Source organism: Aquarana catesbeiana, linkage group LG03 (assembly GCF_042186555.1).
Source record: "Aquarana catesbeiana isolate 2022-GZ linkage group LG03, ASM4218655v1, whole genome shotgun sequence".
NCBI classification, from domain to species: domain Eukaryota; kingdom Metazoa; phylum Chordata; class Amphibia; order Anura; family Ranidae; genus Aquarana; species Aquarana catesbeiana.
In genome coordinates, this window is record NC_133326.1 from 72236234 (window position 1) to 72308322 (window position 72089).

The following is a 72089-nucleotide window of genomic DNA, read 5'->3' on the forward strand; positions in this document are numbered from 1 at the left end:
CTAAAGAAACTCCGAGGGCAATTTGTCAGATGTCAGCAGGAGCAGGAAGTGGCTGCTGAAAGGATGCAGTAGATCGGGGTGCGCCCAGACTTTTCCTGAACTGACCAGGGAGGATTGCAGAAGTCGAGATAGGCGGGTGAGGCCTGGCACTTCTAACATCCGAATTCCAAGGTGTTTTTCAGAGAGGCACCTGTCGGTTAATTAAGGGAAAAGGATAGAACTACTTTTAAAGGAACCAAAGATTTAGATGTAGCTCATCTTTCCTGAAGATACAGACTGTAAATATTGTACATTCTTTTCTGACATGCAGCAAGGAGAAGAATAAAGCTTATTGTTCAAATGTTACTGGACTGTCTGCTGAGGTTATTCATGTGGGGGAGGAGAACGGAACGCCACTAACAGAAAGGTATGAACTAACAGCAGCTCCCAAGGGAGTAGTGCGCTACATTTTGTTTATTATATGTTAAGCTATTTTAGTCCGAGAGGTGCAAGGTTTGTTTGGTTTATGTGTTTTCCTATTTTTTGATACTTTATGGATTAATTTGACATACTATTTGTTTGTATGTTTAATAATAATAAAAATAAAAATAAAAAAATATTTGATTGAAAAAAAAAGCCTCATGGTCAGCCTATTACTTCTTATGCCCCGTACACACGGTCGGATTTTCCGATGGACAATGTCCGATCGGAGCGTGTTGTTGGAAATTCCGACCGTGTGTGGGCGCCATCAGACATTTTCCATCGGATTTTCCGACACACAAAGTTGGACAGCAGGAGATAAAATTTTCCGACAACAAAATCCGATCGCGTCAATTCCGACCGTGTGTGGCCTGTTCCGACGCACAAAGTGCCACGCATGCTCAGAAGAAATTCCGACACGGGATAGCTCGTTCTGGTAAACTTAGCGTTCGTAATGGATAAAGCACTTTCGTCACGCTGCAATGTTCAAAATGGTTTAATACAGCGCACTCTCTTCTTCTTTATAATGTGACAAGAATTAAGTCGTTTTGATGCTCATATTCACACACACTTCTCACAAAGTTTTTTCGTTACTATTTATCGGGATTCCCTCAATATATTTTGATTTCTCACATCTGACAACATATTTTTTTTTTTTTGTTTTTTTACTTTAATGTAGAATCTTTTTTTGTGTTTCTCTTTTTATTTTATTTTTTTTGGTGATTTTGATTTGTACTCCCGAAAATGTTTGTGTGTTTTTTGTGACAAGTTCCCACAACACCATTGATATGTTGTTCTATTTAATCTGTAGGAGATTGTTTGGTGTTGTTGTCCCTTGTTAATTTCACATTGTACTTTAGAAATGTACCTGAATCGTCACCAACAAACTGTCCTTTTTGGATGAAAACACACACAGGAGAGTAGAATTTACCGAAAAATATTTTATTAAGGGGTCACAACTATAAACAAAGAGGGAGGCAACGCTGGAGAAACTGCAGAAGTGGGCGAAGCCTTGGACCCCCGGGGCAGACATCAATTATTTAAAAGCAAAATTGGTGGCCTGAGGAGTCCTTATCTAAGGGAGGGCAGTCTGGTCCAGAAGTCCCAGAGATCCGGAAAGCAGCAGATGACATCTGTGTCCCCAGGCTGTGGTCATACGAGAGACTGCATCTTCTGTCAGACCAGACTGAACCCAGGGTCATCACTCTTTGGTCTTCCTTCCACGCTTCCTTACAGGCTTTGGCTGTGGTGGTGGAGTTGTGGCAGCAGGAGGAGGAGGAGGAGGAGGAGGATCGTCCCTCTCCATGACATCCGTCTTGTGTGTCAGTTCCCCACTCTCCCCCTTACGTAGGACTTTATAAATCAGGTCCTCAGAAATCTTGCGTTGGCCCTCCTGCATGCCCTGCAATTTGGTGGCAGCCATGCAGGCAAAGGCCTCTTCAGGACTGGGGAAGGCTCTGAGGGATGCCGAAGCCTCCTGGATCAGCCTGTACGCTGAATCCTGCACAGGACTGGGAGTGGCCTTCCTGGCCCTTTTATATGGCAGGCGGAGGGGAGGGACCTGAGACTCAGTCAGGCTGCGACTGGTCCCTGGCTTCTCTTGGCTGACACTTAGCCCCGCCTCCTCCTGGCTGCCACTAATCCCCGCCTCCTCCTGGCTGACACTAATAATCCCCGCCTCCTCCTGACTGCCACATTCCACAGCCTCCTCCTGGCTGAGGTCTTCCTGTGTATGAAAAAGGGACATAGTTTTAGTATTGTTTTCATCAATCACACACAATTTTCACCTCCTGACTGCTGCAAATTCAATGTTAACAAATATAACAGACTATCCTTCTGAGCCCAGCATTTTGCATTCTTGTCCCAATTTTGGGTGTCCACTACTGTCTATTGATATGTAAAACACTTTTTTCAAGCAGCAATTAGTGTTCAATAATAACATCTAGTAAACATCATTTATTTATTGACCAGAAATCTGTAGAAGAATGCTATACCTGACTCAAGCTGGGCTCCTCCACTTCTTCCTGGCTGGAAGGCCCAGGTTGGACATCGGAAGCCTCAGCTGGTATGGAAGGAAGAGTGGAAGGAAGAGTGGAGAGGGATTCCCTGACTTCAGTGTGGTCTGACAGAAATCGCAGTCTCTCATAGTACCACAGCCTGGGGACATAAACGTCATCTGCTGCAGCTCCGGATCTCTGGGAATCTGTGACCTTCTTGCGCTCCCTAAGATAAGTGCTCCTCAGGCCACCAATTTTAGCTTTCAAATAAGGGATGGTTGCTGTGGGGACCACCGGCTTCACCAACTCCAGCAGTTTCTCCAGCGCTGTCTGCCTCTTCTGTTTGTGGTTATAGTGGGGGTGTCTCACCTGCCACAGACAGGGCAGCTCTCTGTACTTGTCAATAAACATGGGCAGGAAATTGTGGTCGTTGAACCCATCCATTTTCTCTGCAAGACACAACACAAGACAAACCCTAATGTCAGGCCAAACTCCCCTAATCTTGTTACAATATAGGCTTCCATTTCGAAGCAGTATAGGCCCAAGTTTAGATCCTACCTTCGTTAGCACGATCGGCGTCTCCGATGCTCCTTCCTCCGCTCACAGATTGCATGTAAGACGCGCGCGTTACGATTTATACACACTGCGCATGCGTATAACTCCGCCCACCCCTGACATTCTTTCTATTCTATTCCCCGCCCCTTTTCGTTCGGCGCAGTGGAGGAAGAGCACATGGCGGATAGACAGCAGGATCGTGCTAAGTACAGCAACGAGGAGGAGGGGGAGGAAAGGCCAGAGCCTGAAACGTCCCGATCCAGAAGGAGATTAAAGGACTCAAATATGTCCTTTGGGGAGATGTTGGAGATGGTGGACATCCTGAAGAAGGCCGACTATGATGGAAAGTATGGGCCTTACCCCAACCCCAATGTCAGAAAGGCCAAGATCATGGCGAAAGTGGTCAGGAGTCTGCACCGGAAATTCGGGGTACGACGATCGAAAGATCAGCTCAGGAAGCGGTGGTCGGACCTGAAATTACGAGAACATGAGCAGTACAGAAAGATCCGGAGAGTGCTGCAAAAAAGTAAGTAGTTGTGCTGTGTTCCTATTGTTCTTGTGTTTATTACGTTCGTGCTGCTCCATGTGCTTTTAGGAACTGTTGTACAGTTTAAAATGGCAACTTTCATGTTCATGGGCACATTATTCGTTCAGATCACACATTTTTTTTTCGGACTATAAAATACCATTGTTTAGCCCATATGCATTTGGCCACCATTTTGAGGCCCTATACTTGTCTTCAAAGAATTGGGTTGTGTAGATGGCTTTGTTACTAGAATGAAATGCAAACTAGATTGTGTGTAAGGAGAGGACACTGAGCAGCTGTTTTCACATCTGGACACTGGAGTACTAGTGTGGGACACAAGAACACCATTTTTATTAGGGGGGCCACACAGGTGCTCCAGTGTATACTATAGGGGGGGATACATCTGTGAAGCTTGTACCAAACAGGTAAAGTATTGCAGCTTGACAAAGGACACTAAAAAAGCTACATCTTGGAACTCTGCTAAAATAGATAATTGTACCCCACTTCCAAGCAATGTTTCATCTTTATAGTTCTGCCATCAAATATCTGTGTGCTAATTATACCATTTTTGTTTTACATAGGGGAGAAAAGACTCGGAGGACACCCCTCATCCGAGGAGAACAGAGCCCCCCCCCCCTCTGGAAGAAGGGGAAATCCCACCAACACAAGATGAGCAGGAGGAAGAAGACGTGGTGGAAGTAGTCACCACAACAGGTGAGTGTCTGCGACCACAGGCTCAGATAAGAGATAGATGGCGGCATTTTTTTTAGACCTAATTTATTTTGTGTTTCCTCTCTTTTTAGGTGATCGTGAGGTTGTGGATCCAGATCCTTTCACATCCGAAAGTGCCCAGATCCTGATCGGGGAGATCATGGGTGTAATTTACAATTGGAAAACATCAAGCAAAACATCAATGATGTTATTCCCAAATATAAAAACATCATTGATGTTTTGGGGCGAGTTTAAAGCCCCTCCAAATCACTTTCTTCTTTTGTCTGCTACAATGTGCTAAATGTTTTTGTGATTTTGCACAAAGCCAAATTTGGAGGATGCACACAATGTGTCATCATGTGCTATCTGCCATCACGGGAGATCAATGGACGCGTTTTTTTGGGGGTGCAACCCCTTCCTCAATTATAAAGTAGCGGTGAGGAAGGGCTTTCTCCCCCAAAACACGTCCCTTGATCCCCCCTGATGGCAGATAGCACATGTTGACATTGGGAAATTTGTGTGCATCTTCCAAATTTGGCTTTTCCAGGGGTGATTTCCCCCCATCTGAATGCAATATCAAACACAGTTCCTAAATACTCATGTCTGATATTGCCTTCAAGTTCTACCAAATGTGAACTTTGTAAGATCCAGATTTGTGTCTTTCTTGTGGGTTTTACACAGGCCTGTTTTCTATAAAATGCACATTTTGATTTTGGATAATGACACCACAAAAATTGTTATACAACAAACATGTTGGTTTGTCAGAAAAACCTTTGGTAAATGCACATGTGATTGTGCAGGTATTAAAAAGATTGCTCATCAAGAATGTGTGGATTATTGTCTCAACGCTACAACACTTTTGGGGTGATGTAATTGTTGTTTGATGAGAAAATGGGGGTAATTTCCTAAGGGGAAATCCACTTTGCACTACAAGTGCAGTTTCAGTGCAGTTGCAAGTGTACTTGTAGTGAAAAGTGTCTTTGCATTTAGTAAATAACAGCCAACAGTGCTTTGTATAAGGTTACACAATCACGACATTTTCTGCACTCCACACATTTCTGTCAGGGTCAGATAAAACAAACACAAGCAGTAAATGTCCACAAAGAAGAGCCTGGGGGGAGATGCTGTCGAGAACTTGAGGTCCTGCAGGCTTCTCCCTGTGGCCAAATACCGCAGGGTAGCGACCAACCTCTGCTCTGGAGTGATGGCTTGCCTCGTGCAGGTATCCTGCCTGCTAATATAGGGGGTCAGCGAAGCCAACAAACGGTGAAACACGGGGTCCGTCATCCTGAGAAAGTTCCTGAAATCATCAGGATTATTCTCACGGATCTCACGGAGCAAAGGCATATGAGAGAACTGGTCACGCTGAAGCAACCAATTCTTGGTCCATGAACTCCTCCCCACCCTGTTCATGGACTGGACTTGTGTCAAGGTCAGGACCCCAACACCAAGCCCCCGCACAGCACGAACTGTACGAGGAGTAAGGATACGAAACATGGCTAGAAAACGGTCGGCTGCTCAGAACGAAGTAACAGAACGCACTGAAGAACAGCAAGGCCTGTGAAGAGCGACCTGAAAAACAGCAACGAGCGGACAAGATCGCACAGAAAACTCCGATACGAACTGACTGCACGCACTGAAGCGCAAATACAAACCCACAAGCACAAACTGAACGGCAGAAAACGATCTGAAAGCCACGAGTCTGAAAAAGCACGAATCGTCTCTCACCAAACTTTTACTAACACGAGATTAGCAAAAGGAGCCCAAAGGGTGCCGCGCTTGGTTCTGAACCGGCCTTTTCTAGTCTCATCGTACGTGGTGTACGTGACCGCGTGGTTGTCGATCGGAAATTCCGACAACTTTGTGCGACCGTGTGTAGGCAAAACAAGTTTGAGCCAACATCCGTCGGAAAAAATCCTAGGATTTTGTTGTTGGAATGTCCGAACAAAGTCCGACCGTGTGTACAGGGCATTAATGTCTGAAAGCAATCATAAAAAGCCATGACACATACTGTTGGAGTTTGTTAAGCTAATCAATATTATTGCACATTTCATAATTTGCTGTCAATAGCAATTCATTTGTATAATGGGTTTGAATTTAAAGTAGATCTAAACCTAATCACTAAGATGTCATGCAGGCCTTAACTTGTTTAGGTAATTTCAAAAGTTGTTTTTAATCTTTTTAAATATGCAGTTTATTCAAGCACTTTCTTGTAGGTATCAACTGTTTCCCAATTGCTCATGTGTTGTCACCCTATTACACATGCTCCTAATGAAGACTGCAAGTGGCGGTGCTATTAAACACTGTGCAAGCATGGTACACCTTTGCCATTACTAAGAAAATGGGTCAGAGCTATGACATACAATTGCAGCCTCACTGTGCCCATCATCGCAGTCTCACTGTGCCCATCATTGCAGCCTCTCTGTGCCCATAAAATGCAGCTTTACGGTGCCCATGAATGCAGCCTCACTGTGCCCATCAGTGCACTTTCACTGTGCCCATCATCGCAGCCTCACTCTTCCATCATCGCAACATCACTGTTCCCATCAAACACAGCTTTATGGTGCCCATCAATGCAGCCTCACTGTGCGCATGAATGCAGCCTCACTGTGCCCATCAGTGCACTCTCACTGTGCCTATCATCGCAGCTTCACTGTGCCCCTCATCACAGCCTCACTGTGCCCATCAAATGCAGCTTTACAATGCCCATGAATACAGCCTCACTGTGCCCATCAATACGGCTTTACGGTGTCCATAATTGCAGCCTCACTGCCCATGAATGCAGCCTCCCCATTGCCTGCCCTGGATCACAAACACAGCGGGAGCGCTGTGTGTCACGAAGCTGGGTCTGTGTGCGTTGTCGGTGGCGCTGTAACAAGGTCCCGTCCCCCTAGACCGCCTCATGTGATAGTAGATTGAATTAGTGTTCTGCCTATCACACGAGACGGTCTAAGGGGGCGGGACCTTGTTACAGTGCCGCCGACAACACACACAGACCCAGCCCCATGACACACCGCACTCCAGCTGGATGTGACAAACAAGAGGAGGAGGGGAGCGCTGCAGCCAGCCACAGATCAAAGTGGCCCCAGGGCAGGCGGCCTACCAGGAAATTTCCTGGTATCCCGGTAGGCCAGTCCGGCCTTGCATACAACCAACACTGGGGTGCATGCATGTAGCCAGAAAGTAGCTTGAAGGGGTCAGAGAAAAGTAGCAACACTGAGGGAGGAAAATATATATATATATATATATATATATATATATATATATATTGTAGCGGGTGCCTCTGAAACAAGGTAAAATGACAGGAAAAGTAACTGATGGGATATATATTCCTTCACGGATTCTTAGATTTACAATCTAAGGTAATACCAGCAAAAACTTCAGGGTAAAGAAGGATAGTTCTTTAACCTGTGTTGATAAAGTTTATTCCGGGGCTGGTTTTATTGGGAGTCTGATAGAACTCTGGGTGTGACAGACTCCTAAGTCCGTGGACCGCAGCTTAATGTTTTCCTTTCAGGTCTTGATTAAGGCAGCTGGTCCTAGCTCTCATGGAGAGAGTGTGTGTCTTCATGTGAGACAGTAACTAGCAGCATGGCTGCTTGTTTTCCCTAACTTTGGATACAAAGTGTTTGCATTTGGAAGGACATTTACTACATAACCAAGGACTGGTCAGACTACGGACACAGTAAGGCTCGGTAGAGCAGAAGTTTATTTTTGTTTGATTGACCGCAAGATGCCCTTTTTCTTCTGTTTGGAAATCTCCTGTGCATTAAACATGGTGTTTTCCTAAAGAGACTGTGAGTTTGTCCCTGCCTTGAGTCTGATCCCCTACAATTGGTGGCTTGAAGCAGGCACAAGACCCAGAGACTGTACCTCTTGCAGCGGCATTTTTTAAAAAATAAATAAGAGCCAGCGCTCTTACAGGGACAGTATGCTAAGAAAATATTTGTCTTTGTTTATTATTAATTCACTGGTACCAGTAAACTGATAAGAGAATGGAGGAATGGAGAATGGAGGAACTAATCAAACAGCTGGTGCAAGCACGCATAGACCAACAAGAAACTAACCGCTTGTTGATAACTGCTACCCAAGTGGCCATGCAGGAGCAGAAGGATTTCAATAAACTCATACAGACTCAGGTACAGTCCCTGACTGACAAAGTCCTACGTGTGGACAATGTTGCAGGTTTGTGCAGGCTGTGTTACAGAAAATGACGGCCGAGGATGATGTGAAGGCTTTCCTGACAGTTTTTGAGAGGGTGGCAGAGCGTGAAGGGCTACCCCCGGACCAATAGGCTGAGGTCCTTACCCCCTTTTTGACCAAGGACCCACAGAAGGCCTATTTTGATTTAAATGCTGCTGAGGCCCGGCAATATGAAACTCTGAAAACTGAAATTCTGGCCCTCCTTGGTGTAACAATGGCTGTGAGAGCTCAGCGCGTCCATGCATGGCAATTTAAGGTGGACAAACCTGCAAGGTCCCAGATGTACCACCTCATTCACCTAACTCGGATGTGGTTACAGCCGGAGGTCGTCACCCCAGCCCAAATCTTGGAGAGAGTCGTAGTAGACCGCTTTTGTGAGAGCTCTTCCAACCCCTATACAGGTGCACGGCCCAGCTTAGGGACCCCACTTTAGCTAGGGCAAGGGAACAGGTAAAAGTGATAAATGGGGTAGCCCAAGAGCCAGGGAAGGAGGCCATATTCCCACATTTTGCTATGGAAAATGACCTGTTATATAGAGTTGATGAAGTTCGAGGAGAGAGACTTGAACAGTTGCTAGTACCTCAACCTTATAGACGCTTGGTACTGGACCTGGCACATTCTCATGTTCTTGGGGGGGCATCTGGGGGTGGATAAAACTAAGGAAAGAGTATTGCAACGGTTTTATTGGCCAGGCTTATACAAAGAGGTAAAAGTGTACTGTGAATCTTGCCCAGTTTGTCAGATCACTGCTCTGGTCTCACGTTTCCACAGTCCATTGGTACCTTTACCCATCATTGAGGTGCCCTTTGACAGGATTGCCATGGATATTGTGGGTCGCTTGGTTAAGTCCGCTAGGGGGCACCAGTATATCCTGGTTGTCTTGGACTATGCCATACGGTATCCAGAGGCAATCCCATTAAGGGAAAAAAATGAATAAACTAATGCGCAAACCAACAACGACCAACAGGCTAAAGAGAGCTGCCAGCATAAAACAGTGTCCTCACATGAACCAAACCAAAAAATAAAAATAAAACATATGCGGCGCTCCTTACGCCTACAGTGTATGAATCAAAATAAACAATTAGTGAATTTAAATCAAAATGCAAAGATAGATAGCAAAATATTAATAATAAAATCCAAAAACTCATATAAAGTGCAGTGCGACTCCACCAAAACGCATGGAAGTGTGCAAAAATTCATAAGAGCCCGTGGCTGACACATGAATGTGATATATATAAATAAATAACATTCAATTGTGCCTATATATTATAAATAATAAAATACTAATCAACACTATAATAAGGATAAAATCATACAGGGTGAAGTGCGATTCACTAAAATACATAAATGTGCAAAATAAATTCATATAAATCCGTGACTCGCAAATGAGTGTATTAAATGTCCAAATAATTAGTAATAATAATAATAATTAGGAAAGTGCAAGTGCAGTGGACAATTGCTGTGGCAAGAAGTGACCAAAGTGGATGTGCGCTTCCAATCGGGCTCCGGGGTGCGACATCTGTTTCCCCCAGCCTCTCACCTGTAGCAGCGGCCCCCAATGAGCCAAGTCGAGCGTCAGCCATCAAGTGGTACAGATCTCCACAGGGAGAGCAGCTTCCGGTGGTAGTCACAGCTCTTGGGCACATATGATATCCAGCCAGTAGGGATGAGCCGAACACCCCCCGGTTCGGTTCGCACCAGAACCTGCGAACGGACCGAAAATTTGCACGAACGTTAGAACCCCATTGACATCTATGGGACTCGAACGTTCAAAATCAAAAGTGCTCATTTTAAAGGCTAATTTGCATGGTATTGTCCTAAAAAGGGTTTGGGAACCGGGTCCTGCCCCAGGGGACATGTATCAATGCAAAAAAAAGTTTTAAAAACGGCTGTTTTTTCGGGAGCAGTGATTTTAATGATGCTTAAAGTTAAAACAAAAAAGTGAAATATTCCTTTAAATATCATACCTGGGGGGTGTCTATAGTATGCCTGTAAAGTGGCGCGTGTTTCCCGTGCTTAGAACAGTCCCTGCACAAAATGTCATTTTTAAAGGAAAAAAAGTCATTTAAAACTGCTTGCGGCTTTAATGTAATGTCGGGTCCTGGAAATATGGATGAAAATCAGTGAGTCAAATGGCATGGGTACCCCCCAGTCCATTACCAGGCCCTTTGGGTAGTGTATGGATATTAAGGGGAACCCCACACCTAAATTAAAAAAAGGAAAGGCGTGGGGCCACCAGGCCCTATATACTCTGAACAGCAGTATACAGGCGGTGCAAACAAGACAGGGACTGTAGGTTTGTTGTTAAGTAGAATCTGTTTGTAATTTTGAACTGGTACATTTTTAACGTGTTTAGCTCCAGCCAAAAAATCTATTTTAAGCTTTTTGGAAAACATAGGGAAGGGTTATCACCCCGTGACATTTGTTTTGCTGTCTGTGCTCCTCTTCAGAAGATTTCACCTCACTTTTTGTCCCAATGACAAATGTTTTTTGAAAATTTGGGTTTTTTTGTGAAACAAGGATTGGTGATAAAGCATCAGTGGAAAGGAGAAAAGTTTTTCCCATATTAACTCTTACAGGAGAGAATTTCCCTTCCTAGGGGTAGATTTCATCTCACTTCCTGTTGTCTCCTTCCGTTTGCAAGTAAGAGTCGTTTGTAAGTTGGATGTTTGAAAGTAGGGGCCTGCCCTATATACACAGCAGAAATTTGGGCCTTAGGTGTTGTTGTGGCCACAACACTGTAAGCCCTCACAGGGGCTTACAAGAATTGTAATTACATGCCCCTGTTGAACAGGGGCAGAAAAATTGGGCCTTTGGTGGTGGTGCTAGTGCCACAACACTGTAAGTCCTCACTCGCTCTTGGTGGGCGCAGAAATGGGCGCTGCTGTGAAATATTAGATCAAGAATTGTAATTACATGCCCCTGTTGAACAGGGGCTGAAAAATTGGGCCTTAGGCACTGGTGCCACAACACTGCAACCCCTCACAGATACTCTAGTTGGAACGCAGAAACGAGCCCTGCTGCAAAGTATTGCATCAAAAATTTAAATTACATGCCCCTGTTAAACAGGGACTGAAAAATTGGGCCTTAGGCACTGGTGGTGGCGCCCAGAACCAAAAATGTTCTTACAAGCTATCAGCGTGATCATTGAGGAGGAAGAGGATAATTACTCAGGATAGTCACTCAGCATCAGCATAGGCAGTCTTTGAAGGGATCTGAGATTTCAAAAAAAATTATTCGGTTACATCAGCATCAGGTGCTTGGTAGCTGGTGATCCAAGACTGATTCATTTTTATGAAGGTCAGTCAATCGACCGAGTCGGTGGACAGACGCACCCTATGATCGGTTACAAAGCCTCCAGCAGCAGTGAATGTGCGTTCTGAAAGAACGCTGGATGCAGGACAGGCCAGTAGCTCAACTGCATACTGTGCAAGCTCTGGCCAGTGATCCATCCTCAAGACCCAGTAACCCAGAGGATTTTTGGTGGGAAAGGTGTCCAAGTCAGATCTTGCCCCTAGGTATTCCTGCACCATGTAAAACAGACGCTGGCGATGGTTGCTGGAACCGATCATACCTTAGGGCTGCAGACCAAAAAATTGTCTGAATGCATCGGTCAGACGGCCACCTTCTCCACCGCTCCTTATTTGACTGACCGAAGCCTCAGCAACACGTTGTCCAGAAACAGGAGTTTTTAACCTCCCAGTCTCTGGGAATACGTTGCACAGACCTTTCTGCAAGGCCTCCCGAAGATGTTTCATCCTCTGCTCCTTCTGCGATGGCAAGATAAGGTCCGCAACCTTACCCTTGTAACGTGGATCAAGGAGGGTTGCCAGCCAGTATTGGTCCTTCTCCTTGATATCACGAATACGAGGATGCTTACACAGGCTTTGCAGGATCAGGGAGGCCATGCAGTGTAGGTTTGCTGAGGCATTCGGTCCGGAGTCCTCTGGGTCACTAAGGACAACATGGTCCACAGCCGACTCCACCCAGCCACGTACAAGTCCATGTTTTTCTTGGGACTGATCCCTTAAAGACGGCTGCTGATGCTGAGTGCCAGGCTCCACCTCCATACTGACACAATCCTCCTCCTCCTTGTCCCCGTCCTCTTCCTGTGTGATCGGCGGGCACGCAGGAACACTGTCTGGATAAAGGGGGCCTTGAGAGCTAAGGAAGTCCTCCTCTTCCTGCCTCTGTTCTGCCTCCAGTGCTCTGTCCATTATTCCACGCAGCGTGTGCTCCAACAGGTGGACAAGGGGGACAGTGTCACTGATGCATGCACTGTCACTGCTCACCATCCTCGTGGCCTCCTCAAATGGTGACAGGACAGTGCATGCATCCCTGATCATGGCCCACTAGCGTGGGGAAAAAAACCAAGCTCCCCTGACCCTGTCCTGGTGCCATAGTCTCACAGGTACTCATTGATGGCTCTCTGCTGCGTGTGCAGCCGCTGCAGCATGGCTAACGTTGAGTTCCACCTGGTGGGCATGTCACAGATTAGGCGGTTCTTGGGATGGTTAAACTCCTTTTTGGAGGTCTGCCAGCCGAGCACTGGCATTATATGACCGGTGGAAATGCACACAGACTTTCCTGGCCTGCCCCAGGACATCCTGTAAGCCCAGGTACCTGCCCAAAAACTGCTGCACCACCAAGTTAAGGACGTGAGCCAAACAGGGCACATGGGTCATTTGTCCCTGTCGGAGGGCAGAGAGGAGGTTGGTGCCATTGTCGCAAACCACCATTCCTGCCTTAAGTTGGCGTGGCTTCAACCACCTCTGAACCTGCCCCTGCAGAGCTGACAGAACCTCTGCCCCAGTGTGGCTCCTGTCCCCCAAGCACACCAGCTCAAGCACCGCATGGCATTTTTTGACCTGTATACTTGCGTGGCCCCTTGAACGGCTACGGAGCACCGCTGGTTCCGAGGACAAAGCACAGGAAAAGGCCATGGAGGAAGAAGAGGAGGGTGTGGAGGAGAGAGGTGTGTCACAATCATTTGTAGTGGCATTTTGGAGGCGTGGTGGTGGAACAACCTCCAACACTACTGCACCTTGTCCTGCATCCTTCCCAGCTGCCAGCAGAGTCACCCAATGCGCGGTGAAACTTAGGTAACGTCCCTGTCTATGCCTGCTAGACCATGAGTCAGCAGTAATATGCACCTTACCGCTGACCGCCCTGTCCAGCGAGGCTAAGACATTGCTTTCCACATGCCGGTAGAGAGCCGGAATCGCCTTCCGTGAGAAAAAGTGGCGTTTGGGTATCTGCCACTGAGGAACCACACATTCCACAAATTCACAGAAGGGGGCACAGTATACCAACTGAAAAGGCAGCAGTTGAAGTGCTAGCAATTTTGCCAAGCTAACATTCAACTACTGGGCATGTGGATGGCTGAGAGCGAACATCTTTCGGCGGTGCAGCAGCTGGGGCAGGGAAATTTGCCCGGTACAATCTGACGTCGGTGTAACGACGTCAAGTACTTGTCTGTGACACACCTAATTCTACACCTTCATTCCTCTCAGTACAGGTCTCACAGAGGACTGAAGGTATAGTGGGGTTGGAGATCTCAGCTGATGAAGAGCAAAGAGAGGTCCTTTTTGTTCTTTGGTGTGGGTCTTTTAGATACGCTTCCCAACGAATTGCATGGCAGGTCAACATATGTCTGGTCAAGCATGTCATGCCCAAGCGGGAGATGGTTTGGCCACGCGAGATACGCTTGAGACATATGTTGCAAATAGCAGCGGTGCGATCTGATGCACTCGTCTCAAAAAAGGCCCACACCAAAGAACTTTTGAAATAATGCACAGAGACAGCAGCGCCCTGCACATGCGGAGCTTTGGGGTGTGATGAAGTCAGTGTGCTGCCCTTAGGCTGGCCCCTGGGGGGCATCCTGCCTCGTTGGTGATGTGCCTCCTCCTCCTCTCTCCTATCAGGCACCCACATTGAGTCAGTGACCTCATCATCCCCTCCCTCCTCATCACTGGAGCAAACCTGGCAGTATGCTGCAGCAGGGGGAGCATGACTGCCAGATTGCTGTCCTTCTTGGGCACCCCCTCTGTCCATGCTCACGTTATTGCCTTCATCTAGCTCAGTATCATCATCAGAGCCTTCTAAACACTGGGCATCCTCCTGGAGCATGTACCCAACACCGTGGTCAAACAGTTCGAGGGACTCCTCAGGAGAACATGATGGGGCTAGGGAAGGAGTCACTGATGCCATTGAGCCGAGGGAAGAGGCTGCGTTGGCAGCTGCTTTGCCAGACAAAGTACCCTGAGCATGGGTGGGAGAGGATGAGGAGGATGAGGATGGCTTTTTCATCCACTCGACCAAGTCTTCCGCATGTTGCGGCTCAACACGGCCAGCTGCCAAAAAAAGGCCAAGCGTGTCCCACGACCACGTGCTGATGAGGATGCACCGTCTCCATGACCAGCACTGTTGCCTCTAGACAGAGCCTGCTTGCCCTCTTTTATTGGCTTGTGACTGTCTGCCTCTCCTTGTTGGCCTTCCAGGCATACTAATGGCCTGTAGCTGCACTAAGCTGGGATATATATATATATATATATATATATATATATATATATATATATATATATATATATATATATATATATATATATATATATATATATATATATATATATATATATATATATATATATATATATATATATATATATATATATATATATATATATATATATATATATATATACTGATACTGCAGCTAGCAAAATCAACTGCCTGCCTGTAGTATGAGAACACCACCAACCTTCTACAGGTAACTTTAGCTGAACACTGTGCAGAGCTCGCAAAATACTAACTTGTAGCTTATTTGGCTGCCTGCGGTAGTGATAGGATCAGGAAAACACCACCAACCTTCTACAGGTAGCTTTAGCTGAACACTGTGCAGAGCTCGCACTACACTAACTTGTAGTTTTAGCTGAACACCGTGAGGGGGACGCACTAAACTAACTTGTAGCTTTAGCTGAACACTGTGCAGAGGTCGCACTACACTAACTTGTAGTTTTAGCTGAACACTGTGAGGAGGACACACTACACTAACTCTAAATAGTCTAGCTGCCTGACTGTGGTACTAATAGGATCAAAAGAACACCAGCAATTTTCTTCAGGTAGCTGTAAATACTGTAACAAGACAAGCCTGTCTGTCAGTAGGAAGAGAACAGGAAGGATCTAGCTAAACTGAATACAGTGTGTGTGTGTGTATATGTGTGTGTGTGTGTATATATATATATATATATATATATATATATATATATATATATATATATATATATATATATATATATATATATATATATATATATATATATATATATATATATCTCTATCTATCACCTGGGATGCATATATATATATACACAATACACTGTAAGTGCAGCTAACTCACTGACTGTCCTGCCTAATCTAGCTAACTCAAATGAAATGACACTGTCTCTCTGTCTATCTAAACACGCTGGAACACACTAAAGAGGGCTGCCGTGCAGGCGGCCTTATATAGTGTGGGGCGTGTTCTAAACCCCCTGAGCCATAATTGGCCAAAGCCACCTTGGCTTTGGCCAATTACAGCTCTCCTTACTGATGGCGCTGTGATTGGCCAAGCATGCGGGTCATAATTCATGCTTGGCCAATCATCAGCCAGCAATGCACTGTGGCATTTATGGGCCGTAACGCGCCACACGAATTTAGCGCGAACGGCCCATAACGTTCGCAATTCGGCGAACGATCGAACAGCCGATGTTCGAGTTGAACATGGGTTCGATTCGAACGTGAAGCTCTTCCCTACTGTGGAACTCTGCAGCTCCTTAAGGTTACCTTAGGTCTCTGTGCTGCCTCTCTGATTAATGACCTTCTTGCCCGGTCCGTGAGTTTTGGTGTGCGGCCGTCTCTGGGCAGGTTTGCTGTTGTGCCATGTTCTTTCCATTTGGTTATGATAGATTTGATGGTGCTCCTAGGGATCATCAAAGATTTGGATATTTTTTTTTATAACCTAACCCTGACTTGTACTTCTCAACAACATTGTCTCTTACTTGTTTGGAGAAGTTCCTTGGTCTTCATGGCAGTGTTTGGTTAGTGGTGCCTCTTGCTTAGGTGTTATTCTCTGGAGCCTTTGAAAAAGATGTATATATGTAATGATAGATCATGTGAGACTTAGATTGCATACAGGTGGACATCATTTCACTAATTATGTGACTTCTGAAGGTAACTGGTTGCACCAGAGCTTTTTATGGGCTTTATAACAAACTGGGTGAATACATACGCACATGCCAATTATCAGTTTTTTATTTCTGCAAAATAGTTTTATGTATATATTTTTCTAAATTTACTTCACCAACTTAGACTATTGTGTTCTGATCCATCACATATAATTCAGATTAAAAAAACTACTACTAAAGGCTGTAATGTAAAAAGCCAAGGGGGGTGAATACTTTTGCAAGGCACTGTATAGGGGGCTTTTGAAGTGCATAGGGTGCTGAAGTTTGTCGCCATATCACACAATTACCAACAATTTGGGTAGTTTATTGCGTTTGTTTGCCCTAAAATTTACTTTAGTTTGTTATTTTACAGAAATTTTACATTTCCTAGACTTTTGTGGTAATAATGCGTAACATAAAAAATTGAATCTATCGCTATTTTATTCTCTAGGGTGTCTGCTTTCAGAAAATATAAAATGTTTGGGGGTTTTGTGTAATCTTCAGGCCTAAAATGATTTTTTAAACATGTGTGGAAAAAACGCAAAAACTGCTCTGGCAATGAAAAGGTAAATTTACATGGATGACGAAAGTGCCAGGAGACAGAGAAGAGGGAGAGTGGGACCGAGTCGCTCCACCATCGGCTTCTGGGTTATACTTGCCCCTGGGCCAAAGTTGCCAGTCAGACCCTGACAGGGGCTCTGGAGGGCTACATTGTCGTCTCCCGACCTTTGTGATCCAGGAAAACCTTAGACTGTTTTCCCCGAACCATCACTTTGCCCCCACTGGCTCTATGGGCAACTAGACTGTACTTGCCCCCCAGGCCTAACACTGCCAGCCCTCTCCTGGTTGCAAGACACATGGGCTACAATTAATATAGCTGAAAATTTGGCCAGGAAGACCAGTTATGCAGCAAAACAGAATAGATCACAATGAGCTGAAAAACAGTCAGCCAACAGCAAAAGTTCTCAAAAGATCTAAGTTAACATTAGTCAACATAAACAAGGCTTCAGAGGGCACCCGCCTAAGTGTATAATGACATAAGAAAAGGCAGAAGGTATTAATAGGCAGTCAGACATAGCTAAATGCCAGTAGGGTTGTTAAGTGGCTAGCTAGGAAACCCAGACTGCATACAGTTTTTCCATAGGGAGAGAAGGAAAAGATGGAGAGGGGAAAAGGGCAAGAGGGAGATCAGAGTCAGAATCGGGTCCTGGTGGTCTGCCGGGTGATGGTACACATTGAACAATGTGGCACCGAAAACAAAGGTACATCAACTCGGGAGCAATAGCATAGCTTTGAAGTGTGGAGGAAGATAGTGGTCTACCCATGGCTGCCAGATCTTTGAGTGTTTTGTGATACTATCTTGTAATGATGCCTCAGTCTTAGCATGAACCAGTGCTTGTGTCACTATATTTTCAGTCTCAACCAGGTTAAGTGGTGAGGATGATTTCTATGCTTGTCTTATGACTTGTTTGGCAGCTGAAGTCACTTGCAGTAATAATTAAAATTGGGTATTTGTAATATCCTCTGGTTAATGGTTCAAAAGGGCCACAAGTGCTTCAGGGGTGATTGCTTTCTAATACAGGGTAGAAAGAATCCAAAAAACATCCACCCAAAATGAGCATGCTGTGGGGCACCATACAAAGAGATGAGTGCCTGTGCTTCCGCAGCAGCGTAAACAGAGCTGCAGGTATGAGGGGAAATATTTGCGTACTATGACTGAGACCAGATACCAGTGGGTCATAACCTTATAGTTTGTCTCTGAGGCAGTGACATTTTGCATTGAAGATTTAGTGTTAAGCCTGGTACACACTATGATTGTCAGCTCCAGTCGAAGCTGCTGTACTAACTATGCGCAGTCAGTATATGATCTCCCCTGCTGAGCTGTTGTGTTCTGACAGGGGGACAGCCCCTCCCACCAGAACACTCCTGATCAGCGTTCTCTGCTATTGGCTCAAGGTGCTGGTTTTCCAGTTTGTCCTGCTTCTGTTGGACAGGGTGGCATACACATGGGCCGAATGCCGGCTGTGTTTTTTTAACAGGCCAATGTCTCTCAACATTTGGCCTGTGTATACGGGGCTTAAATCCACATTGCATTCCAATCATTTGATCTTAAAGTGACTCTAAGGTCTACTTCCCAGGTCTACTGAGGGATTATAACCAAGTTTAACTAGCATTTGTAAGTAGAGTTTGGAGATTACACCAAGAGCATGAGGGTCTCGCTTACAAAAGCATTCAAATTCGATCATAGCATCAAGAGCTTGGCCTGTTCTACAAAGTGGGGCATTGACATGTAGGTAATTAAAGATTTCCGAATTTGGTAGGCCATGAGATGCTCGGAGAGCTGGGAAAGTTTTGAAAGCCATAGCAGTGGTCGTATTACAGAGTCTGATCAGCTGCATAGCTACCCAGGAAAAAGGATGGGGCTATGAGGGCCAGATAAAAGAATGGCTTTTTGAGGTCGGAAAGCAAGGTGTGGTGACATGAAGCCGTAAGGAACCTTGAGTTTATCCCATAGAGTGAAGGAATGTTTCACTCTTGGGTTTTCAATATGTTGCTGATCTACATGATTTACCCATAACAAATTTGCTACCAAAAGCAGATTTCGCTCAACCGTCTCAACCCGTCTCTGTACCCAGAGAGGGGTTTAATGTACCGAATGATATTTTGTGAGTTGGGCTATTTGAGCTGCATATTAGAATCTCCAAAATTAGGTAGACATAGTCCACCTCAAAGTTTGAGGAGTTCAAGCACATGGCAGCACAGTCGAGGCCTGAGAGTCCCCTATGCAAAGGGGTAACCATACATTAAAAAATACAAAAGTAATAAGCCAGGACAGCGACAAGTATTACCAGGAAGAGATACAGGATTTTGGGCAATATAGTCATTTTGACAGTGGTTATCCTCTGCAGCCAAGAGATTGGCAGAGAGGACCAGCGGGAGAGAAGTGAGGAGAAATGAGACAGCATGTAGAGGTAGCTTACTTTAAAAAAGATCTTTCTTTCTATTTGGTAGCTTTATCCCTATATAGGGAAGACATCTGGGATGCCCAAGGAAATCATCATCAACTAGCCTCAAATAATTTAGGATGGCAACCGATGTTGTTCCTCAGATCAAACTTCAAGTAGTCCGCACATGGTACTGTATGAAATCCACAGACACCAGACACTCCAAATATGGCTCTCTCACTCAATAGTACAGAGACCAAGAAAGGATAGTAGATTGTGATATCGTAGTACTTTTTTTAAAAGATTATAATTAAAAATATCAGATGTACACTTACATTTTGTGGTGCTGTCATTAGCACCAACATAAACAACGGAAAGTGATGCATGGGACCCAACAGGAAGTGACGTCAATGATGGCGGACACGCAGCTTCAATACATTTCGCAAAGTATGCGTCATTAGGAATCTATTGAGATATTAGCTTATTAGCCAATAGATATTATATTAGCTAATAGATATTAGAGATATTAAGGGCTAGAGGTTTTTGAGGATTAACTGTGAGGCCTGAAATGTGGGAAAAGCTCTCCAGTGTGTGCAGGAGGTTAGGCATGGAAGTGAGGGGTGAAGTCATAAAGAGGAATACATCATCTTCAAGATTTCTGTGTGGATATGTTGTAGTTTGAGAAGGGCATTAGATGTGGTCATGAGCACTGGGGCTAAGAGGTCAGCAAATGTTTTATAGTAGGTCGCTGACAAGCCATCAGGGCTGGGGTGTTTGTTAGGTTTAAGTGATTTCATGGCTGCAAGTACTCCCATTTGAGAAAGGCAACTTTCTAATTGCAATATGTTTTTATTAGAGTTTTATATAAGAGTAACAAGGATAACAAGAATAGTCAAGTACAGCACAATCAGTAAGTGTTGTCATGCAGAATACATATGAGATAGGAGTAGTCATATTCTTACACTTATAATTCGCATCAACATCAGTAGCCTCATTTCGAGATGTCTGTACAGAAGGTGCCCCCCCCCCCCCCCCCCCGACACCCCACATGGGAGCCAGCTGTGTCCAGGGAGGAGGGAAGCCACATCCCACCCGAATTCTACAGGATCTATTTTCCCCTCTTTGGCCACAGATATTGGTAGTATATCATCATGTTCATGTGGGTCGTATCATATTAACGATAGTCCCTAATTGTTTACAGTTTATTCCCTCAGGACAACATGTTGATAATAGAGTTATACTTGACAAAAATAAAAGAAGATATAAAAGAAATATTAACTAAAGTAAACCAATAATAACATAGTATGTCCATTGAGCAGCTAATATATAAGCCTTGGTTATGTGTATCAGACTGTAGTATTCTTATTTAGCTTTTCCAAAAAATCTGAGACCCATGTTTTGTGAATACCATTTAGAAAAATTTTTTTCTTGATTACCTAGACTCCAGGTGAATTGTATTTCATACATCCTATGTGTATTTATTAGTTGTAGGGTTTCTGCTATAGGAGGTGGATCGGTGTCTTTCCAGTGACGTACTATAGTGAGTCTAGCTGCAATAAGTAGGTGGGACACTAATGGCCTCAAAGGTGCTGGAATAGAATCAATTTCTAATGAAAGGAGTGCCATACCAGGGGAACACGCAATCTTTATACCTGTAACTTGTTCTATTATCTGGAATATAAGCATCCAAAAATACGTGGGCATGACCACAGCACATGTAAAAGTGTACCCGTTTTCCCACACTTCCTCCAACATTCTGGCAAAGCTCCTGGTGCAAATTTTGAGATACAATAAGGGGTAAGATACCACCTCAGTAGTATTTTGTGATGCAGTTCCCACAGGTTGGCACTTCTTGTGGAGGTATATGTGACATTAGGGGTTTCTTCCATTGGTCTTCTGTATAATTTTTCTCAAAGTCCCTCTCCCATGCTACTATATTAGTGGTTTTAGTGAAGGAATGTTTATTCTGTAGGAATTTATAAAACAATGCCGTTCCTTTAATTTTTGTACGTTTATTTGTAAGAAAGGTGACAATTTGCCAGGGTAGGTAAGTGAGAAGGTCGCTGCTCTTTTTATCCAATAAGTGGGATAGTTGAATGTATTTATAATAATCAGAGACTGGGATATCATATTCAATCTGTAGTGCTCTAAAAGTTTTTATTGTAGGCCCAACTAAAAGGTCTTCCAGTAGTAGTTCTCCTCTGGGACCCCAGTTAATTAGTGATATGTCTGGTATAATAAATTCCAGAGCACTGATCGGGAATTTTAAAGGAATTTGAGGTCCTTCAAGAGTTATATGTTTGAGGAGATATTGACATGCTTCGATTAGAAGCTTGAATGGTAGGGGTATATGAAAATGATTTTGGTAAGTGGTGTGGGCTAGTTATTAGGTAATTGTACAAATTTCCTCCTTTAATTTGAGACTTCTCTAGTTCTGTCCAGAGGGTATTGTTATGGGAAGGGAACCAATCTTTCACCTGTGCCAAGATGGTCGCCACATGGTAATCTTTGATTATTATATGACCTATCCCCCCCACTTGTTTGAGTTTAGTAAGTTTATTGAAGGCACATCGTGCTTTTTTCCCAAACCACAGATACCTATCTATTTCAGACTGTGCTTGCTGGAAGAATGATTTAGGAACCGGTATGGGTAGAGTTCTAAATAGATATAAGAATTGTGGCAGGATCTGCATTTTGAATGCAGCTAACCGCCCTGTCCAAGACAGTTCAAACCGCTTCAGTTTATTTAGTTTGGATTTCAGAGATTTCAGGAATGGAATATAGTTTCTTTTAACTAGATTGGAGACTGTAGATGTAAGTGTAATACCTAAATATGATATACCATTTCCTTTCCACATGTAAGGAAAGTTATTAGTGATATGTTTCATAGTGTCAGACAGGGCCAATCCCAATAGATACGATTTGTTTTTGTTAACTTTGTAATATGATATCATATTAAATAATTGCAGGGTTTGGTGAACCGAAGCCAGGGAGGACTTCACATCAGTAAGTATCAGGATGACGTCATCCGCAAACAGGCTAATGGTATGCATTCTACTTCCAATTGTGATCCCTTTAATTTTGGGATGCTGGCGAATGTAAGTTGCCAAGGGTTCCATCAGCAAATTAAAAATTAAAGGGGATAGAGGGCAACCTTGGCGGGTACCATTTGTTATGTTGAATGGGGTAGATAGTGTACCTGATACATAAACTTGTGCTGACGGCCTGGTATATAAAGCCATAATAGCCTGTTATATCTGGCCTTGAAAACCAAATTTGCTTAGTACTTGCTCTAGATACGTCCAGTGAATCCTATTGAACGCCTTCTCTGCATCCAAAGCAAGGAACAGAGAAGGCGTTCCTCTTTTGTTGGCCATGTGTATGAGGTTAATTAGGCGTCTGGTCGCATCTGCTGTTTGACGACCTGTAGTAAAACCAGAGTGATCTGGATGAATCAATGATGGAAGGAGATCTACCAATCTGCTAGCTATCAATTTAGTGTACATTTTCAGGTCGTTATTGAGTAACGATATCGGGCGAAAATTTTGAGGGGTATTAGGGTCCTTCCCCGGCTTAAGTAGTGCCATAATCATTGTTTTTAACATTGCAGGTGGAAAAGAGGAGGAGGAGGCAGCTTGATTATATATCTCTGTGAGTCTAGGAGTTAGGATGTCTCTAAACGTCTGGAAATATTCACCCGTGAAACCGTCTGGTCCAGGAGATTTATTGCTTGGGAGTGAGTTGATCACTTGTGATATCTCTTGTATCGTGAATGGAGAATTTAATGCTGTGTTTTGAGTATCTGTGATTTGAGGAAGTTTTAGTTTGCTGAGAAATTCAGAAATTGTGTGGGATAGTGGTTGAATCGTGTTTGGGTCCGTTTTCAGGTTATAAAGATAACTATAGTAAGTACTGAAGGCATCTGCTATAGCTTGAGGATGGTGTAATTTAGTTTGGGTTTCTGGGTGTATAATGTAGGGAAGCTTAGTCTTATGTCTATTCCCTCGTAATCTATCTGCTAATAATTTCCCTGCTTTATTACCGTTTTCATAATATGTCATTTTCAACCTCCTAGAGGATTTTTCAAAGTCCTCCAGTAATATCATTCGGAGATCAAGTCTCAGTTTGGTTAATTGTTCTGATAAGTCAGGGGAGAAATTTGCTTTGTTTTGGGTTTCTAATGTTTGAATTTGTCTAGAGACATTCAATATACGCTGCCCCCTCATTCTCTTAGCCCTCGCTCCCTGTTTAATGAGGAGACCTCTCATAAACGCTTTATGTGCGTTCCATGTCACAAATGGATCAGTAACTGAATCTACGTTATGTTCAAAAAATTCAATTAGATCTTTCTGTAATATCTTTTTGGAAGGATCATCTCGGAACAGCAGTAGGTTGGATCTCCAGATATAAGTGGGGTTGTTTTTGGAAGTGTCATCCACTAGCAGCGACACCGAAGCATGATCCGGCCAAGTGATACTATTAATTGTAGAGGATTTAATTTTGGTTAGTAACCCTTTGTCTATTAAAAACAGATCAAGTCGTGTATAAACTTTATGACTAGTTGAAAAGAAAGAGAAGTCTTTCTCCGTAGCATTAAGGCACCTCCATGCATCATATATGTCGTAGCTCCTCAATAATGGTTGTAAGGTCTGGCTTTCCTTAGTAGTTTGCGAACTAGAATCCATTTTGGGGTCGGGAGGTAGATTAAAATCTCCACATAGGAGCAAGTGGCCTCTCTGCAACTGTGAGACCTTTTTTCATAAGTTTGTGAAGAAAGCGGGTCTGATGGGTGTTTGGAGCGTAGACATTCACCAACGTATAAGTAGTGTTATTGAGGTCGCAAATCAAAATGTGGTATCTACCTTGCATGTCATGAACTTCAGTGTGAAGGCAGAAGGCTACAGTGTCTTTTATGGCCGTAAATACCCCTTTTTTGCGTATGAGCTTGCAGAGAAAGTATATGGGAACTTGGAGTGAGAGCAGTTAGGTTGGGCCTGTTTTTTGAAGTGTGTCTCCTGTACGCAAATAACGTCAGCATTATGTTGAATGGCTTCTCTCCACATAGATCTGCGTTTTGCAGGATGGTTAAGACCTCTGGCATTAATTGTTAAAAAGGTAATGGTCATGGTGCAAGGCCGGGTTGTAGTGTTAGGTAGTATGTGTTGGTAACACTTACATGTGGTGCTAAGTGATGTTGATCCATAGACGATGAAGGGTTGATCCTTTGTGCCCGTAGAGTTTCTGAGGGTCAGCTTGAGCAGGCAGATAAATGTTTGGTAATTTTTGCGGCTGCGGACATACACAGTGTTTAACATAGAAAAAAAACAGCATATAGGAAAAACATAAAAGGGTTCTAACCAAAACCCCGTATAGGTCGGTGTGACCCGAGTGTGACTTGTAGTCACTTAAATTGCATTTGGGGGATAAACAAAGAAACAGTTCAGCTTAACTTTTTCCTCTGCTCAGGAAATAGTAGAGTGTAATCTGCACTGGCTTCCGTCAGCTCGGGTATGTTTGCGAGCATTTTTGGAGGTGACCAAGCTCCAGTCTTTTGCGACATGGTCAGGGCTGTGTGATGCGTGAGCCTTTGATGAGTCCTCCGTAATGATATGCCATTTTTGGAGTAGCTGCATCCCTTTGGCAAGAGTGTCAACAACATGTTCCTTCCCATCTTTAGTGATGATCAGTTTAGTAGGAAACCCCCACTTGTATGAGATCTTGTGGTTTCTCAGTGCTTTGGAGATTGTATTTAGGTTCCTACGCTTCTGTAAAGTAAATTGTGATAGATCAGCGAAAAATTGTAGATCTTTATAATGTGGTGGAAAAAGATCTTTACTGCAGGAAGCCGCCATCAGGTGTTCTTTAGTTTGGTAAAAGTATAGCCGGAGTATAACATCTCTTGGTATGTTGTCCGGTAGACGAGATGGCTTGGGTAGGCAGTGGATCTTGTCCACGGTAATGTCCAGGTCTGTTAGATCAGGCAATATAGCCTGAAAAAGTTGGGCTGTGTAGGTGCGTAGGTCGGATTGCTAGATCGGGGATCCCCCTTATTTTAAAATTATTTCTCCTAGAGCGGTCCTCAATATCTGCCAATTTAGCTTTAAGGGCATCTAGTTCATCAGCATTGTTATCATTTGCATCCACAAGATCATTGATGGTGGTCGCGAACTCCCCCATTTTGTGTTCTACTCTGGACACAGTTTCCTTTAGTTCCACACCAAATTTGTGGACACAGGACAGCATATCAGCATGCAGTGAGCTCCTAAGAGAGACTAACATGTCCTTTAATGTGGTGTCCAGCACTGGTTGGTTGGTAGTGGGGAAGAGATCAATTGAGTCAGGGAGATCTCTGGTATCTTCCCCTGAGTCTAGGCCTGATGTTAGGTCCAGCCTCAATCTTGCTTTCTCCGAGCTACCCGAGGTAGGGGTATGTATAGGAGATTGTAAGCTTCTTTGTGGGGCATTCCTTTTGTGAGGATTACCCTTGCCTGGATGGTATAGGGGAGTACTAGACATACCTCGCGCCGCTGTCCCGCCGCCGCCATCTTTCTTAGGCCCAAGCGGGTAGTATTCGGTAAGTTTTTGCGGCCTCCGGTTGTCCTTGTTGCGCCGAGGCATGTTCGATCAGGTCCCCGAGCTGTGCTGCAGGTCCGCTGCTGGTATTGAGCAGGTTTAGCTTATTTAGCCAGGTGATGTGTGTCGGTGTTTTCCGGAGCGATGTGGAGCTCCTCTAATAAGCATCCATGTTCCTCCGTGGCAAGCTCCGCCCCCCTGGCAACTTTCTAGAGGGTCACATTGCATGGCAGTGAGTTTTGGTATAGTGAGATAAAGGGAGTCTGCCTGGGGTTGGTCAACGGTTCCTCAGTACGGTAAAGTTGCATGAGTCATGTACGGAGCTCATGCAGTATTTTGAAAGGGTTACTCATATAGGTACCAGTGGGAGCTTTAATTTATATTGGTTTATAACTATGTTTGAACTTCCTAAGAGCCTGGCTCAATAACGTATCTGGCTTTTGTATGTTTTGACCTATGCACCAATTTTTCAGACGACTCAGGAATAGATCAAATTCAATAAGAGATTTAGCCAAGCATAGTTTATTATCAGTTGTTGGAAGCAGTTTGGAATGATGTACGATATCTTTGAAATTTAGAGTTTTTGGTGCAGAAGACAGCATTTCTTTTTAAGCTAAAATGCCACCCGCTTGCAGGTACTAGGTATGACAGGTTTATGGGCCTCCCAAACATATCTTTGGGGCCTCCCAAACATATCTTTGGTGTTATCACTCTCATACTGGTCACTGGAAGTTCAACATAGCACCTCATGGCAAAGAACTCTCTAAAGGTGTGTGAAAAAAAAGAATTGTTGCTCTATATTAGGATGGCCTAGGCTATAAGAAGATTGCCAAGACCCTGAAACTGAGCTGCAGCATGATGGCCAAGACCATAGAGCGATTTAACAGGACAGGTTCCATTCAGAACAGGCCTCACCATGGTCGACCAAAGAAGTTGAGTGCACGTGCTCAGCGTCATATCCAGAGGTTGTCTTTGGGAAATAGACGTATGAGTGCTGCCAGCATTGCTGCAGAGGTTGAAAGGGTGGGGGGTCAGCCTGTCAGTGCTCAGACCATATGCCGCACACTGCATCAAATTGGTCTGCATGGCTGTCATCCCAGAAGGAAGCCTCTTCTAAAGATGATGCACAAGAAAGCCCACAAACAGTTTGCTGAAGACAAGCAGACTAAGGACATGGATTACTAGAACCATGTCCTGTGGTCTGATGAGACCAAGATAAACTTATTTGGTTCAGATGGTGTCAAGCATGTGTGGCGGCAACCAGGTGAGAAGTACAAAGACAAGTGTGTCTTGCCTACAGTCAAGCATGGTGGTGGGAGTGTCATGGTATGGGGCTGCGTGAGTGCTGCCAGCACTGGGGAGCTACAGTTCATTGTGGGAACCATGAATGCCAGCATGTACTGTGACATACTGAAGCAGAGCATGATCCCTTCCCTTTGGAGACTGGGCCCCAGGACAGTATTCCAACATAATGACCCCAAACACACCTCTAAGATGACCATTGCCTTGCTAAAGAAGCTGAGGGTAAAGGTGATGGACTGGCCAAGCATGCCTCCAGATCTGATCCCTATTGAACATCTGTGGGCATCCTCTAATGGAAGGTGGAGGAGCGCAAGGTATCTAACATCCACCAGCTCTGTGATGTCGTCATGGGGGAGTGGAAGAGGACTCCAGTCCCAACCTGTGAAGCTCTGGTGAACTCCATGCCCAAGGGGGTTAAGGCAGTGCTGGAAAATAATTGTGGCCACAAAAAATATTGACACTTTGGGCCCAGTTTGGACATTTTCACTTAGGGGTGTACTCACTTTTGTTGCCAGCAGTTTAGACATTAATGGCTGTATGTTTAGTTATTTTGAGGGGACAACAAATTTACACTGTTATACAAGCTGTACACTCCAAACTTTACATTGTAGCAAAGTGTAATTTCTTCAGTGTTGTCACATGAAAAGATATAATAAAATATTTAAAAAAATGTGAGGGGTGTACTCACTTTTGTGAGATACTGTATCTAGATATGGGTATAGAATCTGGTTAGAGTCTCTTATGATTATCAGGATGCCTCATTTATGAGACGCAATGACCTGCAGCAATTGGGGAAAAAGGGTGTTGAATTAGTATTGTGTGCGTAATAAGAGACTACAGCAGCCTACAGGTGACCAACAAGTATTAAATAACAGAAGAAAGAGAGGTGCCTCTAAGTGCTATATTTAAAGATTTAATTCAGTGCACAAGGGGTTAAAAACACTTATAGAATTGTGGAGTAATAAAAGCATGTAACGTGGAGTCCTCATGTGTGTTCCTAGTCCTTCCTCTGTCTGTGGATGGAGAGCAGGGGGGAGCTGTCCAGCAGCTGTCAAAATTCTCCAATACGTGCAGGAGTGAGGAGGCAGTGAGGCAGCCTGTGTTGCGGGTTTACGCTGGAATGCACGAGGCTGATGGCGTCAGTGAAGGACAGTGGGCGGTAACGCGTTTTGGAGCATGCGTGGCTCCTTCATCAGACCTACGCCCATATTTTCCAGATGGACTTATGAGAGGTGTGGGGGAGGAGTAAGGGGAGGAGTGTGGACTCTGAATAGATTATTGATGGAAATGGGGATTGTATTGTTGCGAGTGCGGCCAGGGGAGCAATACACACACTGATTGCATCGTATTCGATACTGGTTAAAAATTAAAGTACAAACTTAGGAAAAATAGCGGAAAAAGAATGGAGGAGAGGATGTTGGTAATAAAGAGGTTGTAATCACTGTTCAACTTTTCGGGCATACAAAGTATAATGATCCAGGATGGGGGACTGCATATTTCTTGAACCAATTGCTTAGAGGACCAGGGGATAGTAGTGGGGGACAGTTTTTGAGGATGATAAGTGTTGGGCTCTGAAAATGTCATGATACTGGTGAGTCCAGTAATGGCACAAGCTGTACGCTAGATTGTGGCTCTTCATAGGGAATATAGGTGGTGATGGATTTCATGGTGGCATGTGTTATGCTGTTATACAGTACGCTGTGTGGCTTATGCGTAATTAGTAAATTATCTGGTTGCGGCGGAGGAACAGTTTTGGTGTATGTCAGACATTGTGGTAGTTTATAGTATAGTGTTTATTTTCAGTTCTTCATTGATACCTCCTGGTGAGAATACGTCTAGGGCATACTTCCAGTATGTTTCCCTTTGGCAGAGGCACTGGAATCTCTCTGCCATGGCGAAACTGGCTGGTATGGATTAGATGATCCACCCAGGCCTTGGGTGGATTTAAGGTGGTATTCCGCAAAGTGTTGGAACACTGGTCATCTCTGCCAGCTTCAATGAATCAATGGCGCTCTCCAAAACGCTTGCGTGGGGGGGGGGGTATGGTTCTACCTACATAATGGTGGCCACAGGGGCAGAACAGGCAATAGATTACATGGTCTGTGGAGCAGGTGTAGAATTCTTGATTTTTGTAAGTTTTCCCTTTTACTGTGAACTCCTTTTGTCCATGGTGTACAAAAGGCAGAGGGGTTTCCTACATTGGTACATCCCGATGATGAAGAAGAACTTTAAAAATGGGAATGTTTACTTGTTTGTTTTCAATTTACTCTGGGAGATTTTCCCTTTTATGTTGAGGGTCTTTCTGTATGAGAATTTGGGTTTAATTGGTATGCTGTCTTTGGGTGGGGGTCCTGCAGTAATATAGGCCAATGTTTATGTACTATATGTTCCATATTTTTGTGTTTGTTGTGGAATTGAGTAGTAAACCGGATGACATTCAATGTATTGTTGGTTTTTGTGGGTAGACGTGTCAAGGGTTTACGTATGTGGCATATGCTTGTTCGATGAGTGGTGGTGGATAGCCCTTTTCTAGAAATTTTTGTTTGTGTTATGCTCTGGGCCTGATAATGTGCCTGCTTAGTGCAATTATGTCTGAGGTGGCAGAATTGGCTTTTGGGGATGTAATTTAGCTAGCGAGGCCAACTGTGTGTGTATTGCCACCCTGGCCACACTCGTGGCACGTCTGCAACAATACAATCACCATTTCCATCAATCATCCATTCGCTCCTCCCCTTACTCTTTTTCCACAAGTCCATCTGGAAAATATGGGCGTAGGCCTGAGGAAGGAGCCACATGCTCCGAAACGGGTTACTGCCCACCGCCCTTTACTCATGCCATCGGCCTTGTGCCTTCCAGCGCGAACCCGGAATACAGGCCGCCTCACTGCCTCCTCGCTCCTGCACGTATTGGAGAATTTTGACAGATGCTGGATGGCTCCCCCCTGCTCTCCATCCATGGACAGAGGAAGGACTAGGAACACACATGAGGACTCCACGTTACATGCTTTTTTTACTCCATGATCCTGTAAGTATTTTTAACTCCTTGTGCTCTGAATTACATTTTTTAATATTGCACTTAAAGGTGCCTTTCTTTCTTCTATAATTCTCCAGAGTTGCTTCTCCTCCAAAAAGCGCTGCCTGAAATGCGATCTCTGCATCATCACCCAAGACCAGCGATCCACCTCCACCAGAGCGTCCTTGCCTCTCTTTCTTTCAAGTATTAAATAATGACCTTCCCATAAGTTCTGTTGTAGTCATAAAGGGAGCTCTACAATGGAAAGGAATAAGGAAATCTCTTTGCTTGTTTCAGGCAGATGCTAAGTATACTTGAGGGTAGCTTGGGATGAAGGATTTAATCGTAAAGTACGTTGCAAAATGTGTTTCCTGGAGGCAAATTATATTGGACTTATAGGCAGCAAAGGTTTTAATTCCTCAATGTTTAGGGTCAGCACATTAAGTGGCCCCATGGTATAATTGGAAATTAGGTATACCAATAAAGCAAGGGCTTGAGATCCTCCAGGGGATGACAAGGGAGAAGGAGAGAGGAAGGGAAGCGAGGAGAAGGGAAGTGTGGCAAAAGAAAACACAGATTAAAACAAAACATAACTAAGAAAACAAATAACACCATTGAGGCCCAGAGAGCCAGATCTCAATGTTAATGTGTTGAGTCTGCTGCCTGGAAGCCTCAAAGGGGGCTAGCCAATGATGGCGTCAAAGAGGGGTTGGATTGGCAAGCTCTCTGGAGAATGCAGGAATATACATGATGAAAAACTTTAAATAAACTAAAGTGTAAACATAAACTGTGAAAAAAATATACATAGAATCCCAGCATGACATGGGCAACGGGAGCTAGTGTTCAAATTAAAAGTTGAAATTGCAGACAGCGAGGTCCTGTTTAGGAAGGGAAGCAATGTCCCACACACTACACAACTTAGGAGACACCAGCCCGATAAATGTTAAAAGAAGAAGAATATAAAAAATGGGCTTTTAAATGCTAGTCTCTATAGTAAGAATATCATATAAATACATCAATCATATTACTAAGGATAAAAAAAATGTTTATTCATTGGTACATATAATATATTAGTAAAAAAAGAGAACAGAAAGGGCAACTAAAGCCCCAAGTGCATATGTAAAACACATCACATAAACATTAAGTACAGTATCACATATGTAGTACGGATATGCCAACATGTTTTGCGGTGGTCTCCGCTTCCTATCTATCTATCTATTCCATATCTAGTATATGTGCAAACAGAACAACATTAATCATTACATTATTAGAGCATACAAAATACATATATGCAAAAACCTGTCCCCAAATAGAGACACAGAGAAAATAAAAGTGTTCAAAGTAACAAAGGGGTGTAATGGACTAGAATGAGAAAAGTTGCCAAACCGTCATTCCACAAATGAATGAGAGTAGGTGTCATTAAGGGGGCTCCTGGTGTCTGTGCAAGTTAAGTGTGAGTGAGGTAGTTAAAGTAGAAGTGTGTGCGTAGCTAGGTAAAGTCTGGTATAGAACAGAAATTATATAAACTCTCAGACCATATTCAAGCTGTGAGAAAATTGTATATTGTACTTCATTTTAGGCAGAAATGGCTAGGGGCTACTTGAAAAGCTAGTGCAATCAGGGCGGTATAGAAATTTTCTGGAGCGTTCCAGTAAGGAGGGTTTACAGTTACCATGAGGGTCATAGAAGAACATCCGGTTTGAGGTGCTAGGTGGGCCCAGGTATATCAGAAAACCTGAAACACAAAGGCGTAAAGAAGAAAGGGTGCATGGTGGTATATTTGGGAGCAGAGTTGCCTCTTCATGTAATTTCCCGTGAAAAGGGAAAAATAGTAAAAGCTTAGCTTAGGTATGATGATGCAGTTCCGTAAAAAGGCATCATCCAGTTGGAAGAGCTCAAATCATCAGTCCATAGGGGTTGGTGAAAGAAGGGATGAAGACGTATACTGTCTATGCTTCTGAGGACCTTGTTGACCAGAGTCCAGTGGGGCAATGCCAGGTTTCAGTGGAGAGCATGAGATGGATTGTATGCGGGAGTCCTCTTTGGAAGAGTTCTGACAGGACAGGTGAAGATCTTGAAGAGCAGATTGTAATTGTGGCAGTCGTGGCCCTGAATCTCTGTTTCTAGGGTACTCACCCTGTTTTCAAGATCAGATGTGCTTTGTCCAAGTTTTCTCATGAAAGGGGGTCAATCATTAGGTCACTTTAAGAGCCTTCTTATCAGGGCTAGCTCACCCCTTCCTTCTCTGAGCTGGCCGCTCAGCTGTCGGCTAATTGCCAGCTCTCATCTCTCTCCACAGTTAACCAACTGTTGTGGATCTGCTCGTCAGTCCCGCCTACTTAAAGATCTCCAGCTCATTTCATTCCTGCCTTCGCCTTGGTCACATCACAAGAAACCATCTCCTGCATTCCCGTTTAAAGACTGGCTTTGCTGACATCCCTTCTGGCTCCTTATCCTGCTTGCTGTTCCTCTACTTGGATCCCTGACTTCTGGACTGGCTGATTACCCGATCTGGTTACTGAACTCTGGCTTGGCTGATTACCCGATCTGGTTACTGAACTCTGGCTTGGCTGACTACCTGATCCGGTTACTGGACTCTGGCTATGCTTTAAATACGCTTGCTCTATTTACCTTTTCATTTTTATTAATAAACAGGTGTTATTTTATTTACTTCTGTCTCGGTCTGGTTCGTGGTTTCTGACAGTAGGTGAAGGCCATGAATTCAGAAGATACAGTCAATCCACTTGTTGGTAATATTTTATCCAGAATGCATGAGCAAGATCACCACATGGATCAGTTTGCCATGGTGTTACAAACGCTCTTGAGTCGCACGGCTCACCTGGAATCCCCCACTGTGGCTGCTCCGGTACAACCTGAGTTGAAGGCCATCTCTGCTGCTGCGCCAGTCTCTGTGCAGGCACCCACCTTGAGTATTACCTCTATAAGAGGAATGTCTGGTTCCTCCCCGCTTCCCCAGTGATTTGGGGTATCCAGTTCAATGCAGAGGGTTTCTTAACCAAGTTGAGATATACTTTGAGATGCTGCCCCAGGCATTTCCCACGGACAGAAGCAAAGTAGGGTTCGTGATATCTTTGCTTTCTGAGAGAGCCTTGGCCTGGGCTAACCCTCTATGGAATATGCAAAAGCCCGTTGTCTTGAGTTACCCTGAGTTTGTGGCCTCCTTTTAAAAGGGTATTTGATGTTCCCGCACGCTCCGCTTCTGCTGCCAAGTGCCTCATGTCCATCAGAGTACGATAAATGTTGCCGACTACGCCATTGAGTTCCGTACTCTGGCAGCAAAGGTTGCTTGGAACAATGAGGCCATAGTGGCTGCTTTTTTCTCATGGTCTCTCGGATTCCATCAAGGATGAGATAGCAGCCTGAAATATATCCACTGAGATGGAGAGCTTGATCTCGTTTGCCATCCTCATTAAATCCAGATTTAGAGAGACTTTCTTTTAAGGAGCGCTTGTGGAAGCCTCCTGTACATTTGCCTCCAAGCTTTGCAGTCCCACCTGTGCCTCCCTTACCTCCCATGCCTCCTGGTACCGAGTCGGTCAGTGAAGATGAACCCATGCACTTGGGCTTCACACGTCTCTCTGCGGATGAGAGAGCCTTTAGGAGGAGGCCAGGCAGGTCACTTTTTAAAGTCTTGTCCTACCCATCCTGGGAACACCCGAACCTTGAGGTCCTGTCATGGACAGACCTTAGGTGGTGTTGTGTCGTCCCAAGTTATCCAGAAGGATAAGCCCCTGGTTTCAGTCACCCTTTCTTGGGCTAAGTCGTCTATCGAGATACAGGCTCTAATCGACTCTCAGGCCTGTTCATTGATGCTGCCTTTGTATCAAAGCACTCAATTCCACTGAAGCTGCGTGACACTCCACTTGCCATTGAGGCTCCTGACAGGAGAACTCTACAGCCTGCCCATGTGACTCATGAGACGGTTTTGTTGTCCATGGCCATAGGGGCTCTTCACCATGAGATAATCCAATTCCAAGTGATTTCCTCTCCTAAGTTTCCGCTGGTTATTGGTTATCCTTGGTTACAGAGGCACAACCACTCTTTTGATTGGCTCCATGCTGTGGTTCTCTTCTGGTCACCACAATGCAGTGAAACATGCTTCCGGAAGGTAGCCAAGGTCCTGTGTACCTCTTCACTCTCCTCCCTGCCAGAGGAGTACCGTGATTTTAGTGATGTCTTTGACAAAGGTCAACCCAGCAGTTTGCCTCCACACCAGCCGTATGATTGCGCAATTGACCTTCAACCTGGTGCCACTTCCCCTCGTGGCCAGGTTTGCCCTTTGTCGGTTTTGGAGGATAAAGCCATAGAGAAGTGTGAGTTCCATCAGGAACAGGTTAAATTCATGGGCTATGTAATTTCCACTGCTGGTTTTTCGATGGACCCAGAGAAACTTTCGGCAGCCCTACAGTGGCCTCAACCTGTGATGTTACATCCTCTGCATCATTTCCTGGGTTTTGCCAACTATCATCGAAAGTTTATTTGTAACTTCTCATCTCTGGTCAAGCCCCTGACCGATATGACCAGAAAGAACAGTAACCCACAGAGTTGGTCTCCGGAGTCCATTAAGGCCTTTGAAAGTCTCAAGGCTGCCTTTTGTTTCTGCTCCTGTGTTGGCACATTCTGATCCTACGTTACCTTTTATCCTTGAGGCTGATGCTTCTGAGACTGGTGTTGGCGCCCTTCTGTCTCAACCTCCTACCCCTGAGAGTGCTATGCATCCTTGTGGCTACTTTTCCAAGAAATTGTCACCTGTCAAGTGCAATTACGAGATTGGTGACAGAGAGCTGTTGGCAATCATTTTAGCCCTGAAAGACTGGAGACATCTCCTCGAAGGTAGCAAACACAAATTTTCCGTGCTCACAGACAGAACCGGTTTGCAGCCTCTCCTGAATCGCACCTTCCAAAGGGGGTGAGATATGATACTGAGATGAGGAAAAATAGGGGTGTGTGGCGCTACCTGTACCAGGGTATCCTATAAGGTCTCTGTGCTGTACCTCTAAAAATAAATCTGATAAAAAACCTCTTACAAATTAATCCATACAAGTGTGTGAAAATGTAAAGTACATCCCATTACCATATAAAGTGATTACACCTTCCAATAACGTTGGGAGAGATAATGACCATCAGAGTCTCCCCCAATGTCCCACATCATATGACGTGAAATATATATATATCAAAAATATTTATATAAAATTAAAAAATTTAATTATGTAAAGAATACACCCTGTAAAGTATCTAATAAAGTAAAAATAGTTAACAGTGTCCAACGGGTGAAGCATATAAACTATAAGAATAGTCTGGAGTCCATTATGACCAGCCGTCCCATAAGCAAAATATAGGTGAATAAACCAATATAAATGAAGAAATTTTTTTTTTTTTTTAAATGTGAAGCTCCAAATTGGCAGAGTGTTCTTGTAATTAGTGACTCTGGTGGTAAAAACTGATGATATCCGGTGACTTTAGTGCTCCCCCTCAAGGGTCCCCACTCACCAGCTCCTCATACCCCTGCAGGGGTAATAGGCATGTAACAACAGATGAAGGGCGTCCCTGATCCAGGGCAGCCGTCAACAGGTGTCTCCTCTGTGACCCAGCTCCAAATGGTGGATGTTGCGTCAACTTCTTAATCACGTCTTCATAGGAAAAAACAGGGCTCCCATAGTGTAGTAATTTTTATAAAAAGAATTTTTTATTAATTTTATCAAAGGCATCTCAAAAGACGCCTTTGATAACGTTGATGACGAAACGCGTAAGTCGGAGCTACGAACTTAAGTCACACCTGGAAATCAGAGAGAGCTTGGAACGCAGCTGAGGCGCATGCCGTTCGGCTGATGTCTCCTGTCCACAGCTCCCTCTTTTTATGTTTTCTCCCATCAGCAGTGTGAGTTTTTTTGGCTTCCCTTGTATGGGGAGTTTAGATTGATTTTATTTGCTGCTTTTTAATAAAATTCTTTTTATAAAAATTACTACACTATGGGAGCCCTGTTTTTTCCTATGAGGACGTGATTAAGAAGTTGGCACAACATCCACTGTTTGGAGCTGGGTCACAGAGGAGACACCTATTGATGGCTGCACTGGATCTGGGACGCCCTTCATCGTCTGTTACATGCCTATTACCCCTGCAGGGGTATGAGGAGCTGGTGAGTGGGGACCCTTGAGGGGGAGCACTAAAGTCACTGGATGTCATCAGTTTTTACCACCAGAGTCACTAATTACAAGAACACTCTGCCAATTTGGAGCTTCACATTTAAAAAAAAAAAAATTTATTTATATTGGTTTATTCACCTATATTTTGTTTATGGGACGGCTGGTCATAATGGACTCCAGACTATTCTTATAGTTTATATGCTTCACCCGTTGGACACTGTTAACTATTTTTACTTTATTAGATACTTTACAGGGTGTATTCTTTACATAATTTAATTTTTTATTTTATATAAATATCTTTTATATATATATTTCACGTCATATGATGTGGGACATTGGGGGAGACTCTGATGGTCATTATCTCTCCCAACGTTATTGGAAGGTGTAATCACTTTATATGGTAATGGGATGTGCTTTACATAGATTTTCACACACTTGTATGGATTAATTTGTAAGAGGTTTTTTATCAGATTTATTTTTAGAGGTACAGCATCTCCTCGAAGGTACCACTGTGCCGGTACTCATTCTTACTGACCATAAGAATCTCACACTCTTGTCTGAGGCTAAACGCCTCTCTCCCAGAAGGGCGCAATGGGCTCTTTTCTTGTCAAGTTTTAATTACATTGTCTCATTCTTACCCGGTACTAAGAATGTAAGGGCTGACGCCTTGTCACGACAATTTTCCTCCACTTCCAAGTTGGAGTCGGTTCCGGTTCCTATGATTGGTCCTGATCGTATTCTCGCTACGGTTCGCACCAGTCTTACTTCTCCTTTGGGTGACAAAATTCTTGCTGCTCAGGTCGATGCTCCTCCTGAGAAACCTTGTGACCACTGCTTTGTCACAGAGTGTCTCCGTAGTACCCTGCTCCAGACTTGCCATTCTCCCAAGGCAGCTGGCCACCCTGGTAAGAATCAACTTGTTTGGGCCATTTCCCAACAATTCTGGTGGCCTAGTCTACGTGCTGATGTAACTGCCTTCGTAGCTGCCTGTTCCTTGTGTGCTCAGAGTAAGACTCCATGACACCTTCCAGTAGGTCTCCTATAACCCATATCCAATGGAGAGAGGCCCTGGACCCACTTGTCTATGGATTTCATTGTGGAGTTGCCCAACTCCCAAGGCAACACAGTTATGCTTATGGTGGTTGACTGGTTCTCAAAGATGTGTCATTGTATTCCACTTAAGAACTTGCCCACTTCTAAGGAGCTGGCTTCCATTTTTGCTCGGGAGATCTTTCGCTTACATGGGCTAGCCAAGGTGATTGTCTCGGACAGGGGTAGCCAGTTTGTGTCTCGGTTCTGGTGAGCCTTTTGTGCACAGCTGGGAATTCAGCTTGCTTTCTCCTCTGCATATCACCCGCAGTCTAATGGAGCCGCATAACGAGCCAATCAGTCCTTGGAGCAATTCCTACATTGCTATATTTCTGACCATCACAACAACTGGTCAGACCTATTACCATGGGCAGAGTTTGCTCACAACAGTGCCTTGAATTCTGCTTCCCGATTGTCTCCGTTTATGGCGAATTATGGTTTCCAACCTTCCATGTTGCCTGACTCGTTTGTTCCGCAGAGTATTCCCGTGCTAGAGGAGCATCTCCGTGGTCTTCGTTCCACTTGGGCACAAGTCCAGGAGGCTTTGCGCCATGCTAATGATAAGTACAGACTCCATGCTGACCGCAGACACCTGCCTGCACCTTCCTACCAGGTTGGGGACAGGGTCTGGCTGTCATCTTGCATCCTCTGACTTCGTGTTCCCTCACTGAAGTTCGCACCTCAGTTTATTGGCCTTTCCGTATCCTTTGCAGGATTAACCCAGTGGCTTACGCGTTGGACCTTCCTCCTAGTATGCGCTTCTCAAATGTGTTTCATGTCTCCTTATTCAAACCGTTGGTCTGCAACCTCTTTACCACCTCGGTGCCATGTCCTCACCCTATACAGGTCGAGAACCATGAGGAGTATGAGGTACAATCCATTGTTGACTCCTGTAGGTTCCGTGGGCGCATACAGTACCTGGTGCATTGGAAGGGGTACAGTCCGCAGGAGCACTCCTGGGTCTCATTCTCAGACATACATGCTCCTGCCCCCCTCTGTGATTTCCATAGATGTTTTCCCTCAAGCCTGGTGGTCCTCTGAGGGGGAGGGGCCGTTGAGGAGGGGGGTACTGTCAGGGCTGGCTCAGCCCTTCCTTCTCTGAGCTGGCCGCTCAGCTGTCGGCTAATTGCCAGCTCTCGTCTCTCTCCACAGTTAACCAGCTGTTGTGGATCTGCTCGTCAGTCCTGCCTACTTAAAGATCTCCAGCTCACTTCATTCCTGCCTTTGCCTTGGTCACATCAGAAAAAAACCATCTCCTGCTTTCCTGTTTAAAGACTGGTTTTGCTGATATTCCTTCTGGCTCCTTACCCTGCTTGCTGTTCCTCTACTTGAATCCCTGATCTCTGGCCTGGCTGATTACCTGATCTGGTTACTGAACTTTGGCTTGGCTGACTACCCTATCTGGTTACTGGACTCTGGCTATGCTTTGACTATGCTTACTCTATTTACTTTTTCATTTTTATTAATAAACAAGTGTGATTTTACTGTACTTCTGTCTCGGTCTGGTTCATGGTTTCTGACACTTCTGTAGCATTTTCTGAAATTGTTTAATCGGGGTCTGTGGTGAGAATTTCTGGTGTACCAGGCTGAGAGTCCACAATGTCCACATCAGAGTATATATACGCTATATATACAGTATGTTAACATATAAAATCTAAAAGAGAGGAAGAGGAGATGACACAATCAGAGCTTAAAAGGTGAACACTTATTAATAAGCTAAGATGTATTTTGATGTTTTATTGAGGCACAAGCCTTGTTGTAACATCGAAAAAAAACCTTATCGCTGAGTGTTCACCTTTCAATCCACATCAGTGCAGCCTTGTCTTTTATTTAAAGTCATGTCCTTATATATAGATATTTAGTATAGGATAAAGGACTCCCAAACACTTTCTTGTTTTGTCTGATTAAAACTCCTACCAGCCCCTCTGATAATGAAGGGGCTACTGCTTTAACGTCTCATTTGAGCTGTGTAAACCACTTGCTTTTCTTATCACTATAAGAAAGCAAATATGTACGGAGCCATTATAATTTCCTTGAAGAGTATATCTAGAGGTCAATGAAATTTTGTAAGATTGTAATTGGATAAAGGACCTCCATTTGGAACACACATCATGGATAATTATTTCAGTCCACTGCAATTTAATCTAATTATTGGGTCAATATGCCACACACAAGAAGTATGATTTAATAGTACATTTTAGTACCACTGGTTTACAAAACTAAGTAGAGCATCTGGTTGATGTTTCCTAATACAATCTCAATGTATTTATTCCTATCTTTGCCAGTGACATACCACTTAAACTTAAACTTAAACCTGCATTGTACAGTTGTTACAGTTAAATCTTCTATCTCCTCCATTATGTTGGAGTGGTTTCCTTTAAATATTTTTCTGGCAAATTGCCCATTGAGACCATTTATTAGGAATTGTAGTTCACTGAAATTATATAAGTTTCTTGACTGATTGTTGCAGCCTTTCCTGCTGTTGAACTGCGGTTAATAAACCATACATAACTTCAAATGTCATGCCATACATAACTTCAAATGTCACTCAGTTTACATAAACAGAGTCATAGAGACATCAGTAAATCAAAAGAATTTAAATATTCTCATCTCTATTTTTACCTTCAGAAACAAAATAGAAAACTTATTAGTTCTGCATTAATGACTAGTGGTGGGAATCTGTACAATCACAGATGTACTAGTGTCCCACTGGACATTAATCCCAAATATGAACTTTTGCAATTATCTCGTATAAATTTACAAATACTGACAACCTTGTACAAGTTTGCTTCTGCAAGTGGAGGAAGGATGTGGTATTCATATCTCTGGCCTTTAGTATACAATACAGTTATAACATGCTATAATACATGATGGGTAAACTCACACTGGGCTGCTATCAATATGTGAGAAGCGGCAATGTCAGATTCCAGCCACTGCCACAATTATGTGCCAACAATGGTGTCACTAACCTGCTGCTGTCACCAATGTGTGATGATGACCCTTTAAAGTGTTGTGCTGTGTAATCTGCTTTAAGTGACCACGAAATCAATTTTTATTTATTTTTGGGTTAATAAACACTTTAAGCTTCAAATCTGCACAGAGCTTTTCACTGTGGTCATCATTGGGGTTCGGGTAACTTCAAAGATGACCCCTTGCACAAATCACTGCCACTGCCTGTTTAGCAGAAACACAACACGTTCACCATAATCATTGTATCAAGTCTAATGCCCTGTACACACGGTTGGATTTTCCAACGGAAAATGTGCGATCGGAGCTTGTTGTCGGAAATTCCGACCGTGTGTGGGCTCCATTGGACATTTTCCATCGGAATTTCTGACACACGAAGTTTGGGAGCAGGCTATAAAATATTCCGACAACAAAATCCGATCGCATCAATTCCGACGCACAAAGTGCCACGCATTCTCAGAATAAATTCCAAGACGGAACAGCTCGGTCTGTTAAAATTAGCATTCGGGAGGTGCGCATGCGCAGAGCTCAGAAGATGGCCGGCGGAGCTCAGAAGATGGCCGCCTGAGTCAAGAGCTCCGCTCCAGACCGCAGCAGCGATGCCCATAGCACCCAGCACAACAGTCCCAAGGTCCTATACAATACAGCGGAGTGTCCCCCACACACCCGGGCACATTCCTGAATGCCCAGTACAGTGGCAAAACGAAACCTTCGGCCGCAATTAGACGACGGGAGCGGCAGAAAAATCCAAGATGGCCACCGCAACATCTCCTCAGACACAGGATCCCTGCATGGAGGGACAAGCAGATTACAGGTCAGAGCCACCCCTCATCCCTCAATACCTCACCCCAGGGATGCACACAGAATTCTTGATGTCTGACACGCCATCCCCTGCATCCACTGAGTCCTTCATCGAACGATCAATGACGGACTACTCTTTCTCGCCCCTGGGGCCTATTGCGGTCCCACAAGCAGGCTGTCATTTTCACCACAACCAGACCAAAGACCCAGATCACCAAATGGAGGCTCTCTTTCACAGATTCTCAGAACGTTAAGACAAAGGCCTGGCTCAAATGGCCGCAAAAATCACAGGGGATTTAAAAGTGAATTTCCACAATCTTGGCAATAGAATCGACATGATCGAAAACAAAATGGAGGAAACCATAGCGGTGACGAACCAAAACTCCAAGCACATTCACACTGTACAGGATCAACTGAATTTGGCCATGTCTCGTATAGACTACCTGGTGAACAGATCCAGGAGGTACAATATTAGAACCCGAGGTCTCCTGGAGACCATTACAGATGTACCAGAGGCAGTGCAGGACTTAATCAAAACCCTGATCCCCAATATCCCTCCCCACCTCCTTGAAATTGACAGAGCCCTCGGACCCCCCAGGAAGGATGGCACCCCAAGGGACATCGCAAAACCCCATCACTACTCTGTAAAAGAGGAAGTAATGAAACGTGCTAGATCTGTGCCTTCTGTGTTATGCCGGGGCCACCAAGTACAGATCTTTGCAGATCTTTCCCCATCCACGATTCAGAGGAGAAGAGCATTAAAACCATTGCTGCACGCTTTAACCCAGAAGGATATCAAATACAGGTGGGCCTTCCCCTTTGCAGTCAAATTCACTGAACAAGGGAGACAATACGCTTTTTCCACCCTACCGGAAGGTGAAAGACTGCTCCTTCACCTGAAGCTCATTTCTCAAGAATCCGATATGGACACCTCCAACACTGGCTCTGGCTCCAACAAAAGACCTATACCTACCAGCCCGCAGTACCCCCTATGGACCAAAGGTAAAGCAAAGAAGGCCAAGGACAACGGACCCCCCTGAAGCAAGCTCCCTCAGAGATTGACCCTCTTTTTCTGGTCCTAAAATTCGATCCGGCGGTCTTGTGACCATACTGTTATGGGCTCTCCTCAGCCCTGGTCATGGGACTTCTGTGGAACTCTCACCATCAATTTATTCAATTTAAAAGTTGTTGTTTCCTGTTCAAGTTTCCAGAACAGCCCAGGGATGACTCCAGGACTTCCGAGACTCACCGGGTTAAACCGGTTCACTCAATATGGAACTCTCCGCACCCTAAGAAGGGATAACACCCACAGACTACAGAAGGATCTTCTCTGTTACCCAGATGGATGCCCTGCAGCGGGAGACTGGAGAATTGAAAAGAATTCCATTGTACCAACACCCAGGGTCAACATATGCTGAACGGGCCCTGCTAAGCTCCTCCCCGCTCCTTTCGTGGGAGGGGGTTCCTAAGGGAGTTGGTTAAGGAATAGAACTTCTCTCTAGCCAAATCCCCGGATGGCTGTGCATATCTCCATCTTTAACTTGCAAGTTATTTAATATATTTGGGCATCCTGTTTTCGGTTTGGAACACCTGCGCCTCCACCCAACCCTTGGACACCCGATGGTCTCCGAGGGCTGGGTAGTCTGCGCCCACTTGGGGCAGACTCGACTTTTGTACCACTCAAGGTCTACGGGGGGCATCTCCCCCCTGTAGTCCGGTTATCTTACTTAGGAGAGCTTCTTTTTTCTATTCTTCTCTGTCCCCCTTCCTTCCTCCCCCCCCCCCCCCCCCTATTTCCTGACAAAGTGCCTAATTCCATTATATTTTGCAGACCACCAAATCGACAACCAAGACCTGAGCTCTGAGACTTCCCTCAACCCCAATGAAGTCACCTCTGAAGCCAACACGGCCTCGACACTGCTTAAGGTGAGTGGGGGTGGATCATGCCGTTGTTTCTCCCTTTTGCTCCATGGCTAAGGTTCCAGACACCCAAATCCTCATAGCCTCACACAACGTTCAAAGCCTCAAGTCCCCGATTAAGAGGAGAAAGGTACTAAATTACTATAAATCACTAAAACTAGACATACTTATGTTACAAGAAACACATTTCCCTGCCCGATATAGCCCCAAATTCCTTCACTCACATTACCCGCAATTCTATCTAGCCAGCACAGATAACAAAACTAAGGGTGTAGCGATCTTATTCTCAAAATCCTGTAATTTTGTGAAATTACCTGACTATATTGACCCGGAAGGGAGATTTATCCTAGTGAAAGGCACGCTTGGGGACCAACTTATCTCCCTAGTATCATACTACACACCCAACAGAGGACAATCCAAATTTTTCAGCACCCTATTGTCCACTCTCACACCAAAACTGGAGGGAACAATCATATTCAGGGGAGACTCGAATGTGGCCTTTGATCAAGGTCTAGACAAGTCCAAGCCCCCTAAATCCCAACTGATTCGCCCTTCAAAAGAGAGCCTCAACATAGCAAAGACTCTATATGCATACGGTCTGACTGATACTTGGAGAGAACTAAACCCCTCCAAGAGGGACTACACCCACTACTCCCACAATACTTACGCATGGATAGACCATATCCTTACGCCTTCTACCCTTCTCCCAGCTGTACTCACAGCCCGTATTAAGGACACAGCACTATCTGACCACTCATTAGTGATCATTTCTATCCTGGCAGGGGTCCAGGGAGGGTCAAACAGACAATGGAGACTGAATGAGTCCTTGCTCTCTGACCCTGTCAGAGTAATAGAACTGAGAAAAGCCCTTACAGAGTATTTTACACTAAACAGCACTGAAGGTACCTCAGCAGAAATACTCTTGGCAGCACACAAAGCCTTCATCAGGGGCAAGCTCATTCAGATTTCTACCCAAGTCAAACGAGAAAGGAGGGCTGATATAACATGACTAGAGCAGGATTTTGCCGTAATTAAAGCACTACACAAAAAGGACCCATCCAAGGTGCCCATAAACCAAATAGATAAAGCTAGATTAGACCTAAACCTAGCCCTCACGGCAAAATCAGACAAATCAATCAGATGGAACGGACATAAATTCTACGCCCAAGCAAACAAAATGGGTCCACTATCGGCAACTAAATTCTCCCCTGAGCTTAGAATCCACAATTTGCCCAAAATAAGGATAGGGGGTCAACCCCCCATGTCCAATCCAGTCAGGATTCCTGAAGCCTTCAGGGGATATTACATGAAATTATACTGTCCAGACACGAAGACACAAGCAGATTCCATCTCACGGTACCTAGCGGGTATATCCATCCCCTCCCTAAAAGATACCCACAAAGACTTGATGGACTCTCCCATCACAGAGGAGGAGGTGAGGGAGGTCATCGAGAACCTCAAAACGGGGACAGCCCCAGGCCCAGATGGCCTATCCACACCCTACTACAAAACTTTTACTGACGCCCTAACGCCACACCTAACCAAATTCTTTAACTCTAAAAGCAAAGGTGACCCCCTAGATATTCACCTCAATACGGCTTATATCACAGTCATCCCCAAATCAGAAAAAACCATGAAGACATCAGCAATTATCGCCCAATATCTCTCATTAATAATGACCTTAAAATTCTCACCAAAATATTAGCAAACCGATTGGCTTCTTTCATAAGCCAATACATACATAAAGGCCAAGTGGGCTTCATTCCCGGTAGACAAGGCCCCGACCAAATCCGACGGGCAATAGACCTGATATCAATCCTGCAATCTAATTGGGAGGGGAGGACCAAACAACAGGGATTCATTCTGTCATTGGACCTACAGAAGGCCTTTGACACTGTATCCTGGCCCTACATCTTTTCCCTATTGAAGCGCTGGGGCTTTGGGGCCAGATTTATGGGTATCTTACAGGCCCTTTATTTAGAACCAAAGGCTCTTATTAGGTTACAAGGACACTACTCCAAACCTATAGACATCGCCAGAGGGATGATACAGGGGTGCCCACTATCCCCACTAATTTTTGCAATAGCGATTGAAACCCTAGCGATTGTGATACGTCAGAACCCTGACATTAAAGGAGTCATCTGTGGAGATCAGACGCACAAATGCGGTCTTTTTGCCGACGACATCCTATTGTTCTTGACTTCCCCCCTCACCTCTCTCCCAAACCTGTCACACATTAGAAAACTTCGCTAGAATCTCGGGACTCAGAGTCAATTACTCTAAATCACAAGCCCTTAACATCTCTCTCACTCCACAGACGGTATCTCAACTGAAACAATCTTTTAAATTTGATTGGCATGACTATATGATTCTTTACTTACTTTACTAAATAGAAACCTTATACTAATACAACTACCCCCCACTTTACAAGAAATTAGAGGCAGATCTTAAACTTTGGTCCAAACACGGACTATCTTGGTTAGGTAGGATCAATTCAATTAATGATTTTACTCCCAAGAATCCTTTACTTCTTCCGATCCCTCCCCATCAAGAGAGAACATCTGCACTCACTGCAAAGTAGAATATTGAAATTCACATGGGGAAACTCGGGGTATCGCGTTCCCCAGAGCACCCTCTTTATACATAAACGCAGGGGCGGGCTGGGCCTTCCCGACTTATACAAATACTTTATTGCGGCCAGACTGACCCAACTTTCTATACTTTACTCCAGATATGAAAAACCAGATTGGGTAATAATCGAAAGACAGGCTACCCCAGGCTACACATTAGATTATCTCCTTTGGTGCCCTCAGAACACCAGACCGCCCATAGCATCTCCAGTCCTCTCGCACTCTTACACCCTCTGGGACAGTCTCAGAAAAAAACCTTCATTGGTCTCCTCTGGATGCCCCCTCGCACACCTCTTCCACAACCCTGATTTCCCGCCTGGATTAGACATCACAGACTTTAGATGGTGGTTGGACAAGGGGCTGTATTGGATAGGTCATTATTTTATCTCTAGCGGCCCCATTACCCTAAGTTATTGTGTTAACAACTTAGAGCTCCCAGAATCAGAACCGTTTTGCTTCAGACAAATCTCCCACTTCCTAAACAAAATATGGCAAGACAAACCTCTGCCCCCCAAATTTACGGTATATGAGATGTGGTGTGGAGGGGCCGGGGAGCAGAGGGGAGGTATATTGGTGATCTATTCTGCCCTCACTCGCCTTGACAGAAAAACCTCTTCCATGTTGGCCTGGGAGGCTGACTTTAATTACAAGTGGGATCTAGAGACCTGGCAAGCGGCATTCGATAAATCTTATAGGGGGATCCAAAATGTCTCTTTGATGGAAGCTAACATAAAAATTTTAACTAGATGGTATCTCACCCCCACTAGGCTGGCAGCCATCTTTCCATCGGCAGATCCCCTATGCTTCAGAGGATGTAAGTTACTAGGCTCTATGGCTCATGTATGGTGGGAATGCCCCAAGATCCGTTTTGGAGACTGATCTTTAACATGATCACTAAAGTGACAGGTTGCCAGATCCCTAGATCTCCTGAAGTTGCCATCCTCAATGCACACATACCATATCTGCCCAAAGCCACGCTTTCCTTAATCCACTTTATTCTACTTGGGACTAAAATCACAATTGCTAAAGCATGGAAAAAACCTAAACCATCCATACAAGCAGTCAAAACGAAAATATCGTGGATTATGACACAAGAAAAGCTATCCGGTATATTAACAAATACCAATGGTAAATTTCGGAAGATCTGGGAACCATCGGCCAACTATTTGGGAACTTCTCTTATTCCTGGTATCATAATATAGCACAACATCCAAAGGCACTTTAGTTGGTACTCCGCTCCCTCAACCCACTTCCCATCACCTCCTCTCCCCCTCTTCATCCCCTCTCTCTTCCTTCTTTCTCTTCCTTTATTCTCTTCATACAAACCGGTTTATATTGTACGATTTTCAAATTCTATTTGGAAAGGGTCTGTTCAACGGATGATGGGCTTACCTTTATAGCCCAGTCATCATTACCCGGCTGTCTTGACATGACGGAAGTGGGCACCCGGAGAGGGTGGGAGGACTCTATCCACGACACAGCTTGATTCCGACAGGGGTGCTGGGGGTGGGTGGATCCCCACTACTCTAGGGGCCCAGCCAATATCTTGATGTTGTGTCTACATTCTCAGGTGAGACATAAAGACAACCCATCCATACTTTTTATTTCAGTTGTATAATCTTTCACTTACTCTCTTATATTGTTTATATGTTTCTATATCACTTTGGTGGACTTCCCCCCCGGAGAAGTTTAGTATGCTACAACTGTACTTTGTATACATTTGTTAAAATCAATAAACATCTATTGAAAGTAAAAAAAAAAAAAATTAGCGTTCGGAATGGATATAGCACTTTCGTCAGGCTGCAATGTTTTAAATAGTTTAATGCAGCGCACTCTCTTCTTCTTTATAATGCTAGAAGAATGAAGTAGTTTTGCTGCTGATATTCACACAGACTTCTCACAAACTTCTTTCTTTATTATTTATCGTAATTTCATCAATATAATATTTGTATTTGTTACATCTGATATAAATTTTTTTTTTTTTTTTTTTTTTCAAGCCTGATTGATTTTTTTTTTTTTTTTTTTTTAACTCCAGAATATTTTTGTGTGTTTTGTGTGTCAAGTTACCACAACACCATTATTATCTTGTATTATTTAATCTCAAGGAGATTGCTTGGTGTTGGTGTCTCTTGTTAATTTCACATTGTATTTTAGAAATGTACCTGCCTCATCACAAACAAACTGTCCTTTTTGAAGGAAAACACACATAGGCGAGTATAATTGAAACAAAAAATCCTTTATTAAGGGCTCATAACCAAACAAAGAGGGAGGCAACGCTGGAGAAACAGCAGGAATTGGCAAAGCCTTTGGCCCCCAGGGCAGACATCAATTATTTCCGGGCAAACTTGGTGGCCTGAGGAGTCCATTTATAAGGGAGTGCAGTCTGGTCCAGAATTCCAAGAGATCCTGAACAGCTGCAGATGACATGTATGTTCCCAGGCTGTGGTCATACAAGAGCCTGCATCTTTTGTCAGACCAGACTGAACCCAGGTCATCACTCTCTGGTCTTCCTTCCATGCTTCCTTCCACGCTGTGTATGTGGTGGTGGAGTTGTGGCAGGAGGAGGAGGAGGATGGTCCAACTCACACAGGAGGGTTTTGTGTGTGATTTCGCCCCTCATCCCCTTAGTTAAGGTTTTGTAAAGAAGGTCCTCACACATGAGGCGTTGACCCTCCTGCATGCCCTGCAGTTTTGTGGCAGCCATGCAGGCAAAGGCCTCTTCAGGAGTGGGGGTGGCTCTGAGGGACGCAGAAGCCTCCTGAATCAGCCTGAGTGCTGAATCCTGCACGTTACTCCCCTTCCTGGGTCTTTTGGTTGGAAGGTGGAGGGGAGGAACCTGCAATTCTGTCAGGCTCCTACTGGGCCCGGCCTTCTCCTGTCTGCCACTAACCCCCGCCTCCTCCTGGCTGCCACTAACCCCCGCCTCCCCCTGGCTGCCACATTCCACAGCCTCCTCCTGTGTGCCACATTTCACAGCCTCCTCCTGGCTGAGGTCTTCCTGTGCATGAAAAAGGGACATAGTTTTAGTTTTTTATTCATCAATCACACACAATTTTCACCTCATGACTTTTGCAAATTGAATGTTAACAAATATAACAGACTGTAATTCTGAGCCCAGCATTTTTCATTCTTGTCCCAATTTTTGGTGCCCACTACTGTCTACTGATATGTAAAACACTTTATTAAATCAGCAATTAGTGATCAATAATAACATCTAGTAAACATCATTTATTTATTGACCAGAAATCTGTAGAACAATGCTATACCTGGCTCCAGCTGGGCTCCTCCACTTCTTCCTGGCTGGAAGTCCAAGGTTGGACATCGGAAGACTCAGCTGGGGTGGAAGATAGGGTGGAAGGAAGAGTGGAAGGAAGAGTGGAGAGGGATTCTCTGACATCAGTCTGATCTGACAGAAATCGCAGTCTCTCATAATACCACAGCCTGGGGACATAAATGTCATCTGCTGCAGCCCCAGATCTCTGGGAATCCTGGACCTTCTTGCGCTCCCTAAGATAAGTGCTCCTCAGGCCACCAATTTTGGCTTTTAAATAGGGGATGGTTGCTGTGGGGACCGGCTTCACCAACTCCAGCAGTTTCTCCAGCGCTGCTTACCTCTTTTGTTTATTGATATACTGCGGGTGTTTGATCTGCCACAGACAGGGAAGCTCCCTGTATTTGTCTATGAACAGGGGGAGGAAATTGTGGTCATTGAAGCCATCCATTTTATCTGCAAGAGACAAGACAAACCCTAATGTCAGGCAAAACTCTAATAGAGGCTTCAATCTAGAAGCAGTATAGGCCCAAGTTTAAATCTTACCTTCGTTATCACGATCGGCGCCTCCAATACTCCTTCCTCCGCTCACAGATTGTACGTACTACGCACGCGTGTTACGCTTTATATACACTGCGCATGCGTGAAACTCCGCCTGCCCCTGATGTTCTTTCTAGTCTATTCCCAGCCCCTTCTCGTTCGGCGCAGTGGGGGAAGAGCACATGGTGGAGACGCAACAGGTGCGTGCTAATTACAGCAACGAGGAGGAGGAGGAGGAAAGCCCGGAGCCAGAAACGTCCCGATCCCGGAAGAGACAATTTAAGGCCTCAAATATGTCCTTTGGGGAGATGTTGGAGATGGTCGACGTAGTGAAGAGGACCGACTATGACGGGAAGTATGGACCTTACCCCAACCCCAATGTCAGAAAGGCCAAGATAATGGCGAAAGTGGTCAAAAGTCCGCAACGGAATTTTGGGGTACGACGATCCAAGGATCAGCTCCGGAAGTGGTGGTCGGACCTCAAATTAAGGGAGCACGAGCAGTGCAGAAGAATCAAGAGAGTGCTGCAAAAAAGTAAGTAGTTGTCCTGTGTTCCTATTCTTTATTTTTTTTATGTTTGTGCTGCTCCATGTGCTTTTCTTTACTGTTGTACAGTTTAAAATGGCAACTTTCATGTTCATGGGCACATTGTTCATTCGTATGACACATTGTTCGTTCGGCCTAGAAAACACCATTGTTTTGGGCATATGCATTTGAATACATTTTTGCTAGCCTACTTCTCTTAAAATGATTTGGGTGTGTAAATGGGTTGGTAACTAGAATGAAATGCAAACTAGATTCTGTGTAAGGAGAGGACACTCAGCAGCTGTTCACACATCTGGACACTGGAGCACTAGTGTGGGACACCAGAACACCCTTTTTATTAGGGGGCCCCACACAGGTGCTCCAGTGTATACTATAGGGGTGTCTCCATCTGTGAAGCTTGTACAAAACAGGTAAGTATTCAAGCTTGACAAAGGACAAAAATATTTATTCATCTTGGAACTCTGCCAAAATAGACAATTGTACCCCACTTCCAAGCAATGTTTCATATTCCTATTTCTGCCATGAAATATCTGTATGCTAAGTATACCTATTTTTTTTTTGACCGGGGAGAAAAGACTCGGAGGACACCACTCTTCCGAGGAGACCACAGACCCCCCACCTCAGGAAGAAGGTGAAATCCCCCAAAGCCAACAGGAGGTGGAGGCAGGAGACATAACTGAAATAGTCACCACAACAGGTGAGTGTCTGCGACCACAGGCTCAGGTAAGAGATGGATGCCAGCATATTTATAATACATGGTGTGTTTTTGTTTCTATATTTTTAGGTGATCGTGATGTTGTGGATCCAGGTCATTTCACCAATGAAAGTGCAGAGAAGGGCAGATGCTAACTGTCCCAGGTGTCAGAACACTTGTTTCATATGCTATGGAAATGTCCCAAGTTATTTCGTTATTGGTTGGAAGTTATAGAGATTATAAATAAGATCTTTAACCTAAGTCTTAAAGTAGATCCGATGCTGTGTATTCTGGGGGTTGGGGGGAATTTCGGTAGTGGGAGGGTCAAAATTAAAGCAGTGCGGAGATGTCTTTATCAGGCGAGAAAGGTAATAGCAAAAAGATGGCAGGCTGAGAAACCCCGTCAGTAGACGACTGGTTCAGAACAGTGTCAGAAACAATGGGGAATGAAAAGGCAGTATACGTGAGGGGAGGTAATACAAAGGAGTTTAAAAAAATCTGGAAACCCTGGCTCGTGAAACTGGATTACCCCATGTAGAGAAAAGTTTAAGAAGGGGAAATAGAAATGTGCAGACTCCAAGATAAGAGTTAAGGTGTGCATGCAATTAATATGATAAAGAGAGGGCTTGGTTCTAGGCCTATGTATTAGGGTAAAGTGGGAGGGTTAAAATGGGGGAAATTTAGAAGTGAACCCTCTGCGGGGTATGTATATATGTCTCGCAATGTTTTATGATGTCCTTTTTTTCTTGGCTGGATTTTTGTACATTTTGTAATGTGATGTATTTTATATAGATATGAATAAAGATTATTTAAATGGAAAGTGCACAGATCCTGATCGGGGAGATCATGGGGTGTAATAGGGACTTGGAAAACATCCAGAAAAACATCAATGATGTTCAAAACAAAATGAAGAACATCACTGATGTTTTAGGGAGAGTTTAAAACACCTCCAAATCCCTGACTTTTTTGTTGTTTTTTAATTGAAAAATTTTTTGCACCTTTTTTGACATATTCTCGAAAAGCCAAATTTTGAAGATGCACACAGTGTGTCAACATGTGCTAGCTGCCATCACGGGAGATCAATGGACGCGTTTTGTAGGTACAACCCCTTCCTCAATAATAAAGTAGCTGAGAGGAAGGGGTTGCACCCCAAAACACGTCCATTGATCCAACCGTGATGGCAGCTAGCATATGTTGACATTCTGAAATTGGTGTGAATCTTCAAAATTTGGCTTTTCCAGGGGTGACTTCACCCCATCTGAACGCAATATCAAACACAGTTTATAAATACTCATGTCTGATATTACTAAGTATAAAATTGATGTGCTTTAAATAAATAGTGCACAATATGCTGCTGCGACTAAGCTTAAATCCAGGAATAAAAAATGCATACATGTGAATAAAATAAATACATAATTATGGTGCTAATACATGTGTTAAAATTGCCAAAAAAAAAAAATGCCAAAAAAAATCTTCAAATTGGTGATGTGACGGTTAGTATAAATAAAATAACACTCTGAGTACAATGTCCAGGCAGAGATAAATAGTGGGAGAAAGTAAAAATAATTAAACAGTTCCTTCCCTTAATCCAGATTGATTGACTCACTGGGTTAGATCGTTTGTATCAGGATATTTAGTTTTTCTTGCATCCCACTTCAACAATTATACTGCTGGTGATTCGGCTCTCAGGATAAAGGTTTTATGCAAAGCAAGCAAAGAAAAAATAGATCATTGTGCAGTGAACTTACTAGATAGTACATAAGCAAAACAGAGACAAGAGATACACTCACAAACTCCCGGTCTATTAGAAGCATTCAAATAAGCAGATTGCAGTCAGCCGCTGTGGACGAGGTTTCCCATAGAGAAACAGCTGCTGTTAACCTTCAGGTATATTACAGCACTGAATGTCCTAAGCTCCTCCCACCTGAGCGGACTTCCGGTGCCAGGGGAAGCGAGAGCGGAGGACGAAACGGGGGGATTTGCCGAGCCCGCTGGCCGGATCACAGGGTAATATTGAACCATTTCTTACATTAGAAGCACCACCAGATCCAGCACACTAAATGAGGAGTTACTTGCTTCCATAGCATCATATTCTAACAACCTGGTCTCTTTGAATGAGGATGACAATGGAAGAGTTGAAGAATGAATCAGAGACCATGGTTTCCATGCCCAAAAAAAAAAAAAAAAGGTGGGAGGAGCTTAGGACATTCAGTGCTGCAATATACCTGAAGGTTAACAGCAGCTGTTTCTCTATGGGAAACCTCGTCCATAGTGGCTGACTGCAATCTGCTTATTTGAATGCTTCTAATAGACCGGGAGTTTGTGAGTGTATCTCTTGTCTCTGTTTTGCTTATGTACTATCTAGTAAGTTCACTGCACAATGATCTATTTTTTCTTTGCTTGCTTTGCATAAAACCTTTATCCTGAGAGCCGAATCACCAGCAGTATAATTGTTGAAGTGGGATGCAAGAAAAACTAAATATCCTGATACAAACGATCTAACCCAGTGAGTCAATCAATCTGGATTAAGGGAAGGAACTGTTTAATTATTTTTACTTTCTCCCACTATTTATCTCTGCCTGGACATTGTACTCAGAGTGTCATTATTATTTTATTTATACTAACCGTCACATCACCAATTTGAAGATTTTTTTTTGGCTTTTTTTTTTTTTTTTTGGCAATTTTAACACATGTATTAGCACCATAATTATGTATTTATTTTATTCCTGGATTTAAGCTTAGTCGCAGCAGCATATTGTGCACTATTTATTTAAAGCGCATCAATTTTATACTTAGTACTATTTGTTTGGTTATCTGATCACCCTATATTGATAGCAGCTTTAATTTACTGATTTTTTTTATAGCACTAACTATATTGGTATATATATATTTTTAAGCACAATTTATTTATATCACACATATCTATCCACATCAGCGTTGGTTTTTATTCATTTTTTCATGTCTGATATTGCCTTCCATTTCTAACAAAGTTGAACTTTGTAAGTTCCAGATTTATGTATTGTTGGTTTTAAACATGCCTGTTTTACCTTAAATGAACATTTTTACTTTTATTAATGTGACCCAAAAAATTGTTATACAACAAACATGTTGGTTTGTTTTAAAAACCTTTTATAAATGCACATGTGATTGTGCTTGTATAAAAAAAGATTGATAATCAAGAGTGTGTGGATTCTTCTTTCAATGCTCCAAAACTTTTTTTGTGGTAAAATTGGTGTTTTCTGTGACAATGGGAGTTATTTCCTAAGGGCAAATCCACTTTGCACTACAAGTGCAGTTTCAGTGCAGTCTCAAGTGTACTTGTAGTGCAAAGTGTATTTTCCTTTAGTAAATAACACACAACAGTGCTTTCTAATGTTACACAATCACGCCATTTTCAGGACTACACACATTTCAGTCAGGGTTCGCTAAAAGAAACACAAGCAGTAATAAATGTTAGCAAATATTTTAGTAGGTAAACTAATTTTTTTATTTAAAAAAAGACTCAGACATTGTCTGGCATATTGATGGCCCCCCTACCCGCAAAGTATTCAAGGTATCTTAGACGGACTTCGCGGACACTCAGGGGGGGCAAGCCAGGATGGCCAGCCTCAAGCGCCATCAGGTTTGGTTCATTTGCATGAATTCTGGGCCTCAGGCCCCACTGAGGCAGCATAGTTGGCAGAATTTCGCCTTAAAAAGTTGTGGAGAACACAGCATGCCAGGATGATATGATTGAGTTTATACTCCGCCATGTGTATGGGTGTAAGAAATAGGTGGCACCGGCTGGCCATGATTCCAAACGTGTTCTCCACCACTCTTCTGGCTCTGGCCATCTGGTAATTAAAAACCCTCTGGTCCAGGGTGAGGGTCCTCATTGGGAATGGCCGCATAAGATGGTCCCCCAGCGCAAATGCTTCATCCGCAACAAAGACGAATTGGAGTTCTTCCACATTGTCTTCTGGAGGTGGCAAGTCCAAGCTGCCATTCTGGAGATGCCTGTAGAAGCTCCGTCTGGGCGATGACTCCACCATCTGACATCCGGCCATTCTTCCCCATGTCCACATACAGGAACTCATAAGTAGCCAACACCACCGCCAACATCACAATACTATTGAACCCCTTATAGTTGCAATAGTATGACCCCGAGTTGGGTGGTGGGATGATGTGGACGTGTTTCCCATCAATTGCCCTTCCACAGTTAGGAAAGTCCCACCACTGGACAAAGTGGGAGGCCACGGTCTGCCATTCCTGTGGGTTGGAAGGAAACTGTGGAGTCAAACAAGAAAAATAAATTAATCATTTTGCACTTAAACATGGAAAGCAGATTAGACACAAACATTCTTGGCCAACATCAGTATAACATTGATTTTAGGGAGTATTTAAAGACAAAGGTATAAGGTCCACCTATCAAATCCCCCCCCCCCCATGGGCCATTTCTAAACTTTTATGGGGGGATATATTTTGGACAGGTAACCCTCTCCACTTCATTGAGAGATGAATGCCTAAATGTGTATTTGTTTGGCCAGCCCCTCCTTATTTACACTATTGGCAGCCCACTGGACAGGCAAGAAGTGTCATAATACAAAGAGATAAATACACACTGTACACATTTAAGCACATTTTGACATTCTGCTATTACCTATCAAGATAATAATAGGATACCAAAACTTTAAACAGTGCCATTTGAAAGTATTCAGGCAGGCCCTTGCACTACATGTTTTGGGGAATTCATCCATAAAAATGACCACAAAAGAGGTGGGTATAGTGTGTATGGATTTGGCAAAGTCAGCAGACAGAGGATTGGTATCAGCTGAGTTAGCAGTTGGGGGGAGGGAGGGTTCCAAATGACTTTGGGACACAAAAAAAGCCTCTGGCACTCTGTCTGAATTTAAAGCACAAATCACAATTTACCACATTTTAGGGGGTATTTAGGGTAAAGCACTACTATGGAGCTGACAAAATACATTGTTAAGTGACATGAGGTGAATATAGGGCCAAGAGAGCATGCTGGGGAGGTAAGTGAAGGCAAATATGTATGAAGGACAACAAAAAAAAATTACCTAAAAATCCAGCATGCATAAGGACAAAGGGGACATTCACAGCATATTACAATCATGGTAATGAGGAAAGAAATACAATATATTATCAAACATTAAATACAATGGCAGAACAGGTCTCTGGGATAATGATCCCCAGAGCCTGGGGGGAGATGCCTGTCGAGAACTTAAGGTCCTGCAGGCTTCTCCCCGTCGCCAAGTACCGCAGGGTGGTGATTAGCCTTTGCTCCGCAGTGATGGCTTGACTCATGCAGTTATCCTGCCTGCTGATTATTAGGGGTCAGCAAAGCCAACAAACGGTGAAATACAGGGTCCGTCATCCGGAGAAAGTTCCTGAAATCATCAGGATTATTCTCACGGATCTCACAGAGCAAAGGCATATGACAGAACTGGTCACGCTGGAGCAACCAATTCTTGGTCCATGAACTCCTCCCCACCCTGTTCATGGACTGGGCTTGTGTCAAGGTAAGGACCCCAACACCAAGCCCCCGCACAGCACGAACTCTACGAGGAGTACGTATACGCAACATGGCTAGAAAACGGTTGGCTGCTCAGAACGCACTGAAGAACAGCAAGGCCTGTGAAGAGCGACCTGAAAAACAGTAAGGAACGAACAAGAACACAATGACAGAGTCAAGGGTAACTCACTACACGCACTGAAGACCAGATACAAACCCACAAGCAAAAACTGAACAGCAGAAAACGATCTGAAAACCACGAGTCTGAAAGCGCGAATCGTCTCTCACCAAACTTTTACTAACATGAGATTAGCAAAAGGAACCCAAAGGGTGCCGCGCTTAGTTCTGAACTATCCTTTTTATAGTCTCGTCGTACGTGGCGATTGGAAATTCCGACAACTTTGTGCGACCGTGTGTATGCAAAACAAGTTTGAGCCAACATCCATCGGAAAAAATCCATGGATTTTGTTGTCGGAATGTCCGATCAATGTCCGGTCGTGTGTACGGGCATAACTGTTAAGAAATGCCTCTAATACACACTGTCACACAGACAGGGATATTTCAGAGATTTAGACTATAGTTGAGCCCTTCAAAGAGACAGGAATTTCTTAACAACTTGCCGACCGCCCGCCACAGTTGTACTGCGGCAAGCTGGCACGGCTGCGTGAATTGACATACCTGTATGTCGTTTCCTTCACTAGCCCATGTGGCCGCGTGCACTAATTGGCCAGAGGAGTAGCCAATCAGCGATGTCCGCTGGTCACCCGCGATCATTCCCAACAGAGTCAGAATGGGGATTTTCCTATGAAAGCAAGGCAGATCGCCGTTCTGAGAGGGGAGGACACAGATCTTGTCTTCCTGATAAGCAGGAACACAGATCTTTGTGTTGTCCCAGTCAGTCCATCCCCCACACAGTTAGAAAACAATCCCAGGGAACACACTTAACCCCTTGATCACCCCTGGTGTTAACCCCTTCCCTGCCAGTGTCATAAGTACAGTAACATTTATTTTTAACAGTGTAATGTTTTTAGCACTGATCACTGTAATACTGTCACTGGTTTCCAAAAAAGTCAGTGTCAAATTTGTCTGCCACAATGTCACAGTCCCACTAAAAATCGCTGATCGCTTTCATTACTAGTAAAAAAATAAATAAATACAAAATACCATAAAAATATCCCATGGCTTGTAGACACTATAACTTTTGTGCAAACCAATCAATATGCGCTTATTGGGATTTTGTTTTTACCAAAAATATGTAGCTGAATACATATTGGCCTAAATTGATGAAGAAATTTGATCTTTTACATGTTTTTATTGGATTTGTTTTATAGCAGAAGTAAAATATATATATATTTTTTTTAAATTGTCGCTCTGTTTTTGTTTATAGCGCAAAAAATAAAAAAGGCAGAGGTGATCAAATACCCCCAAAAGAAAGCTCTATTTGTGGGAAAAAAAGGATATACATTTTAATTAGGTACAGTATCGCACAACGCAATGGTCAGTTAAAGTAACGCAGTGCCGTATCGCAAAAAATGGCCTGGTCAGGAAGGGGTAAAACTTTCCAGTCCTATAGTGGTTAAAGTGGTTGTTAAGTTACATGTAGTAATTACTTGGATTCTCTTTGTTTTAGGTCCCTGTTCAGTACAGTGTGTGTGTTTTTCTAAAATTGTAATGCTAAATAACTTCTTTGCAGAGCCCTGCTGTCCTGTCATGTGACCTCACTCTGCTTCTCTTCCTGAGTAAGTGAGTACAGTGGGAGGGGCTGAGATTTCCTTCTGTTGAGTGCAAGCTAGCAGAGGGAGATCGCGTGTCTGCACAGCAGGGCTGTGGAAAGAAGGTGTTTAGCATTATCATTTTATGAAAACACACTGTACTGAACAGAGACCTGAAACAGAGGATCAACAGTAAAGAGAATAGTGCAACAGCAGAAAAGTTCTGGGTTCTTTGTGTTTTGACAGAATTCAATTAATGGAGAATAAAATTGATCAGAGATTTCAGAACCATTGGTCCTCAAACAAATTAACTCATGGCACATATTAATTTTTTATGGTAAATTAGAAATTTTATTTTATTGGAAATTCATTTAATATCATTTATTTAAATACATATTAATATTTCTGAGTAACAATGTTTTACAGTCGTGCAACCAACAATGTCTGACTGTATCCAGAATTAAATCCAGACTTGATATGGAGTTATGAGGCCTCTCTTAGGTGCGGATTCCTCAGAAAGCGCAATGTGCCCCATTTGCTTGCTGCACCTTGTATTATGGGGTGTTTCATACAGTATTTAGCCATGTTTTATAAAGATAGCTAATTTATAGCCTGAGTTATGAAAACTATGGATATTTTTGCTTTTACTCAGCCAGCAATGTGTATTCTGCCTTCTGTAAGCAAAATTAGTTTACAAGATGTCAATAAGCTTGGCCTAATGAGCTGCTGCTTAGGAGATGTTGGACTAATGGATGGTAATTTATGTAATTACTTAGGCATGGAAAACTGGAATGTTTTCCACACATCCTTTAAAAACCATAAGCAGTTTGTGACTGGCTAGTAGCCTGGCTGTACAGATCTGCCAGACCACATTTAGGTAACCTTCTGCGCTGCTTGGCTGTCTTTGTGGAATTTATGAAACTGCTAGTTTTTTTATGCTATGACTAAGTCCTTCTGGGTGAAACCTGTTAGAGGGGATTGTCCCTGGGTGGGGACTGTCATTGCAATGCTCATGGTTTTTCTATACAATAAACATGGATTCCAACCTTACAGGTGTGTTGCAATCCCTTATTCCTTCATCCTTCATTAAGTGTTGGACAGTTCAGTTTGACTTCCAGCACCTGGTGTTTGAGTGGCAGGGAAGAGTGGCTTTGAGGAATCTCTAAATGTATTTTGCACATAAAGTTTAAAGTGATACTACATGTATTTTTAAAAAAATAACAAACATGTTATACTTACCTACTCTGTGCAATGGTCTTGCACAGAGCAGCCCCAATCCTCCTCTTCTTGGGTCCCCCCCGCTGGCCCTTCTAGCTCCTCAAGTAGCTTGCTACAGGGGGGTACTTATGAGAGATCACTCCCGAGCCCCTCTCTGTGTGTCCTATCTTTGCTCCCTCCTCACTGACTGTGATTGACAGCAGTGGAAGCCAAAGGCAGAGAGGTAGAAGAGCAGCTGCTCTTGTGCACATCACTGGTTCGAGATTGGCTCAGGTAAGTATTGACTGGGCTGGAGGAGCTGCATACTGAAGGTTTTTAATCCTTCGTGCATAGAATGCATAAAGGTAAAAAACCTTTAGCCTTTAGAACCAGTTTAACCAGCTAGCGACTGCCCACCGTAGATATACTGTGGCAGGGTGGCCGCTCTGTGCCAGGTGACGTACCTAGTACGTGATGTGACACTTCCGGGTCTGGGGCATGTGTGCACCACCAGTGACCCACTCCCACTGTGTTTGGACAAAGTGGGAGCCAATCAACAGGTCTGGCAGATGCAATGTCTGCTGGGACCCGCCGACCGTTCGTGAGAAAGAAATGAAAATAAGGCATACACCATTCTGTGAGTGGGGAAATTGCTGATCCTGTGTTCCATCTAAGCAGGAATATGGATCTTTACATTCTCCCAGTCAAAGCACACCCCCCCCCCAGTTAGTAAACTCACACAAGGAACATATTTAACCCTTTGTTCGCCCCTGATTTTAACCCCTTTGCGTGTCATTAGTACAGTAATGCCCCGTACACACGGTCGGATTTTCCGATGGAAAATGTCCAATCGGAGCGTGTTGTCGGAAATTCCGATAGTGTGTGGGCTCCATCGGACATTTTCTATCGGATTTTCCGACACACAAAGTTTGAGAGCAGGATATAAAATTTTCCGACAACAAAGTCCGATCGCGTCAATTTCGACCGTGTGTGGCCTGTTCCGACGCATAAAGTGCCACGCATGCTCACAAGAAATTCCGACATGGAACAGCTCGGTCTGGTAAACTTAGCGTTCGCAATGGATACAGCACTTTCGTCATGCTGCAATGTTAAAAATGGTTTAATACAGCGCACTCTCTCCTTCTTTATAATGTGACAAGAATTAAGTAGTTTTGCTGCTCATATTCACACACACTTCTCACATACTTATTTCTTTACTATTTATCAGAATTCCCTCAATATATTTTGATTTGTCACATCTGACAACATTTTTTTGTTTTTGTTTTTAAGGCCGATTTTTTTTTTTTTTTTTTTTTTTTGTTTTTGGTTTGTATTTTTTTCAAGGCTTATTTTTTGTTTTTTGGATTTTGATTTGTACTCCTGAAAATTTTTGTGTGTGTTTTTTGTGTCAAGTTACCACAACACCATTGATATGTTGTTCTATTTAATCTGTAGGAGATTGTTTGGTGTTGTTCCTTGTTAATTTCACATTTTATGTTAGAAATGTACCTGAATCGTCAACAACAAACTGTCCTTTTTGGATGAAAACACACATAGGAGAGTATAAATTTCCAAAAAAAAACATTTATTAAGGGCTCACAACTAAACAAAGAGGGAGGCAATGCTGGAGAAACTGCAGAAATGGGTGAAGCCTTGGACCCCCCAGGGCACACATCAACTATTTTCAAGCAAAATTGGTGGCCTGAGGAGTCCTTATCTAAGGGAGTACAGTCTGGTCCAGAAGTCCCAGAGATCCGTAAAGCAGCAGATGACATCTGTGTCCCCAGGCTGTGGTCATACAAGAGACTGCAGCTTTTGTCAGACCAGACTGAACCCAGGGTCATCACTCTCTGGTCTTCCTTCCACGCTTCCTTCCACGCTTCCTTCCACGCTGTGGCTCTGGTGGTGGAGTTGTGGCAGCAGGAGGAGGATGGTCCAACTCAATCACGTCGGTCTTGGGTGTTAGTTCCCCACTCACCCCCTTACTTAGGACTTTATAAAGCGGGTCCTCATACAGCTTGCGTTGACCCTCCTGCATGCCCTGCAGTTTGGTGGCAGCCATGCAGGCAAAGGCCTCTTCAGGAGTGGGTAAGGCTCTGAGGGACGCAGAAGCCTCCTGAATGAGCCTGAGCGCTGAATCCTGCATGGGAGTCATCTTCCTCGCTCTTTTATATGGAAGGCGGAGGGGAGGAACCTGCGATTCAGTCAGGCTGCGACTGGTCCCAGGCTTCTCTTGGCTGACACTTAGCCCCGCCTCCTCCTGGCTGCCACTAATCCCCGCCTCCTCCTGACTGCCACATTCCACAACCTCCTCCTGGCTGAGGTCTTCCTGTGTATGAAAAAGGGACATAGTTTTATTTTTTTTATTCATCAATCACACACAATTTTCACCTCCATGACTGTTGCAAATTGACTGTTAGCAAATATAACAGACTATCCTTCTGAGCCCAGGATTTTTCATTCTTGTCCCAATTACTTTTGCCCACTACTGTCTATTGATATGTAAAACACTTTTTTCAATCAGCAATTAGTGATCAATAATAACATCTAATAAACATCATTTATTGACCAGAAATCTGTAGAAGAATGCTATACCTGACTCCAGCTGGGCTCCTCCACTTCTTCCTGGCTGGAAGGCCCAGGTTGGACATCGGAAGCCTCAGCTGGGGTGGAAGGAAGAGTGGAAGGAAGAGTGGAAAGGGATTCCCTGACTTCAGTGTGGTCTGACAGAAATTGCAGTCTCTCATAGTACCACAGCCTGGGGACATAAACGTCATCTGCTGCAGCTCCGGATCTCTGGGAATCCGTGACCTTCTTGCGCTCCCTAAGATAAGTGCTCCTCAGGCCACCAATTTTGGTTTTTAAATAGGGGACGGTTGCTGTGGGGACCACCGGCTTCACCAACTCCAGCAGTTTCTCCAGCGCTGCCTGCCTCTTTTGTTTATTGTTATAATGGGGATGTCTCACCTGCCACAGACAGGGCAGCTCCCTGTATTTGTCTATGAACAGGGGGAGGAAGTTGTGGTCATTGAACCCATCCATTTTCTCTGCAAGACACAACACAAGACAAACCCTAAGGTCAGGCCAAACTCTCCTAATCTTGTTACAATATAGGCTTCAATTTCGAAGCAGTATAGGCCCAAGTTTAGATCTTACCTTCGTTAACATGATCGGCGCTTTCGATGCTCCTTCTTCCGCTCACAGATCGTACGTAATACGCATGCGTGTTACGCTTTATACACACTGCGCATGCATGTAACTCCGCCCGCCCCTGACGTTCTTTGTAGTCTATTCCCTGCCCCTTTTCGTTCGGCGCAGTGGGGGAAGAGCACATGGCGGATACACAGCAGGTGCGTGCTAATTATAGCAACGAGGAGGAGGAGGAGTAAAGCCCGGAGCCTGAAACGTCCCGATCCAGAAGAAGATTTAAGGCATCAAATATGTCCTTTGGGGAGATGTTGGAGATGGTGGACATCCTGAAGAGGGCCGACTATGAGGGGAAGTATGAACCTTACCCCAATGTCAGAAAGGCCAAGATCATGGCGAAAGTGGTCAAGAGTCTGCACCGGCATTTTGGTGTACGACGATCCAAGGATCAGCTCAGGAAACGGTGGTCGGACCTCAAATTATGGGAACATGAGCAGTACAGAAAGATCCGGAGAGTGCTGCAAAAAAGTAAGTAGTTGTGCTGTGTTCCTATTCTTTATGTTTCTTACATTCGTGCTGTTCCATGTGCTTTTATTACAAGTCTACATTTTTAAATGACAAATTTCATATTCATGGGTACATTATTTGTTCGTATCAAACATTTTTCTTTCGGCCTATAAAACACCATTGTTTAGGCCATATGCATTTGGCCACAATTTTTACGCCCTACTTGTCAAACTATTTTGGTTGGGTAGATGACTTTGTTACTAGAATGAAATGCAAACTAGATTCGGTGTAAGGAGAGGACACTCAGCAGCTGTTTTCACATCTGGACACTGGAGCACTAGTGTGGGACACAAGAACACCATTTTTATTAGGGGGCCATACAGGTGCTCCAGTGTATAGTATAGGGGGTGCTCCATCTGAGAAGCTTGTACCAAACAGGTAAAGTATTGAAGCTTGACAAAGGACACTGAAAATGCTACATTTTGGAACTCTGCCAAAATAGAGAATTGTACCCCACTTCAATGTTTCCTATTTATAGTTCTGCCATCAAATATCTGTGTGCTAAGTATAGCATTTTTGTTTTACATAGGGGAGAAAAGACTCGGAGGACACCCCTCATCCGAGGAGAACACAGACCCCCCACCTCTGGAAGAAGGTGAAATCCCACCAACCCAAGAAGAGCAGGAGGAAGTAGACGTGGTGGAACTAGTCACCACAACAGGTGAGTGTCTGCGACCACAGGCTCAGGTAAGAGATGGATGCTGGCAGATTTTTGATACACTTTTTTTGGGTTTCTCTCTTTTTAGGTGATCGTGATGTTGTGGATCCAGATCCTTTCACAATAGAAAATGCCCAGATCCTGATCGGGGAGATCATGGGGTGTAATTTAGAATTGGAAAACCTCAATAAAAACATCAATGATGTGATTCAAAAAAATAAAAACATCATTGATGTTTTGGGGCGAGTTTAAAACCCCTCCCAATCCCTTTTGTTTTTTTGTGTGCTCCAATGTTCAAAATGTTTGAAAGATTTGTCGAAAAGCCTAATTTGGAGGACGCACACAGTGTGCCAACATGTGCTATCTGCCATCACGGGAGATCAATGGATGTGTTTTGGGGGTGCAACCCCTTCCTCAATAATAAAGTAGCTGAGAGGAAGGGGTTGCTCCCCCAAAACACGTCCCTTGATCCCCCGTGATGGCAGCTTCCACATGTTGACATTGGAAAATTTGTGTGCATCTTCCAAATTTGGCTTTTCCTGGGGTGACTTCACCCCATCTGAACGCAATATCAAGCACAGTTCCTAAATACTCATGTCTGATATTGCCTTCAAGTTCTACCAAATGTGAACTTTGTAAGTTCAAGATTTGTGGCTTTCTTGTTGGTTTTACACAGGCCTGTTTTCGCTTAAATGGACATTTATCCATTTGATAATGCTACCGCAAACATTGTTATACCACAAACATGTTGTTTTGTTTGAAAAAACTTTTCTAAATGCACATGTGATTGTGCAGGTATTAAAGAGATTGTTAAGCAAGAATGTGTGGATTATTGTGTCAACGCTAAAACACTTTGTTGGTGATGTCATTGCTGTTTTCTGTGAAAATGGGTGTTATTTCCTAAGGGCAAATCCTCTTTGCACTACAAGTGCAGTTTCACTGCACTTGTAGTGCAAAGTGTCTTTGCCTTTAGTAAATAACACCCAACAGTGCTTTATATAAGGTTACACAATCATGCCATTTTCTGGACTCAACACATTTCTGTCACAGTCAGCTAAAACAAACACAAGCAGTAAATGTCCAAAAAGATTGTCTTTTTTTGCTTTTTATTTGATAAAGGCTTCACAAATTTGCTGGCATATTGATGGCCCCCCTACCCGCAAAGAACTCCAGGTATCTTAACCGGACATCAAGGGCACTCAGGGAGGGCAAGCCAGGGCGGCCACTTTCAAGCGCCGTCAGTGTTGTTTCATGGATCATTCTGGCCTCAGGCCCAACTGAGCCAGCATAGTTCACCGAATGTTTGCGTAAAAAGTTATGGAGAATACAGCACGCCAGGATTATATGATTAAGTTTATACTCCGCCATATGGATGGGTGTCAGAAATAGGCGGAACCAAATGTGTTCTCCACCACTCTTCTGGCTCTGGCCAGCCGGTAATTAAAAACCCTCTGTTCCGGGGTGAGGGTCCTCATAGGGAATGGCCGCATAAGATGTTCCCCCAGCGCAAAGGCTTCATCAGCAACGAACACGAATGGGAGTCCTTCCACTTTGTCCTCTGGAGATGGCAAGTCCAAGCTGCCATTCTGGAGACGCCTGTAGAACTCCGTCTGGGCGATGACTCCACCATTGGACATCCGGCCATTCTTCCCCACGTCCACATACAAGAAGTCGTAATTAGCCGACACCACCGCCAACATCACAATACTATTGAACCCCTTATAGTTGAAATAGTACGACCCCGAGTTGGGTGGTGGGACAATGTGGACATGTTTCCCATCAATTGCCCCTCCGCAGTTAGGAAAGTCCCACCGCTCGGCAAAGTGGGAGGCCACAGTCTGCCATTCCTGTGGCGTGGAAGGAAACTGTTGAGGAAAACAAAAATAAATTAATATTTTTGCACATAAACATGGCAAGCAGATTAGACACAAACATTCTTGGCCAACCTCCAGATAGCATTTATTAATGGAAATTTAACAACACCAAACTATAAGGTACACCTATCATATTACCCCTCCCCCCCTCCCCCTCTCATGGGCCATTTCTAACATTATGGGGGGTGGGGGAATCTTGGACAGGTAACCCTCTCCACTTCATTGAGAGATGAATGCCTAAATAATGGGTATTACTTGGAACAGCCCCTCCTTAGTTACACTATTGGCAGCGCACTGGACAGGTAAGAAGTGTCATAATACAAAGATATAAATACACACTGTACACATTTGAGGACATTTGGACATTCTGCTATTACCTGTCAAGATAATAATAGGATATAAAAAGTTTAAACAGTACCATTTGAAAGTATTCAGGCAGGCCCTTGCACTACATGCTTTGGGGAATTCATCCATAAATCTGAGCACAAAAGAGATGGGTATAGTGTGTATGGGTTTGGCAAAGTCAGCAGATAGATGATTGAGGATAGATAGATAATTGGGATCAGCTGACTTAGCAGTTGGGGGGAGGGAGGGTTACTAAAAATGATTTGGGGACACCACAAAAAAAGCCTCTGGCACTCTGCCTGAATTTAAAGCACAAATCACATTTAAAAACATTTTAGGGGGTGTTTGGGGTAAAGCACTACTATGGAGCTGATAAAATACATTGTTAAGTGACTACACGAGGTGAATATAGGGCAGGAGAGCATGCTGGGGAGGTTATTGAAGGCCAATCTGTATGGAGGACTCAAAAAATAATTACATAAAAATCCAGCATGCATGAGGACAAAGGGGACATTCACAGCATATTCCAATCATGGTAATTAGGGAATGAGGAAAGAAATACAATATATTATCAATCATTCAATACAATAAAATGTGATATTAAAGGATAAAAATCTTACCTTCATATACTCCTTCTGCAGGACCTGTATGATGGCAGAACAGGTCTCTGGGATGATGATCCCCAGAGCCTGGGGGGAGATGCCTGTCGAGAACTTCAAGTCCTGCAGACTTCTCCCTGTCGCCAAGTACTGCAGGGTAGTGACCAGCCTCTGCTCCGGAGTGATGGCTTGCCTCATGCAGGTATCCTGCCTGCTGATATAGGGGGTCAGCCAAGCCAGCAGATGGTGAAATACGGAGTCCATTATCCTGAGAAAGTTCCTGAAATCGTCAGGATTATTCTCACGGATCTCACAGAGCAAAGGCATATGAGAGAACTGGTCGCGCTGAAGCAACCAATTCTTGGTCCATGAACTCCTCCCCACCCTGTTCATGGACTGGACTTGTGTCAACGTCAGGACCCCAACACCAATCCCCCGCACAGCACGAACTCTACGAGGAGTACGTATATGAAACATGACTAGAAAACAGTCGGCTGCTCAGAACGAAGTAACAGAACGCACTGAAGAACAGTAACGAACGAACAAGAACACAATGACTACTTAAAGTCACGTGGAGCTTGCTTGCACGCACTGAAGAGCAGATACAAACCCACAAGCACAAACTGAACTGCAGAAAACGATCTGAAAGCCACGAGTCTGAAAAAGCGCGAATCGTCTCTCACCAAACTTTTACTAACGCGAGATTAGCAAAAGAAGCCCAAAGGGTGCCGCACTTGGTTCTGAACTGGCCTTTTCTAGTCTCGTCTTGCATGCTTGACGTCACCGCGTTGTTGGCGATCGGAAATTCCTACAACTTTGTGCGACCGTGTGTATGCAAAACAAGTTTTAGCCAACATCCGTCGGAAAAATCCTAGGATTTTGTTGTCAGAATGTCCAAACAAAGTCCGACCGTGTGTACGGGGCATAACAGTGCATATTTTTTAGCACTGATCACTGTATTAGTGTCACTGGTCCCCAAAAAGTGTCAAAAGTGTCAGTTATGTGTGCAATTTGTCCCAATATTGCAGTTCCGCTATAATGTAGGGGAGAATAAAATGAGTAAACTTATGCTATGAAAAATTGGCCACACACACTTACCAAGTCGGGCAGATAGTAAGGCATGTAGTAAACGGCACAAGGTGAGCCAGAGATAAATGACCTCTCCACGGGGGCTGAGGTGATGTGTATAGAGGACTGCAGCATAAGATAATGTAAGAAAGTGCATTGGTCAGGAATGGTGTCCATACAAACCAATTTGGAGCAGGCTGTCTATACGGCTGGTCTCCTTTTGGGGTTTCCTCCGGATCAGGTTTTGGTCTGCTGGTACTGTATGGATGCAGCATTTAGGTAAAGGCCCCTTGGTTAATTTTCACTGCTTTACTTCGGTTGTCATATCTTTTGCTATACCTTATTTCTCTCCCTCATCACTTGGAGTGTTTCACTCACTTTCTTTATCTCCTCCTTAGTTCAGAAATATTTGGTCAATTTTCTTTCTCACCACTACCTCATACAAGTATACTGGGTTTATTATGTATTAACTATTCTAAAAGAATTACTATCGTCCTAAAACACATACATATTTATATTTATTCCCAGATACTTTCGTCTTATGAGCTACATACCATCACGATGTTTGTATGGACACCATTCCTGACCCATGCACTTTCTTACATTATCTTATGCCGCAATCCTCTATACACGTCACCTCAGCCCCCGTGGAGAGGTCATTTATCTCTGGCTCACCTTGTGCCGTTTACTACATGCCTTACTACCTGCCCGACTTGGTAAGTGTGTGTGGCCAATTATTCATAGCAGAAGTTTACTCATTTTATTCTCCCCTATATTGAGTATGGTTTACCATATTTATTATATTCTATAGGCAATTGTCGCATCTGCTCCTGACGAGTGAAGGTATTCACGAAACACGTCGAGCTATGAGTTAAATCTGATGCCACTTTTACACTAGCTATGCAGTTATATACTCATCATGTGATCCTGGACACAGGTATCGGGTATGCCATTCTTGTCACCTGCTGACCATATTTTTATATGCCATTACTTTTATTACCATGTATCTATTATGATATACATTTTATTGATATGCATTTTGTATCTATCATGCCTACATCTTCTGCTAAGGTTATACATGTATATATGAAATTTTGTTTGTCTATCATTATTAAGTTACGAATTAAAAAACTTTTTACTTCTACCTCTGCATTCCACCCGCTTCATTTAAAGTCCCAACTTCCCTTAGTTATATACCTGAGACAGGGATGGAGACACCTAATTGTGCCTCATTTAAAGTCCCAAATTTCCCTTCTTTATAAATCTTTCACAGCTCGGCCTCCACCCAGTGCGTAAAGAGGATAAAGAACTTCTGTCCCTAAAGTAAACAAGGCTGCACAATTCTGACAATAGGGACAGCATATTGGGGAATCCCTAGTACAAGTTATAGCAACTTTGAAAGAGTTGGTTGTTACCTGTAAGTTTGTTGCTTTAAAAGATGAAATACAGTTAGACCAACTAGTAGAAAAAACAAACTCAGCTTGCATTTGGGAGAGATTGCTCTTGGAATTTGATTTAACTGTAGCAACACTATTACAATTTCAAGTCAAAGTGAAACTTTTGAGGTTGAGGCCAAAACTCTCACTGGCACTATACAAGCTGTGAATTCATAATTTGCCTCTCATAGAGCACATGTTACATACATTAAGAGGCTGATCTAAATTGCAATGCAGACCTGCACATACACAGAACAAGTACTGCTTTAACCACTAGCAGACCATCCCATGTACATATGTTGTGACGGGGTGGCTGCTCTGCGCTGGATCACGTACATGTAAAAGAAAAAAAGTAGAAAATGTTTTCTTAAAAATTTCTGTCTTTTTTTTCATTTGTGTAATAAAAAATAAAAATCCCAGTGGTGATAAAATACCACCAAAAGAAAGCTTTATTTTTGTGAAAAAGCTAATAAAAATTTCACTTGGGTACAGTGTTACATGAACAAGCAATTGCCAGCTAAAATAATGCAGTGCTGAATGCAAAAAATTCTCTTGTCATGAAGGTGGTAAAACCTTCCAGAGAAAAGTGGCTAATATATAGCACACTGAAAATTTTGCTGTGCGCCCTGCAAAAGATACACAGTACTGGGGGTTACAAATATCTGGGGGCGCATATAGATAATAAGCTGGACTGGAGCAAGAACACTGAGGTGCTCCTATAGGAAGGGCCAGAGCTGCCTCTATCTTTTGAGGAGACAGAGGTCTTTTACCATCTGTCAGATGATGCTGAAGATGTTTTATGAGTCTGGGGTGGCCAGTGCTCTCCTGTATGCAGTGGCATGCGGGGTAAGCAGGGTGGCTGACACCAACAGACTCAATAAGCTGGAGCTGGAGCCTTTAACAACAGTGTTGGAAAGGAGAATGTTATTCAAGGTACGTTCAATCTTGGACAACTCCTTCCACCCACTCCACAATACACTGGTCAGTTTGAGGAGTACCATCAGTGACAGATTGTTACACGCACGATGCCCCACAGAGCAACACAGGAAATCATTTTTGCCTGTGGCTATCAAGTTATATAATTCTTTCCTGTGAGGGCTGGAGGTGAAGATTTAAATATGGTTTATGATCAGGATTTTTATGTAGATTTTATAGTATTTTGGTATTATGTTAACCACTTCAGCCCCGGACCATTTGGCTGCCAAATGACCAAGCCACTTTTTGCGATTCGGCGCTGCGTCGCTTTAACTTACAATTGCGCGGTCGTGCGACGTGGCTCCCAAACAAAATTGACGTCCTTTTTTTCCCACAAATAGAGCTTTCTTTTGGTGGTATTTGATCACCTCTGTGGTTTTTATTTTTTGCGCTATAAACAAAAATAGAGCTACAATTTTGAAAAAAAGTAATATTTTTTACTTTTTGCTATAATAAATATCCCCCAAAAATATATAAAAAAAACATTTTTTTTCTTCAGTTTAGGCCGATACATATTCTACATATTTTTGGTAAAAAAAAATCGCAATAAGCGTTCATTGATTGGTTTGCGCAAAAGTTATAGCGTCTACAAAACAGGGGATAGTTTTATGGCATTTTTATTAATAATTTATTTTTTTTTTTTTTTACTAGTAATGGCGACGATCACCAATTTTTATCGTGACTGTGACATTATGGCGGACACATCTGATAATTTTGGCGGGAATGGGTTAAGTGTGTCCTAGGGAGTGATTCTAACTGTCTGGGGGATGGGCTAGCAGTGACAGGACACTGATCGCTGCTCCCAATGAGAGGGAGCAGACGATTAGTGTCCTGTCACTAGGCAGAATGGGGAGATGCTGTGTTTACACTGGCATCTCCCTGTTCTTCAGCTCCGTGACACGATCACGGGCACCCAGCAGACATCGAGTCAGCGGGCCCTGCAGGCACGGTCACGGAGCTCACGGCAGGAGTGCGCGCACGGCGGGAAGTTCAAAGTGGCAGACAGGTATGTTGTTTTGCCCAGCCATGCCATTCTGCTGACGTATATCTACAGGAGGTGGTCGGCAAGTGATTAATTATTATTCGGGGTAATTCTAGAAAAAGTGGTGTTTGATTTCTGTTATTTTTTTAATCTGTGGTATTTATTCCAAGTTGTATTTCAATTGTAAGGATTGTTTATTAGAGTGTAGTTTTATGCTATGTTATTTGGTGCTAACGGCTGTTATTGGAAATTTGTTATGTCTTTGTTTCTTGTTTTATTCATTGTTATGATCTTGTGTTGTCCTGTTGAGTGTGGTATGTGTTGCAATAATTTCCCTTTGGGATTAATAAAGTATTCTGAATCTGAAATGCAAAAAAATGTGTGTTTTTTTTTTTTTTTTTTTTTTTTTTTTTTTTAAACAAATTCTGCTGTACTTCAATTACTAGACAAGTTCATGAATGAGTGCCTGAGAGGTTACCATTTTAAGCATAGAAGGTTATTACGCTTTAATTCCAAATAAATGTTTGTGCAATGTAACTTTGACTTCTGCTTTTGCTAACCAAGGCTACTCCATTATCCTGATGCTTTATACAGGAACTGCTGGCTGTTTCTATTCTGCCTGAGGAAATTTACCAGAGGTACTTTAAAAAGAACCATTTACTGCACCTACTCTGAAACTGGTTAGTTATCTAGTAGACCCTATTCATATGATTGGTTGCCTGCCAAGGTGACTGTAAAATTCCAAACTAATGTGCAAGCTGAATTTTGTATTGTAAAGAAAGTCACCGTTATACTGGGAAGATTTTTTTTTTTACACTAAATCTACAATTAGGGAACACTCTTATCACAACAGCTCCAGTTGCCCCTGTGCTACCAGTGTCCACAGTTTCTTCAATCAGCTAAT